The 72,089-nt window shown below is 43.2% G+C and overlaps 1 protein-coding gene and 1 long non-coding RNA gene across 2 annotated transcripts; both read right to left on the bottom strand.

Annotated features, from left to right (window-relative positions):
* Positions 1–415: 415 nt before the first annotated feature.
* On the bottom strand, positions 416–48,666 carry LOC115170265 (macrophage mannose receptor 1). Its single transcript, XM_029726676.1, has 32 exons — positions 48,250–48,666; positions 44,080–44,415; positions 43,381–43,554; positions 42,503–42,658; positions 41,018–41,131; positions 39,964–40,101; positions 38,713–38,889; positions 38,484–38,626; positions 37,619–37,732; positions 34,045–34,160; positions 33,037–33,185; positions 31,352–31,551; positions 29,361–29,482; positions 27,782–27,857; positions 25,302–25,455; positions 18,695–18,733; positions 18,083–18,246; positions 17,322–17,386; positions 15,336–15,436; positions 14,846–14,988; positions 14,512–14,620; positions 14,004–14,131; positions 10,712–10,756; positions 8,826–8,861; positions 8,546–8,639; positions 8,184–8,416; positions 7,388–7,553; positions 6,511–6,681; positions 5,596–5,712; positions 4,563–4,724; positions 1,923–1,949; positions 416–1,650 (listed from the first exon to the last, which is right to left on the bottom strand). The coding sequence occupies exons 1-32, from the start codon at positions 48,314–48,316 to the stop codon at positions 1,376–1,378; spliced, it is 4,311 nt and encodes a 1,436-aa protein (XP_029582536.1). The 5' UTR covers positions 48,317–48,666; the 3' UTR covers positions 416–1,375.
* Positions 48,667–63,230: 14,564 nt separating this feature from the next.
* LOC115169273 (uncharacterized) lies at positions 63,231–66,610 on the bottom strand. The gene is made up of 3 exons (XR_003870835.1): positions 66,442–66,610; positions 66,087–66,108; positions 63,231–63,260 (listed from the first exon to the last, which is right to left on the bottom strand). It is a non-coding gene; the product is annotated as an uncharacterized LOC115169273 (long non-coding RNA).
* Between the last annotated feature and the right edge of the window lie 5,479 nt (positions 66,611–72,089).

Genomic DNA, 72,089 nt, shown 5'->3' on the forward strand with positions numbered 1-72,089 from the left:
ATCACACTTAAAGGGATACTTAGGTATTTTGGCAATTAGGCCCTTTATCTACTGACCCAGAGTCAGATGAGGCCCTTTATCTACTGACCCAGAGTCAGATGAGGCCCTTTATCTACTGACCCAGAGTCAGATGAGACCCTTTATCTACTGACCCAGAGTCCCGTGGATACAATTTTAATGTCTCTGCATGCAGTTTGAAGGAAGTTGCTAACTAGCGCTAGCGCAATGACTGGAAGTCTATGGGTATCTGCTAGCATGCATTAGCGCAATGACTGGATGTCTATGGGAATCTGCTAGCATGCATTAGCGCAATGACTTTAAAAATAAAGTAAAACTATGTTTGATGTCTTCTGTGCCCATATGAATAACCCCTATGATGTAACTGGAATGATGAGATGGATGTTCTTCTTCTCTGTTTTTGTTTGATTATTTCACTGTCATACTGTGTTGGATCTTGTCTAGCCATCTTGTCTCCAGAGGACCACAATGGAAATAAGTCCCAGACTTTATTGTGTGTTATCCTCTATGATTTTATTCATGAACGTATGGCTTTTTCAAGTTTTATGTGAGCTTGTTTTTTTTAAATGGTCGAATTAATAAACTAAACTAAACGACTGGAAGTCTATGGGTATCTGCTAGCCTGCATTAACGCAATGACCAATCCTTATAGATAGCAGATACCCATAGACTTACTGTCATTGCGCTAATGCATGCTAGCAGATACCCATAGACTTCCAGTCTTTGCGCTAATTCTAGTTAGCATTGGCTCGCGAAACTACCTCTAATTTCCTTCATACTGGACATAGTAACATAAAAATGGTATCAATCATTGCCAAAATCCTGAATCATCCTTTTAAGGCTGATCTTGTGGGATTGTAAAGTTCACAAACGGAGACAAATCACCTAGACAGCTTCTCAGCTTCTTGTTCCAGCATGACCTGACACGCACTGTCCCCAATGCAAGAGTTACTGCAGCTGGTCCAATAGAAAGTGCCTAACCGGCCTCAGACCTCACCACACATCCCCTGATTTCTAGGTTCAAAATGTGAAGGACGAGACAAGAGGATTCTAATATCCCAGAAGTCTTTGCATAAATGGGGGAAAAATTGAAACATCAGCGAAGCTAGTTCGCTAATTCATGCTAGCAGATACCCATAGACTTCCAGCCATTGCGCTAATTCATGCTAGCAGATACCCATAGACTTCCAGTCATTGCGTTAATTCATGCTAGCAGATACCCATAGACTGAAGCTAGTTCTTAACAGCGCTGGTCCAATTAATTTGTTTATTATTTTCGAAAGCTTGTGCACGTAAATATGACTTGTCCTAACCTGGGTTGGATCTTTAACCTTACTCCCCCCTTGACTCCCCCCAATCACAAAGTGATCATTGGCTGAGCCTCCATATGGTTGACCAGCTGGCTAGTGTCCACCATGCTGGGCTCGACCTCGGTGACGGGCTCCGTGTAGAGGGGGTTGTCGAAGGTACTCCGGCCTGCGCTGAAGTCCAGGGGGTTGGTGAAGGAGGGCAGGGGACGGCCGATCTTCTTGTAGAGCATTAAGGCTGTGAGGCCCATCAGACAAATGGCAGCCAATACCACCACCACTGCCAGGCCTGAATACACACGCCTCTGACCTCCCTTCAGAGACCCTGCAGGATCATAGGAATAAATATTACAGTATGGCTATCATTGTTTGACTGATATGACTGATTGGTTAATTGACCGATTGGTTAATTGACCGATTGGTTAATTGACCGAGTGGTTAATTGACCGAGTGGTTAATTGACCGAGTGGTTAATTGACTGATCATTCATGGACTGATCATTCATGGACTGATCATTCATTGATTGATTAGTTGATTGAAGGATGGATGATGGGTTGACGGATGGTTGATTGATCGGCTCATTCATTCATGACTCACCTTGTGTTGCTGGTGTTTCTGGTAGAACTGGAGGTGGAATAGAGAGGATTATTAACAAGGTATTATTAAAAGGTCCAACGCTGTCTATTTAAAAAAAATATATATTTCACTTTTATTTAACCAGGTAAACTAGTTGAGAACAAGTTCTCATTTACAACTGCGACCTGGCCAAGATAAAGCAAAGCAGTGTGACACAAACAACACAGAGTTACACATGGAATAAACAAGCGCACAGTCAATAACACAATAGAAAAAAAATAAAGTCTATATACAGTGTGTGCAAATGGCGTGAGGAGGTAAGGCAAGAAATAAATAAAAGCCCATAGTAGTGAAGTAGTTACAATTTAGCAAGTTAGCACTGGAGTGATAGATGAGCAGATGATGATGTGCAAGTTGAAATACAGGTGTGCAAAAGAGCAGAAAAGTAAATAAAAACAATAGGAGGATGAGGTAGGTAGATTGGGTGGGCTATTTACAGATGGGCTATGTACAGCTGCAGCGATTGGTAAGCTGTTCAGATAGCTGATGTTTAAAGTTAGTGAGGGAAATGTAAATCTCCACCTTCAGCGATTTTTGCAATTTGTTCCAGTCATTGGCAGCAGATAATTGGAAGGAAAGGCGGCCAAAGGACATGCACCTCAGGGCTCGCCAGTAGCTGCCAGCCTTCTCTTTGACACACTGCCCCCCCTGCCAGCATCCATCCTGGCTGGCTCTAGCTTTCCAATCTTTAGAGATCTCGGACGATACGAAAGAAAGTTTGAACAGACTGTTAATAGGGGTTGCAACAATGGCGGCGGATAATTTTGGAAAAGAAAGGGTCCAGATTGTTTAGCCCAGCTGATTTGTACGGGTCCAGGTTTTGCAGTTCTCAGAACATCTGCTATCTGGATTTGGGTGAAGGAGAAGCTGGGGAGGCTCGGGCAAGTAACTGCGGGGGACGCGGAGCTGTTGACCGGGGTTGGGGTAGCCTTGAGTAAAGCATGTCCAGCCGGTGAGAAATGGTTATTGAAATTCTCGATTATCGTGGATTTATCCATGGTGACAGTGTTACCTAGCCTCAGTGCAGTGGGTAGCTGGGAGGAGGTGCTCTTATTCTCCATGGACTTTACAGTGTCCCAAAACTTTTTGGAATTAGAGCTACTAGATGCAAATTTCTGTTTGAAAAAGCTAGTCTTTGCTTTCCTGACTGACTGCGTGTATTGGTTCCTGACTTCCCTGAACAGTTGCATATCGTGGGGACTATTCGATGCTAGTGCAGTTCGCCACAGGATGTTTTTGTGCTGGTCGAGGGCAGTCAGGTCTGGAGTGAACCAAGGACTATATCTGTTCTTAGTTCTACATTTTTTGAAAGGGTCATGCTTATTTGAGATGATGAGGAAATTACTTTTAAAGAACGACCAGGCATCCTCGACTGACGGGATGAGGTCAATATCCTTCCAGGATACCTGGGCCAGGTTGATTAGAAAGGCCTGCTCGATTAGAAAGGCCTGCTCGCAGAAGTGTTTTAGGGAGCGTTTGACAGCGATAAGGGGTGGTCGTTTGACCGCAGACCCATTACGGATGCAGGCAATGAGGCAGTGATCGCTGAGATCCTGATTGAAAACAGCAGAGGTGTATTTGTAGGGCAAGTTGGTCAGGATGATATCTGTGAGGGTGCCCATGTTTGTGGATTTAGGGTTGTACATTGTGGGTTCCTTGATAATTTGTGTGAGATTGAGGGCATCTAGCTTAGATTGTAGGACTGCCAGGGTGTTAAGCATATCCCAGTTTAGGTCACCAAACAGAACAAACTCTGAAGATAGATGGGGGGCAATCAATTCACATATGGTGTCCAGGGCACAGCTGGGAGCTGAGGGGGGTCTATAACAGGCGGCAACAGTGAGAGACTTATTTCTGGAGAGATACATTTTTTAAATTAGAAGCTCAAACTGTTTGGGCATAGACCTGGAATATATGACAGAACTTTTTAGGCTATCTCTGGAGTAGATTGCGACTCCTCCCCCTTTGGCAGTTTTATCTTGACGGAAAATGTTGTAGTTGGGTATGGAAGTCTCCGAATTTTTGGTAGCCTTCCTAAGCCAGGATTCAGACACGGCAAGGACATCAGGGTTGGCGGCGTGTGCTAAAGCAGTGAGTAAAACAAACTTAGGGAGGAGGCTTCTGATGTTAACATGCATGAAACCAGGTAAACTATCTATCTATCTACTGTCTATTATCCTAATTGCTCAAATAATTCTTCATCACGACCTTCATTTCCTATAGTTCTATTGACATTCATTTGTGCACTACACTATGGAGTGAGAAAGAAAGTTGTGTGGATATTGTAATAGATACATGGTGCCATGGTGCTCCCCTCTCACCCTCGTCTTTCCTACAGATGTATGGTCAGTCTCACCCTCGTCTTTCCTACAGATGTATGGTCAGTCTCACCCTCGTCTTTACTACAGATGTATGGTCTGTCTCACCCTCGTCTTTCTCACAGATGTATGGTCTGTCTCACCCTTGTCTTTCTCACAGATGTATGGTCTGTCTCACCCTCGTCTTTCTCACAGATGTATGGTTAGTCTCAGCCTCGTCTTTCCTACAGATGTATGGTCAGTCTCACCCTCGTCTTTCCTACAGATGTATGGTCAGTCTCACCTTTGGGCTTCTTGCAGATGTATGGTTTATTACCCCAACGGGCAGTGCTCCAGGTCCCATCGGAGGATAGCATATATCCATAGTCATAGGAAGAGTCCTGAGGCTGTCCCTCTGCCCAGTTAATGTAGTCCAGCACTGTTTGGTCCAGCCACTTCCACTGACCTGCAACAGGGTCTGTTGTTAGTCATGTAGTTACCTACACTCTTACAGAAAAAGGTTCTATCTAGAACCTAAAAGAGCTATTCGGCTGTTACCAGGGTCCTCCCATGGTGACGGCCGAAGAACCATTTTGGAACCCTTTAATTATAAAAGTGTAGGTGTGTTTTGTACAGGCCTATCTAGAAGGATTGGTAGTTACCTAGGTGTGTTTTGTACAGGCCTATCTGGAAGGATTGGTAGTTACCTAGATGTGTTTTGAACAGGCCTATCTGGAAGGATTGGTAGTTACCTAGGTGTGTTTTGAACAGGCCTATGTAGAAAGATTGGTAGTTACCTAGGTGTGTTTTGTACAGGCCTATCTAGAAGGATTGGTAGTTACCTAGGTGTGTTTTGAACAGGCCTATCCAGAAGGATTGGTAGTTACCTAGGTGTGTTTTGTACAGGCCTATCTGGAAGGATTGGTAGTTACCTAGATGTGTTTTGAACAGGCCTATCTGGAAGGATTGGTAGTTACCTAGGTGTGTTTTGAACAGGCCTATGTAGAAAGATTGGTAGTTACCTAGGTGTGTTTTGTACAGGCCTATCTAGAAGGATTGGTAGTTACCTAGGTGTGTTTTGTACAGGCCTATCTGGAAGGATTGGTAGGTACCTAGGTGTGTTTTGAACAGGCCTATCTAGAAGGATTGGTAGGTACCTAGGTGTGTTTTGAACAGGCCTATCTAGAAGGATTGGTAGTTACCTAGGTGTGTTTTGAACAGGCCTATCTGGAAGGATTGGTAGTTACCTAGGTGTGTTTTGTACAGGCCTATCTGGAAGGATTGGTAGTTACCTAGGTGTGTTTTGAACAGGCCTATCCAGAAGGATTGGTAGTTACCTAGGTGTGTTTTGAACAGGCCTATCCAGAAGGAAGAGTAGCTGTCTTTCAGAAACTCCAGGTTGCTCTTTATGAAGCGGAGTTCGGCAGGATCCTCGATGCTCACCAGAGACGCCCCTTCACACACAATATTCGTATTAATGCTTCTCCAATTACTTTCTTTACGGTTTGTTCTGTCCAAAGAAGTGCAGAGTTCATGGAATACTGGATCCCAATTCCAGTTGTCTCCTTTTCTCCCTGAAGCGTTCACCATCTCACTCCACGCCAGGATGTAAAAGCATTAGATAGGTGTAACAGTCTGTGTACTACATCATTAGATAGGTGTATCAGTCTGTGTACTACATCATTAGATAGGTGTATCAGTCTGTGTACTACATCATTAGATAGGTGTATCAGTCTGTGTCCTACAGCATTAGATAGGTGTATCAGTCTGTGTCCTAAAGCATTAGATAGGTGTATCAGTCTGTGTCCTAAAGCATTAGATTAGTGTAATAGTCTGTATCCTAAAGCATTAGATAGATGTAACAGTCTGTGTCCTAAAGCATTAGATAGGTGGGACACAGACTGAAACACCTTTCTTCCACCAATCCAGTCAACCAGTACACACTTGGAGGAGAATGGGAGATGGGCCCTGGCCAAAATCGCACAATTTTTTAACGGCACCCCGTATAGGGCCTTGGTCAAAGTAGTGCACTATGTAGGGTATAGTGTAGGGGCCACTAAGTACTATGCCCTTGGATCTAAGATGAAACTTGCTATCAAATCTGGCATTTTGAACCCTGAAGAGTTCTGAATGAAATGTGTTACATGGCCTCAAGTCTCGTCTCTCTCCTGCCAAGTCAACTTATCAGAAATCACAGGTATTCAATAGGGCGGCATTTTTTGACACACCCTTGGTTTTGAGGCTCCTCCTACCTTTACGTATACAGCTGGTGGAGGCGTCGGCCCACCTGACGTCGTTAATGACAAAGCTGTAGCAGTGACCTCGGAAAGGCAACCAGGACCAGGGGCTGTTCCTACCGCTGATATCCTCCTCCTCCTTGATACACTTCCCGGGGAACTGGGGCGGGGCCGTGGGCGGGACCGCTATGGGGGGAACCAACCAATAGGATTACAGCACTGCATAGGGATCCACCAATAGGATCCTTCCCTCCCTGCTGCTTTCATACACTGGGGTAGGTGACTGCCTCACATGGTGACTACTAACACACTGGGGTAGGTACCTGTCTCACCTGGGGACTACTAACACAATGGGGTAGATACCTGTCTCACCTGGTGACTACTAACACAATGGGGTAGATACCTGTCTCACCTGGTGACTACTAACACACTGGGGTAGGTACCTGTCTCACCTGGTGACTACTAACACACTGGGGTAGGTACCTGTCTCACCTGGTGACTACTAACACACTGGGGTAGGTACCTTTCTCACCTGGAGACTACTAACACACTGGGGTAGGTACCTGTCTCACCTGGAGACTACTAGCACACTGGGGTAGGTGACTGTCTCACCTGGTGACTACTAACACACTGGGGTAGGTACCTGTCTCACCTGGTGACTACTAACACACTGGGGTAGGTGACTGCCTCACCTGGTGACTACTAACACACTGGGGTAGGTACCTGTCTCACCTGGTGACTACTAACACACCGGGTTCAGTGACTGTCTCACCTGGTGACTACTAACACACTGGGGTAGGTACCTGTCTCACCTGGTGACTACTAACACACTGAGGTCAGTGACTGTCTCACCTGGTGACTACTAACATACCGGGTTCAGTGACTGTCTCACCTGTGGACTGCTTGCACACACTGGGGTAGGTGTGGTTACAATGGGCTGTCTTCCAGGTGCCTTCCACATCCAGGTAGACACAGGGCCGGTCTCTGCTGGGCTCGTTTTGGGCCCACCGGACCAGGCTCAAGGGCCAGCCGTCCATCCACCTGAAGAAGCCTTGTGTCTGAAAAAACAAACCACTACAGCTGTAAGTCAGTTGGTAGAGCATGGCGCTTCCAACTTCACTATCGTCGGTTTGATTCCTGCTGGTGCCACTCATACCAAAATGTTTTCACGCATGACTGTAAGTCGCGTTGGGATAAAAACATGTTATATTACAGTACACTAGCCTTTCCTGACAATCTGAACACCTAGGCTGTATCTCAGAGGAACACCGTTTTGTGGTGCTGTAGACGACCCTGTGGTTGAAATCCACCCGTATCCCTTACAGCAGTCACGTGACTTCTTCCCGTCCACCCAGCACATTCCAAAGCCATCTGGCTCCTAGAGATAACCATTAACTTCTATCAATTCTATTTATGAAGCCCTTTTTACATCAGCTTACGTCACAAAGTGCTGTACAGAAACCCATCCTAAAACACCAAACAGCAAGCAATGCAGATGTAGAAGCACCTTGTTACTTCTGATGTAACAACCATTCTCTATCACCCCTCAGATACTATAGTATTACTTCTGATCCATCATGTCTCTAGTATAGCAGTGTTCAAAGTTTCACCCAGAATCCAACAGTACCAATAACCTGCCTATTCTGATGAGGAGTCTGTGGCACCTGAAGATACAGCTTGTACTGTACCTCATTCCTATTGAGTCCAATCCACAGTGGTGTCTGCAGCTTCAGAGCCTGCAGCTCCAGGTAGGCTGCTGACAGTTCATCCAGGGTGCTAGCCAGCTGGCCCTCCTCAGCCTCACACTGCATCCGGGCTTCGGGCCATGTACAGTTCTGGGGCAGCACCTTGTAAGAGTCGTTGGCCAGCTTCACCCAGCCTCTAGGTAACACTGTCGGGGCCGGGACTGGGATGCCTGAGTCTAAGAGGGCAGAGCAACACTTAGTCACATTACAAATCAGAGGGCTGAGGATGGAGACGAGAAGAAGGATGAAGAAGAGGAGAAGGAGGAGAAAGAAAGAAGAGGAAATAGAAGAATGTCTTTGCTCACCAACTTTGCGCTGACAGATGAAGCCGTATGTGTCGTTGCAGGACCTGGTTTCCCATTTTCCCAAGATGGAGGAGGAACTGGCCATCACAGCACACTGAGACAAAGATTATCAATAATGGACAACATTCACAGTCACAGACTTAATTATGTCATATAGTAGAGCTTTGAGCAAAATGTAAGGCTAACACTTTAAATAATACATTTTTAATATATTATTATATCCAATTTATTGTGTGTATTTCTCATTTGAATTGTGATAGTTTGTTTAAATGGATCTTACCTGACTAGCCCGAGAGGAAAGCATATTCATGTACCACTACAATTAGAAAACCAAATGGTATTTATTAAGACATTGTTCTAGAGATAGAAAAAGCTAAGTAAACGAGAGGGATTTAGTCAATGTGTTTCAGTATAATATGTAAACGATGGGGATTTAGTCAATGCGTTTCAGTATAGTATGTAAACGATGGGGATTTAGTCAATGTGTTTCAGCATAATATGTAAACGATTGACTAAATCCCAATGTGTTTCAGCATAATATGTAAACGATGGGGATTTAGTCAATGTGTTTCAGTATAATATGTAACCGACGGGGATTTAGTCAATGTGTTTCAGTATAATATGTAACCGACGGGGATTTAGTCAATGTGTTTCAGTATAATATGTAACCGACGGGGATTTAGACAATGTGTTTCAGTATAATATGTAACGACTGGGATTTAGTCAATGTGTTTCAGTATAATATGTAAACGATGGGGATTTAGTCAATGTGTTTCAGTATAATATGTAAACGATGGGGATTTAGTAAATGTGTTTCAGAATAATATGTAAACGATGGGGATTTAGTCAATGTGTTTCAGAATAATATGTATCTAAACATATGTACAGTAGGCCTGTCGGTGGGTGTGTGTGGATATCTGTGTTTGTGTATAAATGTGTGTATACAATATATTAAATAGTAAATGAGGATGTCTTGACAGCGTACGTCTTCACCCCCCCAGAGTTACTACTTGGTGGAAGCCCCTTAGGCAGCCATTACAGCTGTGGACCATTTCCAATAAGATTCTACCAACTTACCACAACTCTTAGCGCGACATATATCCGTTGTTTTTGTCAAAACTCTTCAAGCACAGTAAATTTTGTTGGAAATCTTTGATAGACAGCAATATTCAAACATTGTTTCAGTTTTTTTAGCAGATTAAAGTCAGAACTGAGACTGAACCATTCAGGAGCACTCAACACCTATTGGAAAGCCATTCTGGTGTGTCTTTGGCATTCAAATGTGTGCAATTAGGCTATCTCGTCCCTGGGATACTTCCAGGGTTAGGGTTTCTTGTCCCTGGGATAGTCCCAGGCTTTCTTGTCCCTGGGAAAGTCCCAGGGTTTCTTGTCTCTGTGATAGTCCCAGGCTATCTTGTCCCTGGGTTAGTCCCAGGCTTTCTTGTCCCTGGGTTAGTCCCAGACTTTCTTGTCCCTGGGATAGTACCAGGGTTTCTTGTCCCTGGGATAGTCCCAGGGTTTTCAGAAGATGGAGGTAAGCTTTCCTTTTCTTTTTTACCTGGTCTCTGCTCATAGCATATCTTTTGATCCTGACACCTTCCCCAAAGAGGCTTCCACCAAGTATGAACTCTGGGGCATTTCCACCAAGTATAAACTCTGGGGCATTTCCCCCAAGTATGAACTCTGGGGCATTTCCACCAAGTATAAACTCTGGGGCATTTCCACCAAGTATAAACTCTGGGGCATTTCCACCAAGTATAAACTCTGGGGCATTTCCACCAAGTATAAACTCTGGGGCATTTCCACCAAGTATAAACTCTGGGGCATTTCCACCAAGTATAAACTCTGGGGCATTTCCACCAAGTATAAACTCTGGGGCATTTCCACCAAGTATAAACTCTGGGGCGTTTCCATCAAGTATAAACTCTGGGGCGTTTCCACCAAATATGAACTCTGGGGTGTGAAGACATACACAATCAATACATTCTTTCACTTTGAATATGTGGAATAGGTTTATGTAGATCTGTCAGAAAAAATCATAATTGAAGTCCTTTTTGACTTAATTCTAAGGCAGCAAAATGTGAAGACTGTGCAAAGCGGGTGTAGACTTTCACTAGGTCCTATGTGTGTACTTCTGTGTTTACTTAAAGTTTAAAGGGACTTTACCAGACTATGGTGACGCCATCGCCTTGGGATCATCTGCGACAGTCTCTACAATTAAGAAACAAAATATTATATATTAGGGGTATTTATTAAGAAACATTACTGGTTTAGGGATAAAATGAGCAAATTAAACTCAAAGTAAACTACTACATCATGTCCAGTGTGCCACACAGTGTTCCAGGCTGTAATGTATCTGTATATTATGTCAAATGTTTACTCAATTTTCACCACTAACCAAATTTAAGGTCTGCTTTGCGCAAACTTGAAAGTTGTGAAAATTATTTGCAACTTCCAGCGCACGTTTACTGTGAACACTGAGGCTGTACCTGCTTTAAGTTATAGTTTTAACAGTGGACAAGTACGCTACTGTGGCTATTTGATCATAATGTAGGCCTACCAGAGAGGCCTACCATCAAAAACAATGGAGAAAATGCATCCCGTAACATTTTAACATGGAAATAGCTGTTCTATCATTCAGTCTACAGTAGCAGCAAATGTGTGGTGTTCAATATAGGCCTACATTCCATGAGACATGCAGGACTTCACATTAACCTGTTGATCCACTTGTCCTTCAGACAAGGTGGTGACTGAATGTGTTGTTTGATGACAGAAACATCTTGCGTTATTATTCCCATACAATTATTAAATAGAATCAGACAAATTATTCTTCCTTCTGCCTATTGGCTACTTAGCTTATTCAAGACCGCCTCAAAATACAACACCGCCCCTTTAAGACATAAAGAAGCTCTTTACCTGACTGGCTTTTCAAAGATGGCTAGAAAAGTACATGATTTGTACTCTTGTAGGAAGAAACCACTGCCCCATTGTTTTTATTTTATTTCACCTTTATTTAACCAGGTCGGCCAATTGAGAACAAGTTCTCATTTACAACTGCGACCTGGCCAAGATAAAGCAAAGCAGTGCGACCAAAAACAACATAGAGTTACACATGGAATAAACAAAACATACAGTCAATAACACAATAGAAAAGTCTATATACAGTGTGTGCAAATGAAGTAACGAGGTAAGGCAATAAATAGGCCAATAGTGGCGAAAGTAATTACAATTTAGCAGATTTACACTGGAGTGATATATGCAGATGAGGATGAGGATGTGCAAGTAGTGACACTGGTGTGCAAAAGAGCAGGAAAACAAAACAAATATGGGGATGAGGTAGGTAGTTGGTTGGTTGGATGGGCTGTTTACAGATGGGCTGTGTACAGCTGCAGCGATCGGTAAGCTGCTCTGACAGCTGACGCTTAAAGATAGTGAGGGAGATATAAGCCTCCAACTTCAGTGATTTTTGCAGTTCGTTCCAGTCATTGGCAGCAGAGAACTGGAAGGAAAGGCGGCCAAAGAGGTGTTGGCTTTGGGGATGATCAGTGAGATATACCTGCTGGAGCGCGTGCTATAGGTGGGTGTTGCTATAGTGACCAGTGAGCTGAGATAAGGCAGAGCTTTACCTAGCAAAGACTTATAGATGACCTGGAGCCAGTGGGTTTGGCGACGAATATGTAGCGAGGAGAAGCCAACGAGAGCATACAGTTCACAGTTGTGGGTAGTCCATGGGGCTTTGGTGACAAAAAGGATGGCACTGTGATAGACTGCATCCAATTTGCTGAGTAGAGTGTTGGAGGCTATTTTGTAAATGACATCGCTGAAGTCAAGAAATGGTAGGAAAGTCAGTTTTACGAGGGTATGTTTGGCAGCATGAGTGAAGGAGGCTTTGTTGCAAAATAGGAAGCCGATTCTAGATTTAATTTTGGATTGGAGATGCTTAATGTGAGTCTGGAAGGAGAGTTTACAGTCTAACCAGACACTGAGGTATTTATAGTTGTCCACATATTCTAAGTCGGAACCGTCCAGAGTAGTGATGCTGGACGGGCGGGCAGGTGTGGGTAGCAATCGATTGAAGAGCAAGCACTTAGTTTTACTAGCGTTTAAGAGCAGTTGGAGGCCACGGAAGGAGTGTTGTATGGCGTTGAAGCTCGTATGGATGTTTGTTAACACAAAGAAGGGCATCAGATTTGATGAATATATTCATTATATATATATATATATATATATATAATGAATTATATATATATAATATATATTCAATATATTCATTCTATACAGAATTAGTTAGTTTAGTGAACCAGGTGATGGCGGCTACGACCTTGAACGTAGCTGAGGTGCAGCTCTGAAACCAGATTTCATAGCGGAGAAGGTACGGTGGGATTCTAAATGGTGGGTGATATGTTTATTAACTTGGCTTTCGAAGACTTTAGAAAGGCAGGGCAGGATAGATATAGGTCTGTAACAGTTTGGGTCTAGAGCGTCTCCCCTTTGAAGAGGGGGATGGCCGCGACCGCTTTCCAATCTCCAGGAATCTCAGACGATACGAAAGAGATGTTGAACAGACTTGTAATAGGGGTTGCAAAAATGGCGGCGGATAATTTTAGGTAGAGAGGGTCCAGATTGTCTAGCCCAGCTGATTTGCAGGGATCCAGATTTTGCAGCTCTTTCAGAACATCAGCTGTCTCGATTTGGGTGAATCGAGACAGCTGATGCGGGGGTGGGGGGCATGGGCAAGCTGCTGCAGGGGGTGCTGAGCTGTTAGCCGGGGTTGGGGTAGCCAGGTGGAAAGCATGGCCGTAGAGAAATGCTTATTGAAATTGTTGACTAGAAATGAGCTACAACTGAGCTAATAACTAGCTAACTAGCAAAACATACAACCGGTGGCTACATGTAGCTCTCACTTTGATCTCAGAACAAGAGCATCTACTCCCAACCGCTTCTACTGTAGCCTAAACACAGTGAACGGCACAGATCCTTATATGGCAATGTCTATTTGCATATAGGCCTACTGCAGCCCTGATTGGTAATGTGGCACCGGTCTGTGTAGAGTACAGGCTGAGTCCTGCCTGTCAATAGAATCCTACTCCAATGAGCTCTGCCTACAAGAAAATCTCTTGCACAGTTAGTTTTGCATACTAAGTCTTGCATAGTTCGTTTTGTGTCGGTATTTTACATTAAAATTGGCTAACATTGTGCTGATTCGATTACAATTCCCACAGTAGAGCGAAACACTGTTAACTGAAGAGGAAAACTAGAGAAAGGTGAGTGAAGTTCAATCTTGTGCTTCTCTGCAGTTTAGGCGGGAACATTGATTATGTCTTATGTGAATGTTTTGTTTATGTTTAAATGTGTAAATGTCTGCTTGGTCGTCATGCCTACGACCAGCTGTGGTATATTGGCCGTGGAACACAACCCTCGGCCCTCATTGCTTAGGTAAATGTGTGTACATGCGTACCTTCATGAGATCCGAGTTTAAGTATTTGACTGCCTGGCCATCGGTCCAAACAAACGCGTCCCGGTTTAAGTTACTCAGTCCAATCCACAGGTCAGTAGCACCAGAAGTCATCTGGGTCGTCAGAAACGCTGCAACCATAGAGATAGATAGAGGACTCATCTTTAGATCTGTGTCATTATAGTGTCTGTGACAGCATGAGCAGCACCATAGAGATAGATAGAGGACTCATCTTTATATCTGTGTCATTATAGAGTCTGTGACAGCATGAGCAGCTCCATAGAGGCAGATAGAGGACTCATCCTTATATCTGTTCCATTATAGCACCTGTGACAGCATGAGCAGCTCCATAGAGGTAAATAGAGGACTCATCCTTATATCTGTTCCATTATAGCACCTGTGACAGCATGAGCAGCTCCATAGAGATAGATAGAGTACTCATCTTTATATCTGTGTCATTATAGAGTCTGTGACAGCATGAGCAGCTCCATAGAGGTTAAAATAATCTCACCTTGCTCCTGCCTATTGGTGATGGACGCCAGGTTAGCTCCCATGGATTGGCAGAACGATCTGGCCTCGAGCCAGGTGCTAGGTACCCTGTATCCAATCAGTTTGTAGCACTATAAACAAATCAATAAGCAATTAATCAAGTTGATTCAAGTTGATTGATTATAGGCAAACACTTTGAGTTAGACTTCCATTCTCAAAGCCTGTTGTAAAACTGTATCGTCTGTTTTCATGTGAAAGACATTTAACATATTATTATTACATAATCATGATTATATCACTCCTCCTGTGTAACCTTTGATCTCTGACCTTAGTATCCATTCTCTCCTCTTACTGACCTTAGACTGGTAGAGGATCCATTCCGGTGGGCAGCCTCCTGTGGGGGGGGCAGTAGGGGGCACGGTGCTGTTCACTGGGGGGGAACCACTCCTCTCACAGATGGACCTCATTTCAGTGCCACTGTTATAGTCATGCCAGAAACCTGAACACACAGTTATAGTCATGCCAGAAACCTGAACACACAGTTATAGTCATGCCAGAAACCTGAACACACAGAAAACACAGTTATAGTCATGCCAGAAACCTGAACACACAGAAAACACAGTTATAGTCATGCCAGAAACCTGAACACACAGAAAACACAGTTATATTCATGCCAGAAACCTGAACACACAGAAAACACAGTTATAGTCATGCCAGAAACCTGAACACACAGAAAACACAGTTATAGTCATGCCAGAAACCTGAACACACAGAAAACACAGTGAAATGAAAATAACTCAATGGAAGTTATTATAAGAGAGGATTTTTGTTTGGCCTTTAGCTCACCATTGTAGCTGGCCATGGCAACACAGTTCTCATCATTGTTCTTGAAGTCCGGCTGGTTGTTGTCCCATCTCTGGAATACTACTGGGGAACCGTCCATCCACCTGGACAGAACACAGGACACAATAACTCAGAACACAAGAATTCAAGAACACAGAACATGTGAACTCAGAACACAAAACATAAGATATTGAATATCCCTTTGAGCATAGTGAAGTTATTAATTACACTTTGGATGGTGTACACCCAGTCAACACAAAGATACATGCGTCCGTAACTAAGATGCCGGAGAGGAAGGAAACCGCTCAGGGAGTTCACCATGAGGCCAATGGTGACATTAAACCAGTGTAATGGCTGTGATAGGAGAAAACTTAGGATGGATCAACAATCACAATACTAACCTAAATGATATAGTGAAAAGAAGGAAGCCTGTACTGAATAAAAAATAAGGCAACAAGGCACTAAAGTGATTTGGCAAAAAAATTGGCAAAGAATTTAACTTTTTGCCCTTAATACAAAGTGTTATGTTTGGGGGAAATCCAATACAACACATTACTGAGTACCACTCTCCATATTGTCAATCATAGTGGTGGCTGCATCATATTATGGGTATGCTTGTCATTGTTAAGGACTGGGGAGGTTTTCAGGACAAAAAGAAATGGAATGGAGCGTAGCACAAGCAAAATCCTAGAGGAAAACCTTGTTCAGTCTGCTTTCCACCTGACGCTGGGAGAGGAATTCACCTTTCCGCAGAACAATAACCTAAAACACAAGGCCAAATCTACACTGGAGTTGCTTACCAAGAAGACAGCAAGTGTTTCAGAGTGGCCGATATTAAAGTTTTGACTTAAATCTACTTGAAAATCTATGGAAAGACCAGAAAATGGTTGTCTAGCAATGATCAACAACCAATTTGACAGAGCTTGAATAATGTTTTAAAGAATAATGGGCAAATGTTGCAGAATCTAGGTGTGGAAAGCTCTTAGAGACTTACCCAGAAACACTCACAGCTGTAATCACTGCCAAGTGTGATTCTAACATGTATTCACTCAGAGGTGTGAATACTTATGTAAACGAGATATGTCTGTATTCCATTTTCAATAAATGTGTAAACATTTCTAAAAACAAGTTTGTACTTTGTCATTATGGGGTATTGTGTGTATATTTGTGAGAGAAAAAATACTATTTAATCCATTTTGAATTCAGGCTGTATCAACAGAATGAAGAATAAATCAAGGGGTATGAATCCTTTCTGAAGGAACTGTATGTATATGGTAGTGGGGTATCCCTGGAACCTCCTACTGCATTTTCAACATTTCTGATTAGTCAGGAAGTAATACAAACAACAAATCAAAATCATTTATTTCAATTTTTATATTTTAAGCCATCCTAATTGGGTGGGCCAGTATTCATTCTGGCAGGGCCTCTGCCCAGCCTGGGCCCCTGCCATGGCTTCTCCTCTGCACGAAACATGGAACACAGAACACACAAGACATAGAACACAGAAAGAACACGGACAATACCCAGAAAAAATGCTGCGTTCATGACATGCCGGAATGTTCGGAAATACAACTTCTAAACACGGACCAATGAGTTGTGTGCATTCACATGCTTTGACCTGGCTGAGAACGCCAACTGGCTAATGTCTAAGTAGCTACGTCAACCATGAACAAAAAGCGCAGCCATCACGCTCTCATCCAAATTATAGTGTTAAAAAAAAGGTTCAAATAAATTGATTTGGATAAATAATATTTTGTTAAAGTTATGTTCTTGGTAGGTGACGTCAGAGTTCAGCATGTCTGAAAAGTCTCCAATTGGAGGGCCTTTTAAATTGATTTCTCCCAGAAAGGAAGCTTGTATTTTAGAGTTTCTAAAATGTCATGAATGCAGCAATAGAACAGCAGTTTGACACCACCAGTTTAGAAGTGATATAAAAAACGTTTTATTTTTATTTGTTTGATAATCTTATTTTACTCGTTTTATACTCACCCGAAAGAGCGATCAAGATCAACTGTTAGCCCGATGTAATGGTTTCCCAAACGCTTTTTATTGATCTGAAAAAAGAGCAATTAACATTAGGAACTAGCTGTCTTGGAGTCAACATGGGGTACTGTCTGTTTCGACACCTTGTAGAGTCCAAGCCCCGGCGAATTGAGGGCAAAAGTGGGTGCAACTCAATGTTAGAAAGGCGTTCTTAATGTTGTGTGGATTCAGTGTATATCAGTGGTGGAAATAGTACCCAATTATTATAATTGAGTAAAAGTAAAGATACCTTAATATAAAATGAAAGTCACCCAGTAAAATACTTCTTGAGTAAAAGTCTAAAAGTATGTTTTTAAATATACTTAAGTATCAAAACTAAATGTCAAATTCCTTATATTAAGCAAATATTTTTTATTTACGGCTAGCCAGGTGCACACTCCAACACTCAGACGTAATTTACAAACGAAGCCTTTGTGTTCCGTGAGGCCGTGAGTCTGTCAGATCAGAGGCAGTAAGGATTACCAGGGATTGATTAGTGTGTGAATTGGACCATTTTCCTGTCCTGCTAAACATTCAAAATGTTACTTTTGGGTGTCAGGGAAAGTGTATGGAGTAAAAAGCACATCGTTTTCTTTAGGAATGTAGTGAAGTAGAAGTACTTAAGTAGTACTTTAAAGTATTTTTACTTAAGTACTTTACACCACTGGTGTATATAGCTCTGCCAACGTGTTTGAAGGCAGGACTATAGCGAAACTATAGGTGTTTACCTTTTTCCACAGAAATGTATTTTCTGTTAGTCCGTTGATAACAACAAGGTCCCCATGCCTCTGCTGACAGTAGTGTCTGGCATCCTCCATGGCCAGCAGTTCAGAATTAAAGTAATATTGAGAGCCTCCAAACTCCAGCCAGCCATCCTCTGTCACATTATACTCTAGACAGGATTAGAAAATACTCAAATAAGTTATCTGCTTGGTCTAGACTAGAGACCAAGCAGATAAGTCCCTTCTAGAGACCAAGCAGATAAGTCCCTTCTAGAGACCAAGCAGATAAGTCCCTTCTAGAGACCAAGCACATAAGTCCCCTCTAGAGACCAAGCACATAAGTCCCCTCTAGAGACCAAGCACATAAGTCCCCTCTAAAGTCTAGAGGGGACTTGTCCGCTCGGTCTCTCGAGGGGACTTGTCAGAGACCGTTTGGACTGCATTCCAAAGTTCAAACTAGCATACCACAATGCGTCCTCAAAATATTTATACTTTTAAATGTGGTGAGCTCATTCATTTATTCATTAATTTAAGAGTGATAGACAACTCATCAACACTTGCCATTATTTTCCAGGGAGTCCTGGGAGCTATGGGATGCGTACTGTCAAGGAAACTTACCAGGGACGGTGTTGTTGGGAGGAGGTAGTGGGGTCACTCCTGTATTTCCACAGAGAAAAGAGGAGGAGAATGGAGAAGAGGAGAGAGAAGTCTGTGTTAGCTCACTAAGCTAAAGCCTTCTGGTCCCAGTAAGATTACTAATCATGCACGTGAGGTCGACTAAAATACTTCCGTCCCACAGACAGAGGCGCTACATCCTGAATGTCTTCCTTTTATAGTGTTGCACTTTTGACCAGAACCTCATGGGCGGCGCACCTAGTGGCCGGAGACTTTAATGCAGGGAAACTTAAATCAGTTCTACCTCCTTTCTACCAGCATGTTACATGTGCAACCAGAGAAAAAATAAACACTAGACCACCTTTCCTCCACACACAGAGACGAGTACAAAGCTCTCCCTCACCCTCCATTTAGCAAATCTGACCATAACTATCCACCTGATTCCTGCTAACAAGCAAAAACTAAAGCAGGAAGTACCAGTGACTCGCTCGATTTGGAAGTGTTCAGATGACGCAGATGCTAAGCTAGAGTACTGTTTTGCTAGCACAGACTGGAAAATGTTCTGGGATTCTTCCCATGGCATTGAGGAGTATACCACATCAGTCAATGGCTTCATCAATAAGTGCATCGATGAAATCGTCCCCACAGTGACCGTATGTACATACCTCAACCAGAAGGATACATACCTCAAACATGGAATACAGGCAACATCCGCACTGAGCAAAAGGGTAGAGCTGCTGCTTTCAAGGAGTGGGACTCTAACCCGGAAACTTATAAGAAATCTCGCTATGCCCTTCAATGAACCATCAAACAGGCAAAGCGTCAATACAGGACAACGATTGAATCCCACTACACCGGCTCCGATGCTCGTCGGATGTGGCAGGGCTTGCAAACTATTACGGACTACAAAGGGAAGCACAGCCGCAAGCTGCCCATTGACGCGAGCCTACCAGATGAGCTAAATTGCTTCTATGTGTGCTTCGAGGCAAGCAACACTGAAGCACGCATGAGAGCACCAGCTGTTCTGGATGACTGTGTGATCACACTCTCCGTAGCCGATGTGAGTAAGACCTTTAAACAGGTCAACATTCACAAGGCTGCAGAGACAGACGGATTACCAGGATGTGTACTCCGAGCATGCGCTGACCAACTGGCAAGTGTCTTCACTGACATTTTCAATCTGTCCCTAACCGGGTATGTAACATGAAACATGTTTCAAGCAGACCATCATAGTGCCTGTGCCCAAGAACACCAAGGTAACCTGCCTAAATGACGACCGACCCGCAGCACTCACGTCTATAACCATGAAGTGCTTTGAAAGGCTGGAAATGGCTCACATCAACACCATTATTCCAGAAACCCTAGACACACTCCAATTTACATACCGCCCCAACAGATCCACAGATGACGCAATCTCTATTTCACTCAACACTGCCCTTTCCCACCTGGACAAAAGCAACATCTACGTGAAAATGCTATTCATTGACTGCAGCTCAGAATTCAACACCATAGTGCCCTCAAAGCTCATCACTAAGCTAAGGACCCTGGGACTAAACACGTCCCTCTGCAACTGGATCCTGGCCTTCCTGACGGGCCGCCCGCAGATGGTAAGGGTAGGTAACAACACATCTGCCACGCTGATCCTCAACTCAGGGGCCTCTCAGGGGTGTGGGCTCAGTCCCCTCCTGTCCTCCCTGTTCACCCAATACTGCATGGCCAAGCATGACTCCAACACCGTCATTAAGTTTGCTGACGGCACAGTGGTAGGCCTGATCACCGACAACGACGAGACAGCCTATAGGGAGGAGGTCAGAGACCTCGCAGTGTGGTGCCAGGATAACAACCTCTCCCTCAACGTGATCAAGACAAAGGAGATGATTGTGGACTACAGGAAAAGGAGGGCCAAGCACGCCCCAATTCTCATCGACGGGGCTGTAGTGGAGCAGGTTGAGAGCTTCAAGTTCCTTGGTGTCCACATCACCAACAAACTATCATGGTCCAAACACACCAAGACAGTCGTGAAGAGGGCACGACCACTGCTATTCCCCTCCGTAGGCTGAAAAGGTGTGTCATGGATCCTCAAAAAGTTCTAAAGCTCCACCACCAAGAGCATCCTGACTCGTTGCATCAACGCCTGGTATGGCAACTGAGATGCAGTGCCTTAGGCCGCTGCGCCACTCGGGAGCCCCATATAGCCTCGCTACTGTTATTTTATTGATGCTCTTTAATTATTTGTTATTTTTAGATTTTTTTTTTTAAATATGTTTTCTGTATTCATTGTTTTACTTCAGTTTATTTAGTAAATACTTTCTTAAAACGTATTTTTCTTTAAACTGCATTGGTGGTTAAAACCTCTACGGGCCACGGTGGCAGTATTGAGAATTTTGAAAAAAATACGTGCCCATTTTTAACTGCCTCCTACACCGACTCAGAAGCTAGGATATGCATATTATTAACACATTCGGATAGAAAACTCTCTGAATTTTCTAAAACAGTTTGAATGGTGTCTGTAAGTATAACAAAACTCATATTGCAGGCAAAAACCTGAGAAAAATAGATTTAAAAAAAAGAGAATTTTGTGGCTGTACTATTTAGTGTCATTGTTTATTAGATACCATAGTGAGAAAGGATTCAGTTCGCAACTCCTACGGATTCCACTAGATGTCAGCGATCTTTATAAAGTTGTTTGAAGCTTCCATGATTAACAGGGAGCAAATAAGAATGCATTGAAGTTGACGTCCGTGGGATGTCGTCACTTCCATTATGGCCTGCACCTGCGCAATCATGAGACACGGGACATTTTTCAAAAACGTTTTTCTAGACACAGGTGAGGTCGGGTTGAAACATTACTGACGTTTCACGTTAAAAATGGCTCTAAAGATTGATGCTAAACAACGTTTGACATGTTTGAACAAACATAAATAGATTATTTTTGTAACTTTTTTAACTTTTTGCCGTGACTTCACACACCCCCCCCCGCGCTACTTTTTAGTAGCCACCGAAGCGCTAACAACATGGAACAACTTGGAGTTCTTTGGACATCAATTATGAACTTTGTCAAAAGAAACCACATTTGTTGTGGACCTGGAATTCCTGGAACTGCCAATGGATGAAGATAATCAAAGGTAATGGATTATTGACAATAGTATTATTGATATTACATGGTTACAAGATGATGCTAAGCTAATTAGGCTAGCTTATTGTTCTAAGCACAGCACCTGGTTTATTGCAACTTGTGATTTCCCAGTAAAGTTATTTTGAAATCTGGCAAGACAGTATCATTTACGAAATGTTAAACTATAATTATTTGAATGACAATATTATAATTTACCAATGTTTTCGAATAGTAATTTTGAAAATTGTAACGTTGTTCACCGGAAGCATTTCAGAGAAGAAAAAAATCAGAATTTCACAGCTACTGTAAAATGCGGTTTTTGGATATAAATATGAACTTGATGGAACAAAAAATGCATGTATTGTATAACATAATGTCCTAGGAGTGTCATCTGATGGAGATTGTCAAAGGTTGGTGCATAATTTTAGCTGGTTTCTGCTTTTGGTGACGCCTGACCTTGAATTGAAAATGGATGTTTGTACTTTTGTGGCTATGTACTGTCCTAACATAATCTAACTTTATGCTTTTGCCGTAAAGCCTCTTTGAAAATCGGACAATGTGGTTAGATTAAGGAGATGTTTATCTTTTAAATGGTGTAAAATAGTTGATTGTTTGAGAAATTGAAATTATTAGATTTTTGATGTTTTGAATTTCCAGCCTTGCTAGCAATCCCGTCTCAGGGTTCATTGCTAACCCGTGGCCTCAACAGGTTTTAAGGGCTTGTAAGTAAGCATTTCCTTCAGGGATCTCACACAGTCAGTCATTGAGCCATACATTACAGTACCTTCAGGGATCTCACACAGTCAGTCATTGTTGTCACGGCTGTTCGAAGGAGCGGACCAAGATGCAGCGTTTTTGTAGTTCCACATATTTATTAAAAGTGAAACTGAATGCAATACACTAATAACTTGAAAATATATAAAACAACAAACCGTGACAACACACTACTCAAAAGACAATAACCCACAAACTACAATGAGAAAAACTCCTACTTAATATGATCTCTAATCAGAGGCAAATGAGGATCAGCTGCCTCCAATTAGAGATCAACCCCAAACAATCCAACATAGAAATAGAAAACTAGAATTTAAACATAGAACTAGAAAACATAGATCAGCCCAAAAACACCCCCTGTCACGCCCTGCCCTACTATAAAAATTACATCTTACTAGGGTCAGGACGTGACAGTACCCCCCACCAAAGGTGCAGACTCCGAATGCAAACAAAAACCCAAGAAAGCAACCACAAAAAACACAAAGGGAGGGTAGGGTGGGTGACTAATATCTATGGCGGCGGCTCTGGTTCCGGGTGTAGTACCCCCACCGCCCACTGATCCCCCTGCTTCTGTATGTCCGGAGGAACCAGACCATGGGTCATCGCCGGAGGCTTCGGACCGCCAACCGCCGCTGAAGACTCTGGGTCGCAGAGCGTCGCTGGAGGCTCCGCGCTGAAGAGCGTCTCTGTAGGTTCCGGACTGGGGACCTTCGCTGCAGGCTCCGTGCCATGTGTCATCACTACTGGTTCCGCGTCATGGATAATCACTGGAGGCTTTGTGCCATGGATTATCCCTACAAGCTCCGGGCCATGAATCGTCACTGGAGGCTTCATGCCATGGCTTAACACTACAGGCTCCGGGCCATGGATCATCACTACTGGTTCCGCGTCATGGATAATCACTGGAGGCTTCATGCCATGGATTATCGCTGGAGACGTCGGACCATTGACCATCATTAGAGGCTTCCTTAAGGGGCGCTGGAACTGGTCTCACCGGACTGGGGAGACGTACTTCGGACCGCGTGCTCACATCAGGCACCAGCCTTACCGGGCTATGGTGGCGCACTGGAGGTCTGCTACGTGGGACTGGCATAGGAGGCGCCAGGCTAGTCACACACACCTTCAGGCTAGTGCGGGGAACAGGAACAGGACGTACTGGGCTCTGTTGACGCACTGGAGGTCTGCTACTTGGGACTGGCATAGGAGGTGCCAGGCTAGTCACACACCTTCAGGCTAGTGCGGGGAGCAGGAACAGGACGTACTGGGCTATGGTGGCGCACTGGAGGTAGAGTACGCGGAGCAGGCACAGGGTACACTGGGTCTTGGAGACGCACTGGAGGTCTGGAGCACATGGGCTGCACAACCCGTCCTGGCTGGATGGTCACTGTAGCCCGGCAGGGGCGGAGCGCTGGTACTGGGCGAACTGGGCTGTGCTGGGTAATGAGGGCTGCCGTGCGTAAAGCAGGGACAGTATAAACTGGGCCGAGGAGACGCACTGGCGACCAGATGCGCTGAGGAGGCACACTCTTTCCTGGCTGAGTGCCAACTCTAGCACAGCAACGCTGAGGAGCTTGCACCGATCGCACCGGGCTTTGAATGCGTATGGGCGATACAGTGCGCATTTCCGCATAGCTCGGTGCTTTCCTCATCACCCGCTCCCCGCGGTAAGCACGGGGAGTTGGCTCAGGTCTCCATCCTGACTTAGCAAACCTCCCCGTGCGCCCCACCCAAAAACATTTTTTTGGGGCTGCCTCTCGCACTTGCCTTTCGATGCATATAACGCCTCGTAGTATCGTCGCTCTGCCTTCGCTGCCTCAAGTTCCTCCTTTGGTCGACGATACTCCCCAGCCTGACTCCAGGGTCCTTCCCCGTCCAAAATCTGCTTCCATGTCCATTCCTCCTGCTGCTCCTTCTTACGCTGCTTGGTCCTTTTATAGTGGGTTATTCTGTCACGGCTGTTCGAAGGAGCAGACCAAGATGCAGCGTTTTCATAGTTCCACATATTTTAAAAAGTGAAACTGAATGCAATACACTAATAACTTGAAAATATGAACCCAACAAACCGTGACGCAGAGAGGACAACACACTACTCAAAAGACAATAACCCACAAACCCCAATGAGAAAAACCCCTAATTAAATATGATCTCTAATCAGAGGCAAATGAGGATCAGCTGCCTCCAATTAGAGATCAACCCCAAACAATCGAACATAGAAATAGAAAACTAGAATTTAAACATAGAACTAGAAAACATAGATCAGCCCAAAAATACCCCCTGTCACGCCCTGCCCTACACTACTATAGAAAAAGACATCTTACTAGGGTCAGGACGTGACAATTGCAGCCATACATTACAGTATCTTCAGGGATCTCACACAGCTAGGCATTGAGCCATACATTACAGTACCTTCAGGGATCTCACACAGCCAGTCATTGAGCCATACATTACAGTACCTTCAGGGATCTCACACAGCCAGTCATTGTAGCCCTCACAGTACCTTTAGGGATCTCACACAGCCAGTCATTGAGCCATACATTACCTTTAGGGATCTCACACAGCCAGTCATTGAGCCATACATTACAGTACCTTTAGGGATCTCACACAGCCAGTCATTGAGCCATACATTACAGTACCTTTAGGGATCTCACACAGCCAGTCGTTGTAGACCTCACAGTACCTTTAGGGATCTCACACAGCCAGTCATTGTAGACCTCACAGTACCTTTAGGGATCTCACACAGCCAGTCGTTGTAGCCCTCACAGTCTACATCGTTCCAGGATCCTTCTTCATCCCAGTGAGAGTTCTTCATCTCAGCACAGGACTCCACTCCATTGTAGTTGTTGGGTTCCCCCTCCATCCAGTGTTGGAAGGACAGCTGAGGACAAACACATTTGTAATAGAAATACCTTTCCCATGAGTTAGACTTCTGATCAACAATACTTCAAATCTATCACAGACAATCATGAACATTCCTCGAGGAAAAATATCAGCCAACATGGGAGGCAGTTCAGTTGGAAGTGTTCAGGAACAATACCAGCAACACATTATTATAATTAGCAGTAGTAGTACTACTAGTAGTAGTAGTATTACTATTAGTAGTAGTAGTATTACTATTAGTAGTAGTAGTATTACAATAAGTATTACTAGTAGTAGTAGTAGTAGTAGTAGTGTAACTAGTAGCAGCAGTATTACTATTAGTAGTAGTACTAGTAGTAGTAGTAGTAGTAGCATTACTAGTAGTAGTAGTAGTAGTAGTAGCATTATAATTAGTAGCAGTATTTCTATGACTAGCAGCAGTAGTAGTATTACTATTATTATTATAATTAGTAGTAGTAGTATTACTATTAGTAGTAGTATTACTATTAGTAGTAGTAGTACTAGTAGTATTACTAGTAGTAGTAGTAGCAGTATTTCTATGACTAGCAGTAGTAGTAGTAGTATTTATATTATTATTATTATTAGTAGGAGTAGTAGTATTACTATTATTATTATAACTATTATTTTTATAATTAGTAGTAGTAGTAGTAGTAGTAGTACTACTATTACTAGTAGTAGCAGTATTTCTATGACTAGCAGTAGTAGTATGTATATTTTTTGTAGTAGTAGTATTACTAGTAGTAGTAGTATTACTATTAGTAGTAGTAGTAGTAGTAGTAGTAGTAGTAGTATTACTAGTAGTAGCAGTATTACTATTAGTAGTAGTATTAGTAGTACTAGTAATATTACTAGTAGTAGTAGTAGTAGTATTACTAGTAGTAGTAGTAGTAGTAGTAGCAGTATTTCTATCAGTAGTAGTAGTAGTACTAGTAGTATTACTAGTAGTAGTAGTATTACTATTATTATTATAATTAGGAGTTGTAGTAGTATTACTATTAGTAGTGGTAGTAGAAGCAGTATTACTATTAGTAGTAGTAGTAGTAGTATTACTATTAGTAGTAGTATTACTATTAGTGGTAGTAGTAGTAGTACTAGTAGTATTACTATTAGTAGTAGTAGAAGTAGTATTTATATTAGCAGTAGTAGTAGTAGTAGTAGCATTACCATTATTATTATAATTAGTAGTAGTAGTAGTAGCAGTAGTAGTAGTAGTATTATATTAGTAGTAGTAGTAGTAGTAGTAGTATTATATTAGTAGTAGTAGTAGTAGTAGTAGCAGCAGTATTTCTATGATTAGCAGTAGTAGTAGTATTTATATTACTATTATTAGTAGTAGTATTACTATTATTATTATAATTAGTAGTAGTAGTCGTAGTATTACTATTACCATTATATTAGTAGTAGTAGTAGTAGTAGTATTACTGTTATATTAGTAGTAGTAGTAATAATAGTAGTATTACTGTTTGTAGCAGTATTACTATTAGTTTTACTAGTATTATTATAATTAGTAGTAGTAGTAGTAGTAGTAGTACTATTGTTATTACATTAGTAGTAGTAGTAGCAGTATTACTATTATTATTATAATTAGTAGTAGTAGTAGTAGGACTATATTAGTATAATAATTAGTAGTAGTATTACTATTATTATTATATTAGTATTAGTAGTAGTAGTAGCATTACTATTAGTAGCAGTAGTAGTAGTAGTAGTAATATTACTATTAGTAGCAGTAGTAGTAGTTGTAGTAGTGGGAGTAGTAGTAGTAGTATTACAATTAGTAGCAGTAGTAGTGGTACTATTATTATTAGTAGTAGTAGTAGTAGTAGTGTTACTAGTAGTAGCAGTAGTATTACTATTAGCAGTATTACTAGTAGTAGCAGTAGTATTACTAGTAGTAGTAGCAGTAGTAGTATTTCTATTAGTAGTATTACTAGTAGTAGTAGTTGTAGCAGTATTACTATTAGTTGCAGTAGTAGTATTACTATTAGTAGCAGTATTAGTATTACTATTAGTAGCAGTATTAGTATTACTATTAGTAGCAGTAGCAGTGTTACTATTAGTTTTATAATTAGTAGTAGTTCTAGTATTAGTAGTAGTAGTAGTAGTAGTAGTATTACTATTAGTAGTAGTAGTAGTAGTATTAGTAGTAGTAGTAGTGGTATTACTATTAGTAGTAGTAGTAGTAGTAGTAGTTGTAGTACTAGTACTAGTAGTAGTAGTATTACTATTAGTAGTAGTAGTAGTAGTAGTAGTAGTGGTGGTATTACTATTAGTATTATAATTAGTAGTAGAATTAGTATTAGTATTATTATGTCAACATAACTCACTGGTGAACCATCAGTCCAGGCGTAGCCAGCATTGGGATCCTGAGCACTCAGGCCGATCCAGGAAGTCCCACGACGGCTACAGTATCCAAAACAATATATCATATTATCACCATGGCTACGGTATCCAAAACAATATCATATTATCACCATAGCTATGGTGACCAAAACAATATCATATTATCACCCTGGCTATGGTATCCAAAACAATACTATATTATCACCATGGCTACAGTATCCAAATCAATACTATATTATCACCATGGCTACGGTATCCAAAACAATACTATATTATCACCATGGCAGGGAATACAACTTCTATCAGTGTGAGTTAGCAGTATTACATTATTGGTATGTCTGGGGCCCCACCTAGTGGACCTTGTTTGAGAAAACTGGAAGAAGGTGGAAATAGAACTGTCATATACTGGAACAAACATGTTACTAAACCTTTATAGGTAACAAACATGTTACTAAACCTTTATAGATATCAAACATGTTACTAAACCTTTAATGGTAACAAACATGTAATTTAACTTTTATAGGTTGACTCTTTGGATCCTAGAATAAGACCCGTAGAAGATTTTTGGGGTTGGAATCGTTGCTAATCAATAAAGGTGTGTGTTTGAATATCTGAGTGTTGAACTTTTTAGTGACAGGGGGCAGTATTCGGAAATTCGGATGAATGACGTGCCCAAATTAAACTGCCTACTACTCGGGCTCAGAACGTAGGATATGCATATTAGTAGTATATTTTGATAGAAAACACTCTGAAGTTTCTAAAACTGTTTGAATGATGTCTGTGAGTATAACATAACTCATATGGCAGGCAAAAACCTGAGAAAAAATCCAACCAGGAAGTGGTTTATAGTTTCAAGACTGGACCTATTCAGTATCCAGTGACTTAGGGTTCATTTTGCACTTCCTAAGGCTTCCACTAGATGTCAACAGTCTTTAGAAAGTTGTTTGAGGCTTCTATGGTGAACAGAGAGCGAACAAGTGGAAGTTGGAAGTTGTTGACTCAGGAAAGGATATGGCCTCAATTGCGCGCTTTCACGTGAGAGGTAGCTGTGTTCCTTTACATTTTTGAAGACATTTGAATCGTCCGGTTGGAGTATTATTGAACTTTTATGTTTAAAAGGCCCTAAAGATTGATGCTATACATCGTTTGACATGTTTCTACGAACGTAAATATAACTTTTTTTGACTTTTCGTCGTGAAATCTTCGGCACGCTTCCTACATTTGGAGTAGCTTACTGAACGAGCTAACAAAGAGGACATAAATGATGGACTTTATCGAACAAAACAACATTTATTGTGGACCTGGGATTTATAATGTCCTAACATAATCTAATGTTTTGCTTTCGCTGTAAAGCCTTTTTGAAATCAGACAATGTGGTTCGATAAAGGAGAAGTGTATCTTTAAAATGGTGTAAAATAGTAGTATGTTTCAGAAATTTGAATTATGAGATTTTTACTGTTTTGAATTTGCCGCCCTGCTATTTCACTGGCTGTGTCCCGCAGGTGGGACGGTAGCATCCCACATAGCCCAGAGAGGCTACGTGAGGTTGTTTGAAGAACTTACACATGATGCATAGACTGGAGGTCCGTAGAGCTGTGTATGCTGAGTAGGTCTCCTCCAATCACCCTGCAGAAGTCCCGAGCCTCAAACCAGGTCTTCTCATCTGCACGAGGCCCTGTAAAGAACTGGACCAGACAGACAACCTATTCAGTGCACTACTTTAGACCAGAGCCCTATGGGGTAGTGCACTACTTTAGACCAGAACCCTATGGGGTAGTGCACTACTTTAGACCAGAGCTCCATGGGCACAACACAGGGAAAAGACTGCCATTTAGGACACATCCTGTCTCTGGATCCTGATCTGTTACAGTGAGGAAGAGATCCTTATACTACAGACTGTCTCTGAATCATGATCTGTTACAGTGAGGAAGAGATCCTTATACTACAGATGGCTCTGGATCCTGATCTGTTACAGTTAGGAAGAGATCCTTATACTACAGACTGTCTCTGGATCCTGATCTGTTACAGTTAGGAAGAGATCCTTATTCTACAGACTGTCTCTGGATCCTGATCTGTTACAGTGAGGAAGAGATCCTTATTCTACAGACTGTCTCTGGATCCTGATCTGTTACAGTGAGGAAGAGATCCTTATTCTACAGACTGTCTCTGGATAATGATCTGTTACAGTTAGGAAGAGATCCTTAAGTGACGACAAACCAGGTCATTATCCTAAATGACTTAGAACCTCTGTAGATCAGTTGGTAGGACATGGTGCTTGCAAGACCAGGATAGTGGGTTTGATTCCCGAGACCAGCCATACTGTAAAATGTACGCATGCATGACTGTGGATAAAAGCGTCTCCTGAATGGCAGATATTATTATTATGTTATTATATTGTAGAACCTGGCTGTATAGATGTCAAATGAGGAGAACAACATTAAAACGTCTTCGGGATCGGTGTCCCTCACGAGACGGTTGAGCTAACGTAGGCTAATGCAATTAGCATTAGGTTGTGAGTAACAAGAAAATTTCCCAGGATATAGACATATCTGATATTGGCAGAAAGCTTAAACTCTTGTTAATCTAACTGCACTGTCCAATTTACAGTAGCTTTTACAGTGAACGAATACCATGCTGTTGTTTGAGGAGAGTGCATAATTTTGAACATGAAAAGTTATTAATAAACAAATTAGGCACATTTGGGCAGTCTTGAATTTTGAATAGAAATGCTATGGTTCTTTGGATCAGTCTAAAACGTTACAATACACTGATGCCATCTAGTGGCTAAAATCTAAATTGCACTTGGGATGGAATAATACATTATGGCCTTTCTCTTGAGTTTCAAAGATGATGGTACAAAAAAAATAAAAAAGAAAGGTAAGTTTTTCTTTGTTTTATCTTCTACCAGATCTATTGTGTTATATTCTCCAACAATCCTTTCACATTTCCACAAACTTCAAATTGTTTCCTTTCAAATGGTACTAATAATATGCATATCCTTGCTTCAGGGCCTAAGCTACAGGCAGTTAGACTTGGGTATGTCATTGTAGGTGTCACGTCCTGACCAGTAAAAGGTGTTGTTTGTTATTATAGTTTGGTCAAGGCGTGGCAGGGGATGTTTGTTTTATGTGTTTTTTGGTTAATGTTCTATGTTAGTATATTTCTATGTTTGTTCTAGTTTTCTATTTCTATGTTTAGTTTATTGGGTTGACCTTCAATTGGAGGCAGTTGTTCCTCGTTGCCTCTAATTGAAGGTCCTATTTAGTAGGGGTGTTTTTCCATGGGTTTTTGTGGGTAGTTGTTCCGTATGTAAGCTGTGTGCCTTACAGGACTGTTTTTTCATCGTTGTTTTTGTTTAAGTGTTTATTTTTGTTTTCTTTGTAATAAAGAAGATTAGTATACACATTCCCGCTGCGTTTTGGTCCCATCCTTACGACGAACGTGACAGGAGGAGAAAATAGAAAAAAGGTGCTAATCCTTAAGAGGTTTTAACTCCTCCAGAGTTTGTTACTACAGTCATAATACATATTAGTTTCATTCTAAGTTATGTCTACCTTGAAGCAGAAGTTCCGAGACCCCACAGGATACCAGCCCTCGTGGCACCTGGGAGGGACAGGTGTGATTGGTTCTGGTGTTGGCCCCGCTCCTTCTGCGAGGTGTTTACAGACATACTTCTCCTGATTGGTGCAGCTCAGCACATCCCATAAGCCAGCTAGAGTCCCTGTTGTCATGGCAACACAACCCTGTCTACTGCCTGAGGTCAAAATTGATGCAAAGAGAGAACACAAATACAGAGCAACATTCAGGTTCACAGCTAAGAGCACCTATAAGCATGTTCAATGATATTCAGTTAGATAGAACAGTAGTATGAGACTCCTACTATAGAACTGTAGTGAGACTCCTACTATAGAACTGTAGTCAGACTCCTACTATAGAACTGTAGTGAGACTCCTAGTATAGAACTGTAGTGACTCCTACTATAGAACTGTAGTCAGACTCCTACTATAGAACTGTAGTGAGACTCCTACTATTGAACTGTAGTGTGACTCCTACTATAGAACTGTAGTCAGACTCCTACTATAGAACTGTAGTCAGACTCCTACTATAGAACTGTAGTGAGACTCCTACTATAGAACTGTAGTCAGACTCCTACTATAGAACTGTAGTGACTCCTACTATAGAACTGTAGTCAGACTCCTACTATAGAACTGTAGTCAGACTCCTACTATAGAACTGTAGTGAGAATCCTACTATTGAACTGTAGTCAGACTCCTACTATAGAACTGTAGTGAGACTTCTACTATAGAACTGTAGTGAGACTTCTACTATAGAACTGTAGTCAGACTCCTACTATAGAACTGTAGTGACTCCTACTATAGAACTGTAGTCAGACTCCTACTATAGAACTGTAGTCAGACTCCTACTATAGAACTGTAGTGAGACTCCTACTATTGAACTGTAGTCAGACTCCTACTATAGAACTGTAGTGAGACTCCTACTATAGAACTGTAGTGACTCCTACTATAGAACTGTAGTCAGACTCCTACTATAGAACTGTAGTCAGACTCCTACTATAGAACTGTAGTCAGACTCCTACTATAGAACTGTAGTCAGACTCCTACTTTAGAACTGTAGTGAGACTCCTACTATAGAACTGTAGTCAGACTCCTACTATAGAACTGTAGTCAGACTCCTACTATAGAACTGTAGTGACTCCTACTATAGAACTGTAGTCAGACTCCTACTATAGAACTGTAGTCAGACTCCTACTATAGAACTGTAGTCAGACTCCTACTATAGAACTGTAGTGAGACTCCTACTATAGAACTGTAGTGAGACTCCTACTATAGAACTGTAGTCAGACTCCTACTATAGAACTGTAGTCAGACTCCTACTATAGAACTGTAGTGAGACTCCTACTATAGAACTGTAGTGAGACTCCTACTATAGAACTGTAGTCAGGCTCCTACTATAGAACTGTAGTCAGACTCCTACTATAGAACTGTAGTCAGACTCCTACTATAGAACTGTAGTCAGACTCCTATATAATATTGTAATGAAACAGATAGGGAGAGTAAGCTTATCCTCAGTGGTCGGTAAACCCTCAACTCTCTGGCCCTGCACTCCATCGACTCCCCCAAGAAAGCATGCTCCCTTGTGGGAGTTGATGAACATGCTTCTAAACACATGGTAACTACAATATATAGTATTATTATATATCTCTATAGTTGTCCTTTACCTGGCATCTGTGTGTTCCAGTGGGTGAATCTGACCCTGTTGCTGTTCGTCCAGGTGAAGAAGACGATGTGGTTCTGGTTGGAGAGTCCGATCCAGAAGTGTTGCTCTGGCCTGGACCCAACCAGGCTGATCAGGAAAGCATTATCCACCCTGGACACATTATTATTAAAACATTATCCTTGTAACATTATCCACCATGGGAACATTATTATGAGACATTATCATTATAGCATTATCATGGAACATTATCATTATAGCATTATCCACCCTGGATACATTATTAATAAAACATTATCATTTTAACATTACACACCCTGGACACATTATTAATAAAACATTATCCTTGTAACATTATCCACCCTGGACACGTTATTATTAAAACATTATCCTTGTAACATTATCCACCATGGGAACATTATTATGAGACATTATCACTATAACATTATCCACCCTGGACACATTATTAATAAAACATTATCACTATAACATTACACACCCTGGACACAGTCACATTATCATGTAACATCATGGATTATTATCATGGCACATTATCATGGATCATTATCCACCCTGGACACAGTCACATTATCATGGATCATTATCATGTCACGTGATCATGGATCATTATCACGGATCATTATCATGGATCATTATCCACCCTGGACACATTATCATTATGACATTATTGAAACATTATGGTTAAAGGTATATTTTACTCAAAAACTATATTTTAGCAGTTTGTCCTTTAGTCCACTGTGCCCCAAAATGGTGTCAGCAGCCGAGGGTTCAAGATGGAGCACTTTCAGCATAGAGCAAAAACTGTGATGACGTAACAGTGGACCCAATAAGAAAAAACTATGCGTTTGTTTTTGAGTAGAAAATTATTTTAAACATTATAATGGAACTTTGTCCACCCTGAACTCATTATCATTAGACAATGTATTATCTAGACAAATTAATCTAGTCCACATTACTGATATAGAGAAGTACATCCCGGTTTCTCTCTTACCTGCTAGAAACATCTGCCAGATATGACTGTGAGCTCTTGCATGTCTCTTTGGCCTCATCAAAGGTCTTGATCTCTGGGCCCACAAAGTAGCAGTAGGAGCCGTGCCTGGTCCAATGCTTCAGAGAGACAAACAGGGTCAGAAACAGCTGTTAGACTGTTGAGCTGGTCTAGGTGTAAGGCTGGTTATGTATCACATCAACACCATTATCCCAGAAATCCTAGACCCACTCCAATTTGCATACCGACCCAACAGATCCACAGATGACGCAATCTCTATTGCACTCCACACTGCCCTTTACCACCTGGACAAAAGGAACACCTATGTGAGAATACTGTTCATTGACTACAGCTCAGCGTTCAACACCATAGTGCCCTCCCTCTGCAACTGGATCCTGGACTTCCTGACGGGCCATTCCCAGGTGGTAAGGGTAGGTAACAACACATCTGCCATGCTAATCCTCAAAACTGGGGCCCCTCAGGGGTGCGTGCTCAGTCCCCTCCTGTCCTCCCTGTTCACTCATGACTACAAGGGCAAGTACGACTCCAACATCCTCATTAAGTTTGCTGACGACACAACAGTGGTAGGCCTGATCACCGACAACGATGAGACAGCCTATAGGGAGGAGGTCAGAGACCTGGCAGTGTGGTGCCAGGACAACAACCTCTCCCTCAACGTGATCAAAACAAAAGATGATGATCGTGGACTACAGGAAAAGGAGGGCCGAGCACGCCCCCATTCTCATCGATGGGGCTGTAGTGGAGCAGGTTGAGAGCTTCAAGTTCCTTGGTGTCCACATTACCAACAAACTATCACGGTCCAAGCACACCAAGACAGTCGTGAAGAGGGCATGACAAAACCTATTCCCCCTCAGGAGACTGAGAAGATTTGACATGGATCCTCAGATCCTCAAAAAGTTCTACAGATGCACCATCGAGAGCATTCTGACTGGTTGCATCACCGCCTGGTATGGCAGCTGCTCGGCCTCCGACTGCAAGGCACTACAGAGGGTAGTGCGAACGGCCCAGTACATCACTGGGGCCAAGCTTCCTACCATCCAGGACTTCTATACCAGGCGGTGTCAGAGGAAGGTCCTAAAAATAGCCAAAGACTCTAGCCACCCTAGTCATAGACTGTTCTCTCTGCTAACCAAATGCTACCCGGACTATTTGCTTTGACCCACCCCCCGCTTTCCCCCATTTTTACGCTGCTGCTTCTCTCTGTTTATTATCTATGCATAGTCCCTTTACCTCTACCTACTGTGCATGTACATATTCCCTCAATTACCTCGACTAACCTGTACCCCCACACATTGACTCTGTACCAGTACCCCCTGTATATAGCCTCTTTATTAACCGGTGCCTCCGCACCTTGACTCTGTACCAGTACCCTGTATATAGCCTCGTTACTGTTATTTTATTGTTGCTCATTAATTATTTGTTATTTTTTCTTTTTCTTTTTTTCATTTTTATTTGTATTTATTTATTTATTGTTTACTTCAGTTTATTTAGTAAATATTTAACACTTATTATTTCTTAAAACGGCCGGATAAAAAACATACCCGATTTAATCTGGTTACTACTCCTGCCCAGAAACTAGAATATGCATATAATTAGTAGATTTGGATAGAAAACACTCTAAAGTTTCTAAACTGTTTGAATGGTGTCTGTGAGTATAACGGAACTCATATGGCAGGCCAAAACCTGAGAAGATGCCATACAGGAAGTGCCCTGTCTGACAATTTGTTGTCCTTCTGTTGCATCTCTATCGACATTACAGCATCTGTGCTGTAACGTCACACTTTCTAAGGGTCCATTGGCTCTCTAAAGCCGCCAGAAAGTGGAATGGGGTGTCTGCTGTCTCTGGGCAAAGTATAGGAGCAGAGTTTGTAAGTGGTCAGCCTGGGGACAGTGAGACTGGAGATGCGCGGTCACGAGAACTCGCCATGTTTTTCTTTCAGTCTTTGAATGAATACAACGTTGCCCGGTTGGAATATTATCGATATTTTACGAGAAAAATAGCATAAAAATAGATTTTAAACAGCGCTTGACATGCTTCTAAGTACGGTAATGGAATATTTTTTTATTTTTTGTCACGAAATGCGCTCGCGCGTTACCCTTCGGATAGTGACCTGAACGCACGAACAAAACGGAGGTATTTGGATATAACTATGGATTATTTGGAACCAAAACAACATTTGTTGTTGAAGTAGAAGTCCTGGGAGTGCATTCTGACGAAGAACAGCAAAGGTAATCCAATTTTTCTAATAGTAATTCTGAGTTTAGGTGACCCTGAAGTTGGCTGATGTCAAAACAGCTAGCCGTGATGGCCGAGCTATGTACTCAGAATATTGCAAAATATGCCTTCACCGAAAAGCTATTTTAAAATCGGACATAGCGATTGCATAAAGGAGTTCTGTATCTATAATTCTGAAAATAATTGTTATGTATTTTGTCAACGTTTATCATGAGTAATTTAGTAAATTCACCGGAAGTTTTCGTTGGGTATGCTAGTTCTGAACATCACATGCTAAAGTAAAAAGCTGTTTTTTGATATAAATATGAACTTGTTTGAACAAAACATGCATGTATTGTATAACATAATGTCCTAGGAGTGTCATCTGATGAAGATCATCAAAGGTTAGTGCTGCATTTAGCTGTGGTTTGGGTTTATGTGACATATATGCTTGCTTGGAAAATGGCTGTGTGATTATTTGTGTCTATGTACTCTCCTAACATAATCTAATGTTTTGCTTTCGCTGTAAAGCCTTTTTGAAATCGGACAATGTGGTTAGATTAACGAGAGTCTTATCTTTAAAATGGTGTAATATAGTTGATTGTTTGAGAAAATTGAATTGTGGTATTTTAGTTGGTTTTGTATTTCGCGCCGTGCGATGCCATTGGCTGTTGGCTAGGGTTCGTCTGTCCTCAACAGGTTAATCATTTCATTGTCTACACCTGTTGTATTCAGCGCACGTGACAAATAACATTTGATTTGATTAGATTTTTGATGTAAATGTTGATTATCTATCTACCTGCCCAGGGACTACAGTTGACAACTAGCTAGCTGACTAAATCTGGCACATTTACAGAATGTTTTCTTTCTAATTTATTCAGACAGTTGGAAACAAAGGTGGAGAAGTGGGAGTGACATCAGGAAGGCTTGAATCGAGGCTTGAACCTCAGTCTCCGGTGCGGAGAGCCATATACGTGGCTGTTCCTGAGAACATCAGCGCTATAGAGCATGACCTCTGCTCCCCCTGGCTGAACTCTGCTCTCCCTGGCTGAACTCTCCTCTCCCTGGCTGACCTCTCCTCTCCCTGGCTGACCTCTCCTCCCCCTGGCTGAACTCTACTCCCCCTGGCTGAACTCTGCTCCCCCTGGCTGACCTCTCCTCTCCCTGGCTGAACTCTGCTCCCCCTGGCTGAACTCTGCTCCCCCTTGGCTGAACTCTGCTCCCCCTGGCTGAACTCTACTCTCCCTGGCTGAACTCTGCTCCCCCTGGCTGACCTCTCCTCTCCCTGGCTGAACTTTGCTCCCCCTGGCTGAACTCTGCTCCCCCTGGCTGTCCACTCACCGGTTTACAGCCTGGGTAAGTGTCCACCTGGTCCCCTGAGGGTTGGGAGGAAGATTTCTTCATACAGATGAAACCATGCTGGTTGTCACAGACCTGGGTAGCCCACCTGCCCTGCTGCAAGACAGACACAGTCACACAGGACACCGTCAAGGAGGGAGAGGGTTGGTGTGGTTGTGAATGGGTGGTTTGGGTTAGGGGGTGTTAGGGCCAGGGTTAGGGAGTGTTAGGGTTAGGGGGTGTTAGGGCCAGGTTTAGGGAGTGTTAGGTTTAGGGAGTGTTAGGGTTAGGGAGTGTTAGGGTTAGGGGGTGTTAGGGTTAGGGGGTGTTAGGGCCAGGGATAGGGGGTGTTAGGGTTAGTGCCAAGGTTAGGGGGTGTAAGGGTTAGGGCCAGGGTTAGGGGGTGTTAGGGTTAGGGCCAGGGTTATCGTTAGGGGGTGTTAGGGTTAGGGGGTGTTAGGGTTAGGGCTAGGGTTATGGTTAGGGGGTGTTAGGGTTAGGGCCAGGGTTATGGTTAGGGGGTGTTAGGGTTAGGGCCAGGGTTATGGTTAGGGGGTGTTAGGGTTAGGGCCAGGGTTAGGGAGTGGCAGGTAGCCTTGTGGTTAGAGCGTTGGGCCAGTAGGTTAGGTTGCTAGATCGAATCCCCGAGCTGACAAGGTAAAAATCTGTAGTTCTGCCGCTGAACAAGGCAGTTAACCCACTGTTCCGTTAGGCCGTCATTGTAAATAAGAATTTGTTCTTAATTAACTGACATGCCTTGTTAAATAAAGGTTAAACAAAATAAAAAATAGGGGGTGTTAGGGTTAGGGGCAAGGTTAGGGGTTGTAAGGGTCCGGGGCAGTGTGGAGGGGGGATGATGGTACCATACCTCTCCCCTGACCAGGACACAGTTGCCCCCCATTGGCATGGCTTCCTCCCACTTGGTGAAGGTGACAGGGGATTGGTCGCTCCAGTCAAACAGTAGTGACGTCTTGACATCGTTCATCCCGATCCACAGCTCGTCAGCGGCCGCTGGGACAGAGGAAGAGAGGTGGGAGAGTTGGAGTTAGCCTTTTCACTGGCTGTCTAACGTGTGAGTGTACCTGTGTTTCACTGACCATATCCCAGCTGTGACATCACAAAGCTGTGCTGCTCAATGTTGTGGATGCTGGCCAGGTCGCCTCCGTCCTTCCGACATTCCGTCTGAGCCTCTGTCCAGGTCTTCTTAGTACGCTGGAGGAGGAAGCACCTGGCAGCGTAGGGAATCCACGGACTGGAGCAGAAACCTGTCTCTTCTGTTTATCACCAACACAGGGAAACACATTGTAGGAATACAAGAAATACACCGCCCATAATAAACAAAATAATACAAAAATGAACTGGACTAAACTGGACTGAACGTAATTAAAACAAACTGTACAAGATTGAAATGGACTAGACTAGACTGGATTAAAATGGACTGAACATAATTAAAACAAACTGTACAAGATTGAAATGGACTAGACTGGATTAAAATGGACTGAACATAATTAAAACAAACTGTACAAGATTGAAATGGACTAGACTGGATTAAAATGGACTGGACTGGATAAAATTGTGTAGGGAGGTCTTTCTGACAGACCTACCTGGGTGGACAGGGGTTATAGGGAAGTCTTTCTGACGGACCTACCTGGGTAAACGGGGGTTATAGGGAGGTCTTTCTGACAGACCTACCTGGGTGAACGGGGTTTATTGGGAGTTGTTTCTGACAGACCTACCTGGGTGAACAGGGGTTATTGGGAGGTCTTTCTGACAGACCTACCTGGGTGAACAGGGGTTATTGGGAGGTCTTTCTGACAGACCTACCTGGGTGGACAGGGGTTATAGGGAGGTCTTTCTGACAGACCTACCTGGGTGAAGAGGGGTTATTGGGAGGTCTTTCTGACAGACCTACCTGGGTGAACGGGGGGTGTAGGTGTTCTTTCTGACAGACCTACCTGGGTGGACAGGGGGTGTAGGGAGGTCTTTCTGACAGACCTACCTGGGTGAACGGGGGTTGTAGGTGTTCTTTCTGACAGACCTACCTGGGTGGACAGGGGTTATAGGGAGGTCTTTCTGACAGAACTACCTGGGTGAACAGGGGTTATAGGGAGGTCTTTCTGACAGACCTACCTGGGTGAACGGGGGGTGTAGGTGGTCTTTCTGACAGACCTACCTGGGTGAATGGGGGGTGAAGGTGTGTCTTTCTGACAGACCTACCTGGGTGAATGGGGGGTGAAGGTGGGTCTTTCTGACAGACCTACCTGGGTGAACGGGGGGTGTAGGTGGTCTTTCTGACAGACCTACCTGGGTGAATGGGGGGTGAAGGTGGGTCTTTCTGACAGACCTACCTGGGTGAACAGGGGGTGAAGGTGGGTCTTTCTGACAGATGTAGCCATGTTTCTTGGAGCACAGGGAGTTCTGCCAGTAGGACTGCTGAGCTGGGTCAACCAGTCCACACATCTGACCAGGATCAGAGAGAGGGTGACCTACAGACAAACAACAACAACAGCTATGTCACTACATCTGAAGACTAACAGCTATGTCACTACATCTGAAGACTAACAGCTATGTCACTACATCTGAAGACTAACAGCTATGTCACTCCATCTGAAGACTAACAGCTATGTCACTACATCTGAAGACTAACAGCTATGTCACTACATCTGAAGACTAACAGCTATGTCACTACATCTGAAGACTAACAGCTATGTCACTACATCTGAAGACTAACAGCAACAGAAATAGTAACATTAACAAATGTTTAATGTTCTCACTATATATAGTAACTGACCCTGGTCCTTTTCCCCTATATAGAGTAACTGACCCTGGTCCCCTATATAGAGTAACTGACCCTGGTCCCCTATATAGAGTAACTGACCCTGGTCCCCTATATAGAGTAACTGACCCTGGTCCCCTATATAGAGTAACTGACCCTGGTCCTTTTCCCCTATATAGAGTAACTGACCCTGGTGCCCTATATAGAGTAACTGACCCTGGTCCCCTATATAGAGTAACTGACCCTGGTCCCCTATATAGAGTAACTGACCCTGGTCCCCTATATAGAGTAACTGACCCTGGTCCCCTATATAGAGTAACTGACCCTGGTCCCCTATATAGAGTAACTGACCCTGGTCCTTTTCCCCTATATAGAGTAACTGACCCTGGTCCCCTATATAGAGTAACTGACCCTGGTCCCCTATATAGTGTAACTGACCCTGGTCCCCTATATAGAGTAACTGACCCTGGTCCCCTATATAGAGTAACTGACCCTGGTCCCCTATATAGAGTAACTGACCCTGGTCCCCTATATAGAGTAACTGACCCTGGTCCCCTATATAGAGTACCTGACCCTGGTCCAACGTAGTGCAGCATGAAGGGAATAGTGTGAAGGTGAGGACTCACCAGAGTCCCAGCGGAAGTAGCGTAGAGGCTTCCCACTGATCCACTGCCACCCACTGTCCTCTTCCAGAGCATTCAGCCCCGTCCACAGTGGAGCACCCTGTCTACCATACAGGCCTGTGTGTGTGTGTGTGTGTGTGTGTGTGTGTGTGTGTGTGTGTGTGTGTGTGTGTGTGTGGGTGTGTGGTGTGGTGTGTGTGTATAAGACAAGGAGATAAAGTTGCATATGACATAAATAGTCCATGTACACAAATAGTACACAAATAAACACACTGGTACATGAACAGTACACAATAAACACACTGGTACATGAACAGTACACAAATAAACACACTGGTACATGAACAGTACACAAATAAACACACTGGTACATGAACAGTACACTAATAAACACACTGGTACATGAACAGTACACAAATAAACACACTGGTACATGAACAGTACACAAATAAACACACTGGTACATGAACAGTACACTAATAAACACACTAGTCCATGAACAGTACACTAATAAACACACTAGTACATGAACAGTACACAAATAAACACACTGGTACATGAACAGTGCACTAATAAACACACTAGTACATGAACAGTACACAAATAAACACACTAGTACATGAACAGTACACAAATAAACACACTGGTACATGAACAGTACACTAATAAACACACTGGTACATGAACAGTACACTAATAAACACACTAGTCCATGAACAGTACACTAATAAACACACTAGTACATGAGCAGTACACAAATAAACACACTGGTACATGAACAGTGCACTAATAAACACACTGGTACATGAACAGTACACTAATTAACACACTGGTACATGAACAGTACACTAATAAACACACTGGTACATGAACAGTACACAAATAAACTGATAAGAGAATTATCTAATAAAGGTAAATGAATCAATAAACCATGATGAATTATTAGTCATACAGCATGGTTAATGAATAATCAATGTAATGATCAATGTAGTGATCGATTAGTCCGATTAGTCCCAGAAAATCTAGTAGAGGCTGTAGAGGGAAAGAAATGTGTGTATGTAATTAGTGTAGAGAGCAGGAGCCAGATGGTAAAGGGAGTAAAACTTCAAGGGGTTTCTAACCTTGAGGGAGAGGAACAGGCTGAGCTAGGTAGTGATAAACAGTGTGGGAAGTCAAAGGGGGAGATGCAGTTCACCAACAGTTTGTGTGTAAATGCATGTGCGTAAGTAAGCAAGAACTATATAATGACTGTTTTGTTATCCTGACCTCAGAACGTTCTCTGAATAAAGCTACAGAAACCTTTTGCAGAAAGCTGAGTCCTTGCCTAATTATTTAACCCATTGTCTTACAAACCTTGGGCATTAGTCAAGGCATATTGATTATTGATTATTATCATCAAGATTTAAAATTATTTTAACATAAACACACTGCTTGAGTTTGACACGCCTGATGGGTGTGAATGTGAGCGTGGCCACCGGGTGGCGCTACCTGCTACGAAGGTCTGCTCGTGGGGTTCGGTGATTGAGGCCAAGTCTGCTCCCTGCTGTTGGCAGCTGGTCCGAGCCTGGTGCCAGGTCAGGGCAGAGCGGAGGTTCACCTGGTAGAATGTACCTGTGACCGGGTTCTTATGCCAATGCTCCATAGCTGCAGAGGGATGGGGGGAGAGATGTACAGATTCAGTGAGCATAGCCTTGTTATTGAGAAAGGTTGCTGTAGGCAGACCTGGCTTTCAAGAGAAGGCAGGCTATTGGCACACTGCCCACAAAATGAGGTGGAAACTGAGCTGCACTTCCTAACCTCCTGCCAAATGTATGACCATATTAGAGACACATATTTCCCTCAGATTACACAGATCCACAAAGAATATCTACTGGGTGAAATAGATTTGTGACCTGTTGCCACAAGAAAAGGGCAACCAGTGAAGAACAAACACCATTGTAAATATTTTCCCTTTTCTACTTTAACTATTTGCAAATCGTTATGACACTATATATAGACATAATATGACATTTGAAATGTCATTATTATTTTGGAACTTGTGTGAGTGTAATATTTACTGTTCACTTTTTATCCATTTCACTTCCCTTGGCAACGTTAACATATGTTTATCAAGCCAATAAAGCCATTGAATTGAATTGAATAGGAGAGAGAGGGAGAGAGAGAGAGAGACGGAGACAGAGACAGAGAGAGAGACAGAGATAGAGAGAGAGAGAGAGACAGAGACAGAGACAGAGACAGAGACAGACAGAGAGAGAGAGAGACAGAGACAGAGACAGAGACAGAGAGAGAGAGAGAGAGAGAGAGAGAGAGAAGCATCTAACAACTGTGTAGATTGACACAGAGTAAGTAACAGATGTAATACTCACATTTGGATGGACAGATGCCCCACAATTCACTGTCTTGGTAGTTTGTTTCAGTGGCACACCAAAGCCGTCTATCAGAGGAGTCTATCGAGGTGCAGTCTCCAAACCATTGGTCTTTGTACCGGAAAGGAAACTGACAGGGACGGCCAAACGCGTTTCCTTCGATGGTAAAGAGCTCTGAAAAGGGGATAGTGGTTACTGTGGGTACTGTATGTAGCTCAGTGTGACGTGGGTTTAAGACCCTATGGATTTTACTATATTAGTGTGTCTGCCATCTTGCCTATCTGTGTGACCTTGTTGGGGAACACGGCCTTCTATACTAACACTCTTATGGGACTCTGGCTCTGAGTGTGTCCCTGTGTTACTGTACAATGTGGATTCACAGGGAAAAATTATGTTTTTTTTCAATGAAATGTACTGTCTGATGTAGTTATATGTAACCTGTAAAATATACTGTCTGATGTAGTTATATGTAACCTGTAAAGTATAAAATATACTGTCTGATGTAGTTATATGTAACCTGTAAAGTATAAAATATACTGTCTGATGTAGTTATTGGTAACCTGTAAAATATAAAATGTACTGTCTGATGTAGTTATATGTAACCTGCTTCTTTTGAAGTGTGTTGAGACTTGGTCCATTTTGTCCAAAATCCATTTTACAGTCCTGAACAATGAGAACCTTGTGATTGTAATCCCGTACCTCTGTGGGTCCTTGAGCAGGGGCCGTCCGTTGTACCAAAGATGATCCAACGACTCCGAGGCCCCGTGTCTCTGGACAGCACCAGATCATTGTTGTCGTTGACGTGGAGGTACAGAGTCTGTCCTTTCAGGGTGAGCAGTGTGTTGTTACTACACTCCCACTGCTGAAGGTGGCTCTTCTCATCACAGTCAGAATTCACCAGGGTACTACCCTCTGTCTTCCCAGAAACCCCAGCACACTTCCTAATGTTGGTGTAGTAGAGACGTCCCTCTGACACCCAGCGTGCCAGATCCTGTCTAACGCCACTTGCTGCATTGAAGAGATTGAAGGGACCGTCTACAAAGAAAAATTACAACAATCACTAACCAGCAGTGAAGAGATTGAAGGGTCCGTCTACAAAGAAAAATTACAACAATCACTAACCAGCATTAAAGAGATTGAAGGGACCGTCTACAAACAAAAATTACAACAATCACTAACCAGCATTGACATAATAGGCAAACATTTGAACACTTTAATTGAACCCTCTTTCATGAGGACTTTTTAACAGTCGTAGGGCTACATAACATACATAAAACTGTCATAGAGCTATATAACACTGTCATAGAGCTATATAACACTGTCAGAGCTATATAAAACTGTCATAGGGCCACATAACACTGTCATAGAGATATATAAAACACTGTCATAGAGCTATATAACACTGTCATAGAGCTGTATAACACTGTTATAGAGCTATAGAAAACACTGTCATAGGGCTACATAACACTGTCATAGAGCTATATAACACTGTCACAGAGCTATATAAAACGGTCATAGGGCTACATAACACTGTCATAGGGCTATATAACACTGTCATAGAGCTATATAAAACGGTCATAGGGCTACATAACACTGTCATAGGGCTACATAACACTGTCATAGGGCTACATAACACTGTCATAGAGCTACATAAATCCTATTACGGCCAGGCACCACACCCTCATAGGATATTATTTTTCCTTAATCAATATCACAATCAACTTTTACCAGTTGAATGTAAACACAAATCTACTACTTTTTAGTATAAAGAAAATCTGCAATATGCTATTAACATATGCAAATTAGGCATTCTAAATAAATATGTGCATATTTGCATATGGTGTAAATCCATTTTTCTGGACACTGGATGAAGTCAGACTAAATATTTTGTTTTTTGTTTTGTTAAGACACTCCAAAACCGTACTTGTTCAGAGCAGATTGTGGATAAATACTTTTATCTTCCTATCTGTAAAATACTAAAGATGTACGTAAAATGCGAAACAAATTGGCAAATTTTCATAAAGGAAATGTAATTTAGAATAAACATTGACAAGATATCAACAATTCACTCTGGGCAATTCTGGAAAATATACAGTGTCTTCAGAAAATATTCACACCCCTTGACTTTTTCCACATTCCGCGTTTTGCTGTGTTAGGTCAACCCACATTTGAGCTTAGGCTCAAGTATGATTGGCTAATTCTATTATAATTTTTTTAATCAAGGGAGGCCAAATGCTTGCTGGCGTCAATCAATCCAATGCTACGGCAGCAACATGTCATTCTCTTTTGTTCCACACAGCATCAGTTACATGAGCTACACATAATGACACAGAGGGGCGCTGTTTCCCTCACTCAGATGTTGACACAGAGGGGCGCTGTTTCCCCTCACTCAGATGTTGACACAGAGGGGTAATGTTTCCCTCACTCAGATGTTGACACAGAGGGGCGCTGTTCCCTCACTCAGATGTTGACACAGAGGGGTGCTGTTTCCCTCACTCAGATGTTGACACAGAGGGGTGCTGTTTCCCTCACTCAGATGTTGACACAGAGGGGCGCTGTTTCCCTCACTCCGATGTTGACACAGAGTGGTGCTGTTTCCCTCACTCAGATGTTGACACAGAAGGGCGCTGTTTCCCTCACTCAGATGTTGACACAAAGGGGTGCTGTTTCCCTCACTCAGATGTTGACACAGAGGGGTGCTGTTTCCCATGCTATGATTTTTTCCCTGGGAGATACATTCAGCCACTTGTGAACTGAGTGAAAATTATGAAAACACAGAGAGACTAAAGATAATAATTATAAAATAATGTATTTTTTATTGGTAAATTATTTGGGGAAGCGTGGCTTCCCTTGGCATCCATGAATACACGTCATTGCCCACATATACAATTGTCTATAAGGTCCCTCAGTCTAGTAGTACATTTAAAGCACTGATTCAACCACAAAGACCAGGGAGGTTTTCCAATGCCTCGCAAAGAAGGGCACCTATTGGTAGATGGGTAAAAAAAAAGACCAGACATTGAATATCCCTTTGAGTATGGTGAAGTTATTCATTACACTTTTGATGGTGTATCAATACACCCAGTCACTACAAAGATACAGGAGTCCTTCCTAACTCAGTTGCAGGAGAGGAAGGAAACCGATCAGGGATTTCACCATGAGCCGAATGATGACTTGGAAACAGTTACGGAGTTTAATGGCTGTTATAGGAGAAAACTGAGGATGGATCAACAACATTGTAGTTACTCCACAATACTAACCTAAATGACAGAGTGAAAAATAAGGAAGCCCGTACAGAATAAAATATTTCAAAACATGCATCCTATTTGCAGGCACTAAAGTAATATTGCAAAATATGTGGCAAAGAAATAAATGTTTTCTCCTGAATACAAAGCGTTATGTTTGGGGCGAATCCAACACAACATATCACTGAGTAACACTCTTCATATTTCAATCATAGTGGTGGCTGCATCATGTTATTGGTATTTTAATTTTATTTAACAAGGCAAGTAATTTAAGAAGAGATTCTTATTTACAATGATGGCCTAACATGGCCAAACTCGTGCGCCGCCCTATGGGACTCCCAATCACAGCCTGGATATGAACCAGGTACTGTAGTGACACCTCTTGCACCAAGAGTGCCTTTGACTGCTGTGCCACTCGGGAGCCCACTCGGTATGCTTGTAATCGTTAAGGACTTGGAAGTTTTTCAGGATAAAAAAGGAAATAGAATAGAGCTAAGCACAGACAACATCCTAGAGGAGAACCTGGGTCAGTCTGCTTTCCACCAGACACGGAGACATGAAGCACAGGCAAAGTCCTAGAGGAGAACCTGGGTCAGTCTGCTTTCCACCAGACACGGAGACATGAAGCACAGGCAAAGTCCTAGAGGAGAACCTGGGTCAGTCTGCTTTCCACCAGACACGGAGACATGAAGCACAGACAACATCCTAGAGGAGAACCTGGGTCAGTCTGCTTTCCACCAGACACGGAGACATGAAGCACAGGCAACATCCTAGAGGAGAACCTGGTTCAGTCTGCTTTCCAAGACACAGAAACAAACGCACCTTTCAGGAGGACAATAACCTAAAACACCAGGCCAAATATACACTCGACTTGCTTACCAAGACAAGATTGAATGTTCCTGAGTGGCCTAGTTCGTTTTCACTTAAATCTATGGCAAGACTTAGAAATGGCTGTCTAGCAATGATCAACAACCAACTTGACAGAACTTGAAGAATTTTCAAAAGAATAATGGGCAGATATTTTACAATCCAGGTGTGGAAAGCTCTTAGAGACTTTGCAAACCTGGAAAAAGTTGTGAATACTTTTTGAAGGCACTGTATCTAAAGATAACCACACAACTGAGGTGCTGACCTGTTGCACCCTCGACAACCACTGTGATTATTATTATTTGACCATGCTGGTCATCTATGAACATTTGAACATCTTGGCCATGTTCTGTTATAATCGCCACCCGACACAGCCAGAAGAGGACTGGCCACCCCTCAGAGCCTGGTTCCTCTCTAGGTTTCGTCCTAGGTTCCTGCCTTTCTAGGGAGTTTTTCCTAGCCACCGTGCTTCTACATCGCTTGCTGTTTGGGGTTTTAGGCTGGATTTCTGTATAGCACTTTGTGACATTGGCTGATTAAAAAGGGCTTTATAAATACATTTGATTGATTGAACAACATTCCTGTTTCAGGTGTAAACTAATAACCAGTGAGATAAACAACATACCTGTTTCAGGTGTAACCTAATAACCAATGAGATGAACAACCTACCTGTTTCAGGTGTAAACTAATAACCAATGAGATGAACAACCTACCTGTTTCAGGTGTAACCTAATAACCAATGAGATGAACAACCTACCTGTTTCAGGAGCCCCCAGGGTGGTTTGAATGAAGAGCATCAGTACAGTTATCATGATGGTTGTCATGGTCCCAGTAGGGTTGTGCCTGACATACAGACCTCCTACAGCAGAGTGGAGTGTTCTGTACGACTGGGTCTGCTATTTATGAACCATGAAGTTCTCTGTCACATGACATCTTTTTTTCTTCTCTATCAATGGATGTTGTTGTGACATTTCAACACTTTTCTGGTGAATGGGAGGTGCACTGACACCCTCGATCAGCCAACATTTACTCACTATGTCAGGGTTTACGATTCGCTGAAAACACTGTGGTGTTGAAAATAATATATACCACAAGTCATGAGTCAATAGTCAATTTCTGGGCCCCGAATGGCATCCTATTCCGATATAGAACCCTGTGGGCCCTGGTTAAAAGTAGTGCACTACAAAGGGCCCTGGTTAAAAGTAGTGCACTACAAAGGGAATAGGGTGCCATTGAGGATGTAAATCACTAACCAATGTCTGTTCATCCCAACAGGTTAAATGGTTATTACAACAATGTAAAGTAAGCCTACGTGTCATCTCATTAGCTACAATAACCAGCACAATAGGAGCATCCCAAATGGCACCCTATATAGTGAATAATAAGGTGCCATTTGGGACGCTACTCTATACCTGGCTAACGGCTAGCTGTCAGACTATATCTGGCTAACGGCTAGCTGTCAGACTACCTGGCTAACGGCTAGCTATCAGACTATACCTGGCTAACGGCTAGCTGTCAGACTATATCTGGCTAACGGCTAGCTGTCAGACTACCTGGCTAACGGCTGGCTGTGAGACTATACCTGGCTAACGGCTGGCTGTCAGACTATACCTGGCTAACGGCTGGCTGTCAGACTATACCTGGCTAACGGCTGGCTGTCAGACTATACCTGGCTAACGGCTAGCTGTCAGACTATACCTGGCTAACGGCTAGCTGTCAGACTATACCTGGCTAACGGCTAGCTGTCAGACTATACCTGGCTAACGGCTAGCTGTCAGACTACCTGGCTAACGGCTAGCTGTCAGACTATACCTGGCTAACGGCTAGCTGTCAGACTACCTGGCTAACGGCTAGCTGTCAGACTATATCTGGCTAACGGCTAGCTGTCAGACTATATCTGGCTAACGGCTAGCTGTCAGACTATATATGGCTAACGGCTAGCTGTCAGACTATACCTGGCTAACGGCTAGCTGTCAGACTACCTGGCTAACGGCTGGCTGTCAGACTACCTGGTGACGGCTAGCTGTCAGACTATACCTGGATAACGGCTGGCTGTCAGACTATACCTGGCTAACGGCTAACTGTCAGACTATACCTGGCTAACGGCTGGCTGTCAGACTATACCTGGCTAACGGCTGGCTGTCAGACTATACCTGGCTAACGGCTGGCTGTCAGACTACCTGGCTAACGACTAGCTGTGAAACTGTACCTGGCTAACGGCTAGCTGTGAGACTGTACCTGGCTAACAGCTGGCTGTCAGACTACCTGGCTAACGGCTAACTGTCAGACTATATCTGGCTAACGGCTGGCTGTCAGACTATACCTGGCTAACGGCTAGCTGTCAGACTACCAGGCTAACGGCTATCTGTCAGACTATATCTGGCTAACGGCTAACTGTCAGACTATACCTGGCTAACGGCTAGCTGTCTGTTTAATAATTACCACTCTTTCAGGAACACACACTTGACCCTGACCCAAGGGAGTGAAACTAGTCTGTTATTAAAACATTTCTTGCAGACAGCTCTGATTCATCCATAAGCACACAGAAAGAGAGGGGTGTGTGTGTGTGAGAAAGAAGAAGTGGTACCATGGGGCCCCAGGGAGCTATGGCCTCCACCACCCTGCACCCTCGATTACGGGAAGAACAGAGGGGACGTGATTCACCAGAACACAGGAAGCAACTGGCTGAGTGCTAAGGAGGACAAAGATCAGCTAGGTCTACTATCCTACTGAAACCTATAGACCTACAGCTAGGTCTACTATCCTACTGGAACCTATAGACCTACAGGTAGGTCTACTATCCTACTGGAACCTATAGACCTACAGCTAGGTCTACTATCCTACTGAAACCTATAGACCTACAGCTAGGTCTACTATGCTACTGGAACCTATAGACCAGCTAGGTCTACTATCCTACTGGAACCTATAGACCTACAGCTAGGTCTACTATGCTACTGGAACCTATAGACCAGCTAAGTCTACTATCCTACTGGAACCTATAGACCTAAAGCTAGGTCTACTATCCTACTGGAACCTATAGACCTACAGCTAGGTCTACTATCCTACTGGAACCTATAGAACTACAGCTAGGTCTACTATCCGACTGGAACCTATAGACCTACAGCTATGTCTACTATCCTACTGGAACCTATAGACCAGCTAGGTCTACTATCCTACTGGAACCTATAGACCTACAGCTAGGTCTACTATCCTACTGGAACCTATAGACCTACAGCTAGGTCTACTATCCTACTGGAACCTACAGACCTACAGCTAGGTCTACTATCCTACTGGAACCTATAGACCTACAGCTAGGTTTACCATCCTACTGGAACCTATAGACCCACAGCTAGGTCTACTATCCTACTGGAACCTATATACCAGCTAGGTATACTATCCTACTGGAACCTATAGACCTACAGCTAGGTCTACTATCCTACTGGAACCTATAGACCAGCTAGGTCTACTATCCTACTGGAACCTATAGACCTACAGCTAGGTCTACTATCCTACTGGAACCTATAGATCTACAGCTAGGTCTACTATCCTACTGGAACCTAGAGACCAGCTAGGTCTACTATCCTACTGAAACCTATAGACCTACAGCTAGGTCTACTATCCTACTGGAACCTATAGACCTACAGCTAGGTCTACTATCCTTCTGGAACCTATAGACCTACAGCTAGGTCTACTATCCTACTGGAACCTATAGACCAGCTAGGTCTATTATCCTACTACAACCAATAGACCAGCTAGGTCTACTATCCTACTGGAACCTATAGACCTACAGCTAGGTCTACTATCCTAGTGAAACCTTTAGACCTACAGCTAGGTCTACTATCCTACTGGAACCTATAGACCTACAGCTAGGTCTACTATCCTACTGGAACCTATAGACCTACAGCTAGGTCTACTATTCTACTGGAACCCACAGACCTACAGCTAGGTCTACTATCCTACTGGAACCTATAGACCTACAGCTAGGTCTACTATCCTACTGAAACCTGTAGACCTACAGCTAGGTCTACTATTCTACTGGAACCTATAGACCTACAGCTAGGTCTACTATCCTACTGGAACCTATAGACCTACAGCTAGGTCTACTATCCTACTGGAACCTATAGACCAGTTAGGTCTACTATCCTACTGGAACCAATAGACCAGCTAGGTCAACTATCCTACTGGAACCTATAGACCAGCTAGGTCTACTATCCTACTGGAACCTATAGACCTACAGCTAGGTCTACTATCCTAGTGAAACCTTTAGACCTACAGCTAGGTCTACTATCCTACTGGAACCTATAGACCTACAGCTAGGTCTACTATCCTACTGAAACCTATAGACCTACAGCTAGGTATACTATCCTACTGGAACCTATAGACCTACAGCTAGGTCTACTATTCTACTGGAACCCATAGAACTACAGCTAGTTCTACTATCCTACTGGAACCTAGAGACCTACAGCTAGGTCTACTATCCTACTGGAACCTATAGTCCTACAGCTCGGTCTACTATCCTACTGGAACCTATAGACCTACAGCTAGGTCTACTAATCTACTGGAACCTATAGACCTACAGCTAGGTCTACTATCCTACTGAAACCTATAGACCTACAGCTAGGTCTACCATCCTACTGGAACCTATAGACCTACAGCTAGGTCTACTATCCTACTGGAACCTATAGACCAGCTAGGTCTATTATCCTACTACAACCAATAGACCAGCTAGGTCTACTATCCTACTGGAACCTATAGACCTACAGCTAGGTCTACTATCCTAGTGAAACCTTTAGACCTACAGCTAGGTCTACTATCCTACTGGAACCTATAGACCTACAGCTAGGTCTACTATCCTACTGGAACCTATAGACCTACAGCTAGGTCTACTATTCTACTGGAACCCACAGACCTACAGCTAGGTCTACTATCCTACTGGAACCTATAGACCTACAGCTAGGTCTACTATCCTACTGAAACCTGTAGACCTACAGCTAGGTCTACTATTCTACTGGAACCTATAGACCTACAGCTAGGTCTACTATCCTACTGGAACCTATAGACCTACAGCTAGGTCTACTATCCTACTGGAACCTATAGACCAGCTAGGTCTACTATCCTACTGGAACCAATAGACCAGCTAGGTCTACTATCCTACTGGAACCTATAGACCAGCTAGGTCTACTATCCTACTGGAACCTATAGGCCTACAGCTAGGTCTACTATCCTAGTGAAACCTTTAGACCTACAGCTAGGTCTACTATCCTACTGGAACCTATAGACCTACAGCTAGGTCTACTATCCTACTGAAACCTATAGACCTACAGCTAGGTCTACTATCCTACTGAAACCTATAGACCTACAGCTAGGTCTACTATCCTACTGGAACCTATAGACCTACAGCTAGGTCTACTATTCTACTGGAACCCATAGAACTACAGCTAGTTCTACTATCCTACTGGAACCTAGAGACCTACAGCTAGATCTACTATCCTACTGGAACCTATAGACCTACAGCTAGGTCTACTATCCTACTGGAACCTAGAGACCAGCTAGGTCCGCTATCCTACTGAAACCCATAGACCTACAGCTTGGTCTACTATCCTACTGGAACCTATATACCTACAGCTAGGTCTACTATCCTACTGAAACCTATAGACCTACAGCTAGGTCTACTATTCTACTGGAACCTATAGACCAGCTAGGTCTACTATCCTACTGGAACCTATAGACCAGCTAGGTCTACTATCATACTGGAACCTATAGACCTACAGCTAGGTCTACTATCCTACTGGAACCTATAGACCTACAGCTCGGTCTACTATCCTACTGGAACCTATAGACCTACAGCTAGGTCTACTATTCTACTGGAACCTATAGACCTACAGCTAGGTCTACTATCCTACTGAAACCTATAGACCTACAGCTAGGTCTACCATCCTACTGGAACCTATAGACCTACAGCTAGGTCTACTATCCTACTGGAACCTAGAGACCAGCTAGGTCTACTATCCTACTGAAACCTATAGACCTACAGCTAGGTCTACTGTCCTACTGAAACCTATAGACCTACAGCTAGGTCTACTATCCTACTGGAACCTATAGACCTACAGCTAGGTCTACTATCCTACTGGAACCTATAGACCTACAGCTAGGTCTACTATCCTACTGGAACCTAGAGACCAGCTAGGTCTACTATCCTACTGAATCCCATAGACCTACAGCTTGGTCTAATATCCTACTGGAACCTATATACCTACAGCTAGGTCTACTATCCTACTGAAACCTATAGACCTACAGCTAGGTCTACTATTCTACTGGAACCTATAGACCAGCTAGGTCTACTATCCTACTGGAACCTATAGACCAGCTAGGTCTACTATCATACTGGAACCTATAGACCTACAGCTAGGTCTACTATCCTACTGGAACCTATAGTCCTACAGCTCGGTCTACTATCCTACTGGAACCTATAGACCTACAGCTAGGTCTACTATCCTACTGGAACCTATAGACCTACAGCTAGGTCTACTATTCTACTGGAACCCATAGAACTACAGCTAGTTCTACTATCCTACTGGAACCTAGAGACCTACAGCTAGATCTACTATCCTACTGGAACCTATAGACCTACAGCTAGGTCTACTATCCTACTGGAACCTAGAGACCAGCTAGGTCCGCTATCCTACTGAAACCCATAGACCTACAGCTTGGTCTACTATCCTACTGGAACCTATATACCTACAGCTAGGTCTACTATCCTACTGAAACCTATAGACCTACAGCTAGGTCTACTATTCTACTGGAACCTATAGACCAGCTAGGTCTACTATCCTACTGGAACCTATAGACCAGCTAGGTCTACTATCATACTGGAACCTATAGACCTACAGCTAGGTCTACTATCCTACTGGAACCTATAGTCCTACAGCTCGGTCTACTATCCTACTGGAACCTATAGACCTACAGCTAGGTCTACTATTCTACTGGAACCTATAGACCTACAGCTAGGTCTACTATCCTACTGAAACCTATAGACCTACAGCTAGGTCTACCATCCTACTGGAACCTATAGACCTACAGCTAGGTCTACTATCCTACTGGAACCTAGAGACCAGCTAGGTCTACTATCCTACTGAAACCTATAGACCTACAGCAAGGTCTACTGTCCTACTGAAACCTATAGACCTACAGCTAGGTCTACTATCCTACTGGAACCTATAGACCTACAGCTAGGTCTACTATCCTACTGGAACCTATAGACCTACAGCTAGGTCTACTATCCTACTGGAACCTAGAGACCAGCTAGGTCTACTATCCTACTGAAACCCATAGACCTACAGCTTGGTCTAATATCCTACTGGAACCTATATACCTACAGCTAGGTCTACTATCCTACTGAAACCTATAGACCTACAGCTAGGTCTACTATTCTACTGGAACCTATAGACCAGCTAGGTCTACTATCCTACTGGAACCTATAGACCAGCTAGGTCTACTATCATACTGGAACCTATAGACCTACAGCTAGGTCTACTATCCTACTGGAACCTATAGTCCTACAGCTCGGTCTACTATCCTACTGGAACCTATAGACCTACAGCTAGGTCTACTATTCTACTGGAACCTATAGACCTACAGCTAGGTCTACTATCCTACTGAAACCTATAGACCTACAGCTAGGTTTACCATCCTACTGGAACCTATAGACCTACAGCTAGGTCTACTATCCTACTGGAACCTAGAGACCATCTAGGTCTACTATCCTATTGAAACCTATAGACCTACAGCTAGGTCTACTGTCCTACTGAAACCTATAGACCTACAGCTAGGTCTACTATCCTACTGGAACCTATAGACCTACAGCTAGGTCTACTATTCTACTGGAACCTATAGACCTAAAGCTAGGTCTACTATCCTACTGGAACCTATAGACCTACAGCTAGGTCTACTATCCTACTGGAACCTATAGACCAGCTAGGTCTACTATTCTACTGGAACCTATAGACCAGCTAGGTCTACTATCCTACTGGAACCTATAGACCTACAGCTAGGTCTACTATCCTACTGGAACCTATAGACGAGCTAGGTCTACTATGCTACTGGAACCTATAGACCTACAGCTAGGTCTACTATCATACTGGAACCTATAGTCCAGCTAGGTCTACTATCCTACTGGAACCTATAGACCTACAGCTAGGTCTACTATCCTACTGGAACCTATAGACCTACAGCTAGGTCTACAATCCTACTGGAACTTATAGACCTACAGCTAGGTCTACTATCCTACTGGAACCTATAGACCAGCTAGGTCTACTATCCTACTGGAACCTATAGACCTACAGCTAGGTCTACTATCCTACTGGAACCTATAGACCTACAGCTAGGTCTACAATCCTACTGGAACTTATAGACCTACAGCTAGGTCTACTATCCTACTGGAACCTATAGACCAGCTAGGTCTACTATCCTACTGGAACCTATAGACCTACAGCTAGGTCTACTATCCTACTGGAACCTATAGACCTACAGCTAGGTCTACTATCCTACTGGAACCTAGAGACCAGCTAGGTCTACTATCCTACTGAAACCCATAGACCTACAGCTTGGTCTACTATCCTACTGGAACCTATATACCTACAGCTAGGTCTACTATCCTACTTAAACCTATAGACCTACAGCTAGGTCTACTATTCTACTGGAACCTATAGACCAGCTAGGTCTACTATCCTACTGGAACTTATAGACCAGCTAGGTCTACTATCATACTGGAACCTATAGACCTACAGCTAGGTCTACTTTCCTACTGGAACCTATAGTCCTACAGCTCGGTCTACTATCCTACTGGAACCTATAGACCTACAGCTAGGTCTACTATTCTACTGGAACCTATAGACCTACAGCTAGGTCTACTATCCTACTGAAACCTATAGACCTACAGCTAGGTCTACCATCCTACTGGAACCTATAGACCTACAGCTAGGTCTACTATCCTACTGGAACCTAGAGACCAGCTAGGTCTACTATCCTACTGAAACCTATAGACCTACAGCTAGGTCTACTGTCCTACTGAAACCTATAGACCTACAGCTAGGTCTACTATCCTACTGGAAACTAGAGACCTACAGCTAGGTCTACTATCCTACTGGAACCTATAGACCTACAGCTAGGTCTACTATCCTACTGGAACCTAGAGACCAGCTAGGTCTACTATCCTACTGAAACCCATAGTCCTACAGCTTGGTCTACTATCCTACTGGAACCTATATACCTACAGCTAGGTCTACTATCCTACTGAAACCTATAGACCTACACCTAGGTCTACTATTCTACTGGAACCTATAGACCAGCTAGGTCTACTATCCTACTGGAACTTATAGACCAGCTAGGTCTACTATCATACTGGAACCTATAGACCTACAGCTAGGTCTACTATCCTACTGGAACCTTTAGTCCTAGAGCTCGGTCTACTATCCTACTGGAACCTATAGACCTACAGCTAGGTCTACTATTCTACTGGAACCTATAGACCTACAGCTAGGTCTACTATCCTACTGAAACCTATAGACCTACAGCTAGGTTTGCCATCCTACTGGAACCTATAGACCTACAGCTAGGTCTACTATCCTACTGGAACCTAGAGACCATCTAGGTCTACTATCCTACTGAAACCTATAGACCTACAGCTAGGTCTACTGTCCTACTGAAACCTATAGACCTACAGCTAGGTCTACTATCCTACTGGAACCTATAGACCTACAGCTAGGTCTACTATTCTACTGGAACCTATAGACCTACAGCTAGGTCTACTATCCTACTGGAACCTATAGACCTACAACTAGGTCTACTATCCTACTGGAACCTATAGACCTACAGCTAGGTCTACTATCCTACTGGAACCTATAGACCAGCTAGGTCTACTATTCTACTGGAACCTATAGACCAGCTAGGTCTACTATCCTACTGGAACCTATAGACCTACAGCTAGGTCTACTATCCTACTGGATCCTATAGACGAGCTAGGTCTACAATCCTACTGGAACCTATAGACCTACAGCTAGGTCTACTATCATACTGGAACCTATAGTCCAGCTAGGTCTACTATCCTACTGGAACCTATAGACCTACAGCTAGGTCTACTATCCTACTGGAACCTATAGACCTACAGCTAGGTCTACTATCCTACTGGAACCTATAGACCTACAGCTAGGTCTACTATCCTACTGGAACCTATAGACCTACAGCTAGGTCTACTATCCTACTGGAACTTATAGACCTACAGCTAGGTCTACTATCCTACTGGAACCTATAGACCAGCTAGGTCTACTATCCTACTGGAACCTATAGACCTACAGCTAGGTCTACTATCCTAGTGAAACCTTTAGACCTACAGCTAGGTCTACTATCCTACTGGAACCTATAGACCTACAGCTAGGTCTACTATCCTACTGAAACCTATAGACCTACAGCTAGGTCTACTATCCTACTGGAACCTATAGACCTACAGCTAGGTCTACTATTCTACTGGAACACATAGACCTACAGCTAGGTCTACTATCCTACTGGAACCTATAGACCTACAGCTAGGTCTACTATCCTACTGGAACCTATAGACCTACAGCTAGGTCTACTATCCTACTGGAACCTAGAGACCAGCTAGGTCTACTATCCTACTGAAACCCATAGACCTACAGCATGGTCTACTATCCTACTGGAACCTATATACCTACAGCTAGGTCTACTATCCTACTGAAACCTATAGACCTACAGCTAGGTCTACTATTCTACTGGAACCTATAGACCAGCTAGGTCTACTATCCTACTGGAACCTATAGACCAGCTAGGTCTACTATCATACTGGAACCTATAGACCTACAGCTAGGTCTACTATCCTACTGGAACCTATAGTCCTACAGCTCGGTCTTCTATCCTACTGGAACCTATAGACCTACAGCTAGGTCTACTATTCTACTGGAACCTATAGACCAAAAGCTAGGTCTACTATCCTACTGAAACCTATAGACCTACAGCTAGGTCTACCATCCTACTGGAACCTATAGACCTACAGCTAGGTCTACCATCTTACTGGAACCTAGAGACCAGCTAGGTCTACTATCCTACTGAAACCTATAGACCTACAGCTAGGTCTACTGTCCTACTGAAACCTATAGACCTACAGCTAGGTCTACTATCCAACTGGAACCTATAGACCTACAGCTAGGTCTACTATCCTACTGAAACCTATAGACCTACAGCTAGGTCTACTGCCCTACTATAGACCTACAGCTAGGTCTGCTATCCTACTGGAACCTATAGACCAGCTAGGTCTACAATCATACTGGAACCTATAGACCTACAGCTAGGTCACTTATCCTACTGGAACCTATAGACCTACAGCTCGGTCTACTATCCTACTGGAACCTATAGACCTACAGCTAGGTCTAATGTCCTACTGGAACCTATAGACCTACAGCTAGGTCTACTATCCTACTGAAACCTATAGACCTACAGCTAGGTCTACTATCCTACTGAAACCTATAGACCTATAGCTACGTCTACTATCCTACTGGAACCTATAGACCAGCTAGGTCTACTATCCTACTGGAACCTATAGACCAGATAAATCTACAATCATACTGGAACCTATAGACCTACAGCTAGGTCTACTATCCTACTGGAACCTATAGACCTACAGCTCGGTCTACTATCCTACTGGAACCTATAGACCTACAGCTAGGTCTACTATCCTACTGGAACCTATAGACCTACAGCTAGGTCTACTATCCTACTGGAACCTATAAACCAGCTAGGTCTACTATCCTACTGGAACCTATAGACCTACAGCTAGGTCTACTATCCTACTGGAACTTATAGACCTACAGCTTGGTCTACTATCCTACTGGAACCTATAGACCTACAGCTAGGTCTACTATCCTACTGGAACCTATAGACCTACAGCTAGGTCTACTATTCTACTGGAACCTATAGAACTACAGCTAGGTCTACTATCCTACTGGAACCTATAGACCTACAGCTAGGTCTACTATCCTACTGGAACCTATAGACCTACAGCTAGGTCTACTATCCTACTGGAACCTATAGACCAGCTAGGTCTACTATTCTACTGGAACCTATAGACCAGCTAGGTCTACTATCCTACTGGAACCTATAGACCTACAGCTAGGTCTACTATCATACTGGAACCTATAGACGAGCTCGGTCTACTATCCTACTGGAACCTATAGACCTACAGCTAGGTCTACTATCATACTGGAACCTATAGTCCAGCTAGGTCTACTATCCTACTGGAACCTATAGACCTACAGCTAGGTCTACTATCCTACTGGAACCTATAGACCTACAGCTAGGTCTACTATCCTACTGGAAACTATAGACCAGCTAGGTCTACTATCCTACTGGAACCAATAGACCAGCTTATTCTACTATCCTACTGGAACCTATAGACCAGCTAGGTCTACTATCCTACTGGAACCTATAGACCTACAGCTAGGTCTACTATCCTAGTGAAACCTTTAGACCTACAGCTAGGTCTACTATCCTACTGGAACCTATAGACCTACAGCTAGGTCTACTATCCTACTGGAACCTATAGACCTAAAGCTAGGTCTACTATTCTACCGGAACCTATAGACCTACAGCTAGGTCTACTATCCTACTGGAACCTATAGACCAGCTAGGTCTACTATCATACTGGAACCTATAGACCAGCTAGGTCTACTATCCTACTGGAACCTATAGACCAGCTAGGTCTACTATCATACTGGAACCTATAGACCTACAGCTAGGTCTACTATCCTACTGGAACCTATAGTCCTACAGCTCGGTCTACTATCCTACTGGAACCTATAGACCTACAGCTAGGTCTACTATTCTACTGGAACCTATAGACCTACAGCTAGGTCTACTTTCCTACTGAAACCTATAGACCTACAGCTAGGTCTACCATCCTACTGGAACCTATACATCTACAGCTAGGTCTACTATCCTACTGGAACCTAGAGACCAGCTAGGTTTACTATCCTACTGAAACCTATAGACCTACAGCTAGGTCTACTGTCCTACTGAAACCTATAGACCTACAGCTAGGTCTACTATCCTACTGGAACCTATAGACCTACAGCTTGGTCTACTATCCTACTGAAACCTATAGACCTACAGCTAGGTCTACTATGCTACTGGAATCTATAGACCAGCTAGGTCTACTATCCTACTGGAACCTATAGACCAGCTAGGTCTACTATCATACTGGAACCTATAGACCTACAGCTAGGTATACTATCCTACTGGAACCTATAGACCAGCTAGGACTACTATCCTAATGGAACCTATAGACCTACAGCTAGGTCTACTATCCTACTGGAACTTATTGACCTACAGCTAGGTCTACTATCCTACTGGAACCTATAGACCTACACCTAGGTCTACGATCCTACTGGAAATTATAGACCTACAGCTAGGTCTAGTATCCTACTGGAACCTTTAGACCAGCTAGGTCTACTATCCTACTGGAACCTATAAACCTACAGCTAGGTCTACTATCCTACTGGAACTTATAGACCTACATCTAGGTCTACTATCCTACTGGAACCTATAGACCTACAGCTGGGTCTACTATCCTACTGGAACCTATAGACGTACAGCTAGGTCTACCATCCTACTGGAACCTATAGACTAGCTAGGTCTACTATCCTACTGGAACCTATAGACCTACAGCTAGGTCTACTATTCTACTGGAACCTATAGACCTACAGCTAGGTCTACTATCATACAGGAACCTATGGACCTACAGCTAGGTCTACTATCCTACTGGAACCTATAGACCTACGGCTAGGTCTACTATCCCACTGGAACCTATAGACCTACGGCTAGGTTTACTATCCTACTGGAACCTATAGACCTACAGCTAGGTCTACTATCCTACTGGAACCTATAGACCTACAGCTAGGTCTACTATCCTACTGGAACCTATAGACCTACAGCTAGGTCTACTGTCCTAATGGAACCTATAGACCTACAGCTAGGACTACTATCCCACTGGAACCTTTAGACCAGCTAGGTCTACTATCCGACTGGAACCTATAGACCTACTGCGAGGTCTACTATCCTTCTGGAAACTTTAGACCAGCTAGGTCTACTATCCTACTGGAACCTATAGACCTACAGCCAGGTCTACTATCCTACTGGAACCTATAGACCTACAGCTAGGTCTACTATCCTACTGAAACCTATAGACCTACAGCTAGGTCTACTATCCTATTGGAACCTATAGACCTACACCTAAGTCTACTATTCTACTGGAACCCATAGACCTACAGCTAGGTCTACTATCCTACTGGAACCTATAGACCTACAGCTAGGTCTACTATCCCACTGAAACCTATAGACCTACAGCTAGGTCTACTATCCTACTGGAACCTATAGACCTACAGCTAGGTCTACTATCCTACTGGAACCTAGAGACGAGCTAGGTCTACTATCCTACTGAAACTGATAGACCTACAGCTAGGTCTACTGTCCTACTGAAACCTATAGACCTACAGCTAGGTCTACTATCCTATTGGAACCTATAGACCTACAGCTAGGTCTACTATTCTAATTGGAACCCATAGACCTACAGCTAGGTCTACTATCCTACTGGAACCTATAGACCTACAGCTAGGTCTACTATCCTACTGGAACTTATAGACCTACAGCTAGGTCTACTATCCTACTGGAACCTATAGACCAGCTAGGTCTACTATCCTACTGGAACCTATAGACCTACAGCTAGGTCTACTATCCTAGTGAAACCTTTAGACCTACAGCTAGGTCTACTATCCTACTGGAACCTATAGACCTACAGCTAGGTCTACTATCCTACTGAAACCTATAGACCTACAGCTAGGTCTACTATCCTTACTTAAACCTATAGACCTACAGCTAGGTCTACTATTCTACTGGAACACATAGATCTACAGATAGGTTTACTATCCTACTGGAACCTATAGACCTACAGCTAGGTCTACTATCCTACTGGAACCTAGAGACGAGCTAGGTCTACTATCCTACTGGAACCTATAGACCAGCTAGGTCTACTATCATACTGGAACCTATAGACCTACAGCTAGGTCTACTATCCTACTGGAACCTATAGTCCTACAGCTCGGTCTACTATCCTATTGGAACCTATAGACCTACAGCTAGGTCTACTATTCTACTGGAACCTATAGACCTACAGCTAGGTCTACTATCCTACTGAAACCTATAGACCTACAGCTAGGTCTACCATCCTACTGGAACCTATAGACCTACAGCTAGGTCTACTATCTTACTGGAACCTAGAGACCAGCTAGGTCTACTATCCTACTGAAACCTATAGACCTACAGCTAGGTCTACTGTCCTACTGAAACCTATAGACCTACAGCTAGGTCTACTATCCTACTGGAACCTATAGACCTACAGCTAGGTCTACTATCCTACTGAAACCTATAGACCTACAGCTAGGTCTACTATCCTACTGGAATCTATAGACCAGCTAGGTCTACTATCCTTCTTGAACCTATAGACCAGCTAGGTCTACTATCATACTGGAACTTATAGACCTACAGCTAGGTCTACTATCCTACTGGAACCTACAGTCCTACAGCTCGGTCTACTATCCTACTGGAACCTATAGACCTACATCTAGGTCTACTATTCTACTGGAACCTATAGACCTACAGCTAGGTCTACTATCCTACTGAAACCTATAGACCTACAGCTAGGTCTACCTTCCTACTGGAACCTATACATCTACAGCTAGGTCTACTAATCTACTGGAACCTAGACACCAGCTAGGTCTACTATCCTACTGGAACCTATAGACCTACAGCTAGGTCTACTATCCTACTGGAACCTATAGACCTACAGCTAGGTCTACTATCCTACTGGAACCTATAGTCCTACAGCTCGGTCTACTATCCTACTGGAACCTATAGACCTACAGCTAGGTCTACTATCCTACTGGAACCTATAGACCTACAGCTAGGTCTACTATCCTACTGAAACCTATAGACCTACAGCTAGGTCTGCCATCCTACTGGAACCTATAGACCTACAGCTAGGTCTACTATCCTACTGGAACCTAGAGACCAGCTAGGTCTACTATCCTACTGAACCTATAGACCTACAGCTAGGTCTACTATCCTACTGGAACCTATAGACCAGCTAGGTCTACTATCCTACTGGAACCTATAGACCAGCTAGGTCTACAATCATACTGGAACCTATAGACCTACAGCTAGGTCTACTATCCTACTGGAACCTATAGACCTACAGCTCGGTCTACTATCCTACTGGAACCTATAGACCTACAGCTAGGTCTACTATCCTACTGGAACCTATAAACCAGCTAGGTCTACTATCCTACTGGAACCTATAGAACTACAGCTAGGTCTACTATCCTACTGGAACATATAGACCTACAGCTAGGTATACTATCCTACTGGAACTTATAGACCTACAGCTAGGTCTACTATCCTACTGGAACCTATAGACCTACAGCTAAGTCTACTATCATACTGGAACCTATAGACCTACAGCTAGGTCTACTAGCCTACTGGAACTTATAGACCTACAGCTAGGTCTACTATCCTACTGGATCCTATAGACCTACAGCTAGGTCTACTATGCTACTGGAACCTATAGACCTACAGCTAGGTCTACATCCTACTTGAACCTATAGACCAGCTAGGTCTACTATCCTACTGGAACCTATAGACCAGCTAGGTCTACTACCCTCCTGGAACTTATGGACCTACAGCTAGGTCTACTATCCTACTGGAACCTATAGACCTACAGCTAGGTCTACTATCCTACTGGAACCCGTACACCTACAGCTAGGTCTACTATCCTACTGGAAGGTATAGACCAGCTAGGTCTACTAAACTACTGAACCTATAGACCAGCTAGGTCTACTATCCTACTGGAACTTTATAGACCTACAGCTAGGTCTACTATCCTAGTGAAACCTTTAGACCTTCAGCTAGGTCTACTATCCTACTGGAACCTATAGACCTACAGCTAGGTCTACTATCCTACTGAAACCTATAGACCAACAGCTAGGTCTACTATCCTACTGGAACCTATAGACCTACAGCTAGGTCTACTATTCTACTGGAACCCATAGACCTACAGCTAGGTCTACTATCCTACTGGAACCTATAGACCTACAGCTAGGTCTACTATCCTACTGAAACCTACAGACCTACAGCTAGGTCTACTATCCTACTGGAACCTATAGACCTACAGCTAGGTCTACTATCCTACTGGAACCTAGAGACCAGCTAGGTCTACTATCCTACTGAAACCTTTAGACCTACAGCTAGGTCTACTGTCCTATTGAAACCTATAGACCTACAGCTAGGTCTACTATCCTACTGGAACCTATATACCTACAGCTAGGTCTACTATCCTACTGAAACCTATAGACCTACAGCTAGGTCTACTATCCTACTGGAACCTATAGACCCACAGCTAGGTCTACTATCCTACTGGAACCTAGAGACGAGCTAGGTCTACTATCCTACTGGAACCTATAGACCTACAGCTAGGTCTACTATTCTACTGGAACACATAGAACTACAGCTAGGTCTACTATCCTACTGGAACCTATAGACCTACAGCTAGGTCTACTATCCTACTGGAACCTAGAGACGAGCTAGGTCTACTATCCTACTGGAACCTATAGACCAGCTAGGTCTACTATCATACTGGAACCTATAGACCTACAGCTAGGTCTACTATCCTACTGGAACCTATAGACCTACAGCTAGGTCTACTATCCTACTGGAACCTATAGACCTACAGCTAGGTCTACCATCCTACTGGAACCTATAGACCAGCTAGGTCTACTATCCTACTGGAACCTATAGACCTACAGCTAGGTCTACTATTCTACTGGAACCTATAGACCTACAGCTAAGTCTACTATCCTACTGGAACCTATAGACCAGCTAGGTCTAATACCCTCCTGGAACCTATGGAACTACAGCTAGGTCTACTATCCTACTGGAAACTATAGACCTACAGCTAGGTCTACTATCCTACTGGAACCCATACACCTACAGCTAGGTCTACTATCCTACTGGAAATTATAGACCAGCTAGGACTACTATCCTAATGGAACCTATAGACCTACAGCTAGGTCTACTATTCTACTGGAACCTATAGACCTACAGCTAGGTATACTATACTACTGGAACCTATAGACCAGCTAGGACTACTATCCTACTGGAACCTATAGACCAGCTAGGTCTACTATCATACTGGAACCTATAGACCTACAGCTAGGTCTACTATCCTACTGGAACCTATAGACCTACAGCTAGGTCTCCTATCCTACTGGAACCTATAGACCTACAGCTAGGTCTACCATCCTACTGGAACCTATAGACCAGCTAGGTCTACTATCCTACTGGAACCTATAGACCTACAGCTAGGTCTACTATCCTACTGGAAACTATAGACCTACAGCTAGGTCTACTATCCTACTGGAACCTATAGACCCACAGCTAGGTCAACTATCCTACTGGAACCTAGAGACGAGCTAGGTCTACTATCCTACTGGAACCTATAGACCTACAGATAGGTCTACTATTCTACTGGAACACATAGAACTACAGCTAGGTCTAATATCCTACTGGAACCTATAGACCTACAGCTAGGTCTACTATCCTACTGGAACCTAGAGACGAGCTAGGTCTACTATCCTACTGGAACCTATAGACCAGCTAGGTCTACTATCATACTGGAACCTATAGACCTACAGCTAGGTCTACTATCCTACTGGAACCTATAGACCTACAGCTAGGTCTACTATCCTACTGGAACCTATAGACCTACAGCTAGGTCTACCATCCTACTGGAACCTATAGACCAGCTAGGTCTACTATCCTACTGGAACCTATAGACCTACAGCTAGGTCTACTATTCTACTGGAACCTATAGACCTACAGCTAGATCTACTATCCTACTGGAACCTTTAGACCAGCTAGGTCTAATACCCTCCTGGAACCTATGGAACTACAGCTAGGTCTACTATCCTACTGGAAACTATAGACCTACAGCTAGGTCTACTATCCTACTGGAACCCATACACCTACAGCTAGGTCTACTATCCTACTGGAAATTATAGACCAGCTAGGACTACTATCCTAATGGAACCTATAGACCTACAGCTAGGTCTACTATTCTACTGGAACATATAGACCTACAGCTAGGTATACTATACTACTGGAACCTATAGACCAGCTAGGACTACTATCCTACTGGAACCTATAGACCAGCTAGGTCTACTATCATACTGGAACCTATAGACCTACAGCTAGTTCTACTATCCTACTGGAACCTATAGACCTACAGCTAGGTCTCCTATCCTACTGGAACCTATAGACCTACAGCTAGGTCTACCATCCTACTGGAACCTATAGACCAGCTAGGTCTACTATCCTACTGGAACCTATAGACCTACAGCTAGGTCTACTATCCTACTGGAAACTATAGACCTACAGCTAGGTCTACTATCCTACTGGAACCCATACACCTACAGCTAGGTCTACTATCCTAATTGAAATTATAGACCAGCTAGGACTACTATCCTAATGGAACCTATAGACCTACAGCTAGGTCTACTATCCTACTGGAAACTATAGACCTACAGCTAGGTCTACTATCCTACTGGAACCCATACACCTACAGCTAGGTCTACTATCCTACTGGAAATTATAGACCAGCTAGGACTACTATCCTAATGGAACCTATAGACCTACAGCTAGGTCTACTATTCTACTGGAACCTATAGACCTACAGCTAGGTATACTATCCTACTGGAACCTATAGACCAGCTAGGACTACTATCCTACTGGAACCTATAGACCTACAGCTAGGTCTACTATCCTACTGGAAATTATAGACCTACAGCTAGGTCTACTATCCTACTGGAACCTTTAGACCAGCTAGGTCTACAATCCTACTGGAACCTATAGACCAGCTAGGTCCACTATCCTACTGGAACCTATAGACCTACAGCTAGGTCTACTATCCAACTGGAACCTTTAGACCAGCTAGGTCTACTATCCTACTGGAACCTATAGACCTACAGCTAGGTCTACTATCCTACTGGAACTTATAGACCTACATCTAGGTCTACTATCCTACTGGAACCTATAGACCTACAGCTAGGTCTACTATCCTACTGGAACCTATAGACGTGCAGCTAGGTCTACCATCCTACTGGAACCTATAGACCAGCTAGGTCTACTATCCTACTGGAACCTATAGACCTACAGCTAGGTCTACTATTCTACTGGAACCTATAGACCTACAGCTAGGTCTACTATCATACAGGAACCTATAGACCTACAGCTAGGTCTACTATCCTACTGGAACCTATAGACCTACGGCTAGGTCTACTATCCCACTGGAACCTATAGACCTACGGCTAGGTTTACTATCCTACTGGAACCTATACACCTACAGCTAGGTCTACTATCCTACTGGAACCTATAGACCTACAGCTAGGTCTACTATCCTACTGGAACCTATAGACCTACAGCTAGGTCTACTATCCTACTGGAACCTATAGACCTACAGCTAGGTCTACTATCCGACTGGAACCTATAGACCTACTGCTAGGTCTACTATCCTTCTGGAACCTTTAGACCAGCTAGGTCTACTATCCTACTGGAACCTATAGACCTACAGCCAGGTCTACTATCCTACTGGAACCTATAGACCTACAGCTAGGTCTACTATCCTACTGAAACCTATAGACCTACAGCTAGGTCTACTATCCTATTGGAACCTATAGACCTACAGCTAAGTCTACTATTCTACTGGAACCCATAGACCTACAGCTAGGTCTACTATCCTACTGGAACCTATAGACCTACAGCTAGGTCTACTATCCTACTGAAACCTATAGACCTACAGCTAGGTCTACTATCCTACTGGAACCTATAGACCTACAGCTAGGTCTACTATCCTACTGGAACCTAGAGACGAGCTAGGTCTACTATCCTACTGAATCTGATAGACCTACAGCTAGGTCTACTGTATTACTGAAACCTATAGACCTACAGCCATGTCTACTATCCTACTGGAACCTATAGACCTACAGCTAGGTCTACTATCCTACTGAAACCTATAGACCTACAGCTTGGTCTACTATCCTACTGAAACCTATAGACCAGCTAGGTCTACTATCCTACTGGAACCTATAGACCAGCTAGGTCTACTATCCTACTGGAACCTATAGACCTACAGCTAGGTCTACTATTCTACTGGAACCTATAGACCTACGGCTAGGTCTACTATCCCACTGGAACCTATAGACCTACGGCTAGGTTTACTATCCTACTGGAACCTATAGACCTACAGCTAGGTCTACTATCCTACTGGAACATATAGACCTACAGCTAGGTCTACTATCCTACTGGAACCTATACACCTACAGCTAGGTCTACTATCCTACTGGAACCTATAGACCTACAGCTAGGTCTACTATCCTACTGGAACCTATAGACCTACAGCTAGGTCTACTATCCTACTGGAACCTATAGACCTACAGCTAGGTCTACTATCCGACTGGAACCTATAGACCTACTGCTAGGTCTACTATCCTTCTGGAAACTTTAGACCAGCTAGGTCTACTATCCTACTGGAACCTATAGACCTACAGCCAGGTCTACTATCCTACTGGAACCTATAGACCTACAGCTAGGTCTACTATCCTACTGAAACCTATAGACCTACAGCTAGGTCTACTATCCTATTGGAACCTATAGACCTACAGCTAAGTCTACTATTCTACTGGAACCCATAGACCTACAGCTAGGTCTACTATCCTACTGGAACCTATAGACCTACAGCTAGGTCTACTATCCTACTGAAACCTATAGACCTACAGCTAGGTCTACTATCCTACTGGAACCTATAGACCTACAGCTAGGTCTACTATCCTACTGGAACCTAGAGACGAGCTAGGTCTACTATCCTACTGAATCTGATAGACCTACAGCTAGGTCTACTGTATTACTGAAACCTATAGACCTACAGCCATGTCTACTATCCTACTGGAACCTATAGACCTACAGATAGGTCTAATATCCTACTGAAACCTATAGACCTACAGCTTGGTCTACTATCCTACTGAAACCTATAGACCAGCTAGGTCTACTATCCTACTGGAACCTATAGACCAGCTAGGTCTACTATCCTACTGGAACCTATAGACCTACAGCTAGGTCTACTATTCTACTGGAACCTATAGACCTACGGCTAGGTCTACTATCCCACTGGAACCTATAGACCTACGGCTAGGTTTACTATCCTACTGGAACCTATAGACCTACAGCTAGGTCTACTATCCTACTGGAACATATAGACCTACAGCTAGGTCTACTATCCTACTGGAACCTATAGACCTACAGCTAGGTCTACTATCCTACTGGAACCTATAGACCAGCTAGGTCTACTATCCTAATGGAACCTATAGACCTACAGCTAGGACTGCTATCCTACTGGAACCTTTAGACCAGCTAGGTCTACTATCATACTGGAACCTATAGACCTACATCTCGGTCTACTATCCTACTGGAACCCATAGACCTACAGCTAGGTCTACTATCCTACTGGAACCTATAGACCTACAGCTAGGTCTACTATCCTACTGGAACCTATAAACCAGCTAGGTCTACTATCCTACTGGAACCTATAGACCTACAGCTAGGTCTACTATCCTACTGGAACCTATAAACCAGCTAGGTCTACTATCCTACTGGAACCTATAGACCTACAGCTAGGTCTACTATCCTACTGGAACCTTTAGACCAGCTAGGTCTACTATCCTACTGGAACCTATAGACCTACAGCTAGGTCTACTATCCTACTCGAACTTATAGACCTACATCTAGGTCTACTATCCTACTGGAACCTATAGACCTACAGCTAGGTCTACTATTCTACTGGAACCTATAGACCTACATCTAGGTCTACTATCCTCCTGGAACCTATAGACCAGCTAGGTCTACTATCCTACTGGAACCTATAGACCTACAGCTAGATCTACTATCCTACTGGATCCTATAGACCTACAGCTAGGTCTACTATCCTACTGGAACCTATATACCTACAGCTAGGTCTACTATCCTACTGGAACCTATAGACCAGCTAGGTCTACTATCCTACTGGAACCTATAGACCTACAGCTAGTGAAATTTCAAATGTAGGACAACAGCAATGGAAACTTCAGGACTATCAACCATCTTCTCATTTGTTTGTTATGAGTCTATATGGCTAAAGCAAAGCCAATAACACAGGATCATTAACACCAGTGCATTTGTTTCAACAGATAGAGTGATAGATTGGTAGTGATTCATTGATAGAGTGATAGATTGGTACAGATTCATTGATAGAGTGATAGATTGTCACCGATTCATTGCTTCAACGCCTACGATGCACAAATACAAAGCTACATTATCATCAAAACCACAGTTGGGCAATATTCAGGCAGACAAAATTCTCGGAAACAACCAATAATACAAGGACCCCACCCACAAAGCAGAGAAGTTCAGAGGAAATGCATGATGCTCTCTCATCTATCAGAATCACTTTCCTTTATGTGTCGTCTGATTTCCCACTGCATTATAGGTTGTTCTCAGAATTGTCTGCTTGAATATTGCCTAACTGTGATATGGACGATGATGCAGCTATGTCTTTGTGCATTGTAAGCGTTGCGGTGGACACATTGTCACGTCCTGACCAGTAAAGGGGTTATTTGTTATTGTAGTTTGGTCAGGACGTGGCAGGGGGTGTTTGTTTTATGTGGTTCGGGGTTTGTTGGGCTGTGTTCCTATGTAAGAGGGGTGTTTGTTTAGAGTGTTTCGGGGTTTGTTGGGCTATGTTCTTGTTCATTTATTTCTATGTTAGTTCTATTCATTCTATTTCTATGTTTAGTTAATGGGGTTGACCTTCAATTGGTTGAAGCTGCTCCTCGTTGCTTCTAATTGAAGGTCTTATTTAAGAGGGGTGCTTTTTTTATGGGATTTGTGGGTAGTTGTTTTTTGTATAGCTGTAAACCTGACAGGACTTTTCGTCGTCGTTTGTATACTTGTTTTTGTTTTTGTTTTCCTTCTTTCTACCTAATAAAAAGAAGATGAGTATACATATTCCCGCTGCACCTTGGTCCAATCCTTACGACAACCATGACACACACATAACATCAGTACTGGAGACACAACATCCGGATATGGAATTGACAGTTGTTGGCCGATCATAACATTGCAGCCCGTCTGGTGTTCAACCTTCCCAAGTTCTCTCACGTCACCCCACTCCTCCGCACACTCCACTGGCTTCCAGTTGAAGCTCGCATCTGCTACAAGACCATGGTGCTTGCCTACAAGACCATGGAGCTGTGAGGGGAACGGCACCTCCGTACCTTCAGGCTCTGATCAGTCCCTACACCCAAACAAGGGCACTGCGTTCATCCACCTCTGGCCTGCTGGCCCCCCTACCTCTGCAGAAGCACAGTTCCCACTCAGCCCAGTCAAAACTGTTCGTTG

Source organism: Salmo trutta, chromosome 31 (genome assembly GCF_901001165.1).
Source record: "Salmo trutta chromosome 31, fSalTru1.1, whole genome shotgun sequence".
Taxonomy (NCBI): domain Eukaryota; kingdom Metazoa; phylum Chordata; class Actinopteri; order Salmoniformes; family Salmonidae; genus Salmo; species Salmo trutta.

Bases quoted from the DNA above. Each gene is read 5' to 3' on its own strand.
- LOC115170265 (XM_029726676.1), bottom strand. From the start codon at position 48,316: ATGACAACCATCATGATAACTGTACTGATGCTCTTCATTCAAACCACC. The intron at 44,416-48,249 runs GTAGGTTGTTCA...TTTTCTTTGTAG, and splicing joins CCTGGGGGCTCCTGAAACAG to ACGGTCCCTTCAATCTCTTC. The intron at 25,456-27,781 runs GTGAGTTATGTT...GTTTGTCCTCAG, and splicing joins CCTGGACTGATGGTTCACCA to CTGTCCTTCCAACACTGGAT.